The sequence below is a fragment of the Taudactylus pleione genome, unplaced genomic scaffold (genome assembly GCF_031769625.1).
Source record: "Taudactylus pleione unplaced genomic scaffold, aTauple2 ptg001314l, whole genome shotgun sequence".
NCBI classification, from domain to species: Eukaryota; Metazoa; Chordata; class Amphibia; order Anura; family Myobatrachidae; genus Taudactylus; species Taudactylus pleione.
In genome coordinates this window covers 12,600,561-12,668,813 of record NW_028285714.1, presented here as the reverse complement: position 1 = coordinate 12,668,813, position 68,253 = coordinate 12,600,561, and the positions used below count along the sequence as shown (strand labels likewise).

The following is a 68,253-nucleotide window of genomic DNA, read 5'->3' as shown; positions in this document are numbered from 1 at the left end:
CCAGCTCCCGTTAAGCAGCTCCAGCACTCCTCTCTTTCGCTCTTTCAGTGTCACACGTGATGTCATGACGTCACATGCGCCGGACCTGTAACAAAACAAAACAAACAACCTTTAATGGCTGTGGTGCTGGCGGACTTCTAGTAGCTGCACGGTCCGGGGAGGGCTGACACAGCAACCTCTTCCTGATGCTGCTGGGCCAGTGCAGCTACAGTAAAAAAAAATCTTCTCCTAAATGACAGGGGGAGCATGTGCCTGGGTGCCCCCTCCCTGAATCCGCCACTGCACATACATACACACATACATACATAGTATACACAAACATACGTGCATAAACATATATAGTATACACATTATATATACACTGTATATGTGTGTGTGTTGTTCTTTTAAGCTTATTAACTTTTTTGTAATGTCCTTAGTTACCTGTTGCCATGTTCATGGCAGGTTGCTGGAGACATTTGCTGCAAGGAGATAGGAAGCATGCTGCATAATATTCAGCAGCCTCCAGCCAGACTCACACTCACTGTAGTGTCAGAGTGCAGAGAAAAGGAAGCCACTGCAGGAGTCAGGTCTCAGGAGTTCGTGGAGAGAGAGGAAGGGGGGGGCATGTCTAGGAGAGACAAACAGACCTAATTGGTGGCTGGTCCTAGGGGAGGGGCAGCACCTAACACCAGCCAAGGTTCTGCAGTGCAGACTCTCCTGTAAAAAAACAAGTGAGCAGCACGGAATGCCCCACAGGTAATTGAGAGCCCAGTGCAGGGGTGAGGGATCAGTAGCTGGGTAAGTCAATGGCCTGCTATAAAGAAAACCCTCTTGCCAATGACTTGGGCTAGGCCCCGCCCTCTCGCAAAAGAGGGCATGGCTATGAAACACTGGGGCACACCAGGGATATGCCTGAATCCCCGATGCCCCAGTCCAAGCCTGGGTGTATAATTAATCACATAAGTGAATAGATAATAATATAACACTCCTTGGAATTGATCCTATGTCTGTCACAGCCAAAAGATGTAGAACATGGAGTCTAGACCATTAAGACACTGAATAAGCCAGTATGCTGCAACTTTAATAAACTAAAAAGGATACAATCTATAGGTTTTTACTATCAAGTGCATTGAACACTAGACTGCGATTTTTGTAAGGTGTAAGATACATTATATAGGTGAATAGACAAAAATGTATGCAAAAACACATATCTTTTCTAAGAATCAAGCCTCTGACTATCACAGTCTAAAGTTCTAGAACATATGCACTAGTCTACTGAGCCACTAGACCTATTAAAGTTAAATGGGGATTTTGTCATAGTTTTAAAATATTATGCTACAAACTTCAATATACTAAAAAGGAAACAATCTATGGGTTTTCACTATGAAGTGCATTGAACACTAAACTGCTATTATTTAAAGGTGTATGATACATTATATAGGTGAATAGACAAAAAAAACACATATCTTTCCTAAGAGTCAAACTAGTGATTGTCACAGTTTAAAGTTGTAGAACATGTGCAATAGCCTATTGAGCCACTGTAACTACTAAGTTAAATAGGGGGTTTTCTCATAATTTTAAAATATTATGATACAAACTTTAATATACTAAAACGGAATCAATCGATGGGTTTTCACAATCAAGTGCATTAAACATTAGACTTCTACTGCTATATGGTATGTGATTAATCACATAAGTGAATAGACAAAAATAAATTGCTCCTTGGAATTGATCCTCTGACTGTCACATTCAGAGCCGGATTTCCCGCTATCCATCCTTGGTGCTCGCCTAGGGCCCGGCAGGACACAAGGGGCTCGTGAACGGGCCCCTTTGGCTGAAGAAATCCCTTTTCTTCAGGCAGACTTTTGTCCAGAGTTGATGATGTTTGTCCATGCAAGATGATGTTTTGCCTCTGAGTCCCGTTTTTTGGAGGGAAAAATCCGAACTCGGCATGCAAACGCGAACCTATCCAAGCCTGCACATCCCTAAAATATATATATATATATATATATGTATATGTATGTGTATATATGTATATATACAGACGAATGGTGCAGCACTCCATGCGCTTAATAAAATCCATTAAGTGCATGGAGTGCTGCATCATCCGTCTGTATTTGTGAGTCACATATGTGGGCACCCTGCCACTTAGATGTTCATTCAGGAGAGCTGGACCACACGACTATGTATATAAATATATATGTATATATATATATATATATATAACACAGTTACTGCTGGGGCGCTTCAAACAGACTCTAAAAAGATGATAAAGTCTTTATATTCCTTATGTTGTGTAATGCAATCCCTTCAAGACTTAAAGTTTCCAAATCCTTTTCTTTTTGAAGATTAAAATCACTGATATTCGTGCTTATTTTTCAGAACTGGTCAAATAAGTTCATATAATGGAGCTTGTTTAATGTCCTCCTTGAGGTTCTATAAAAGATACCCTCATACCAGAAAACACCCAAAATAGGCCCAAAATAGACTTTTTATTAAAATTCCACAATTTTAGATGGACAGAAGATCTTACGTAAATCAGATATGTCCACATTCACTACATAGATAAAATAGATTCCTCTTCACCTTCCAATGGAGGGAAATACTTTAAGTATAGTGTCCACCTTTCACATAAACCCTACGCATTTCTTCTTTTACCAAGACTTCTTCAGGGGTAGATCTCAGAATAAACTTGCATACATATGGTCTTAGTATGACAGTGTTCTAGGTGATTCTCAGAAACAATATGACCTCACAGCTGATGTATATAATGTGAAATATTGGATCTCATTAATCATCCAAAAGACTATATAAAAAGTCCTTATACCTCTCTGTCCCTCTGCTACAATTTAATTTAATTGAATAATTTAATTATTATTAATTTTGGCCTTTGGTCCTATTTTGGGTGTTTTCTGGTATGAGGGTATCTTTTATAGAACCTCAAGGAGGACGTTAAACAAGCTCCATTATATGAACCCATTTGACCAGTTCTGTAACTGTGTTGTATCTATTTTATAGTAGTCCTACTAACAGAGGACTTACTGAAGGGAGCAGCTGCATTTTGATTAAAGCGCAGGCTAGATTTTTTGAATGTTAATATATATATATATATATATATAATGTATGTATATATATATATATATATAATGTATGTATGTATATATATATATATATATATAAATGTGCATCTATCTCACTGGGAATAATTATATATATATATATATATATATAGGAAATGGACAATTCCCATTGAGATATAAATAGATATTGTATTTGCACTGTTTTCATTTTCCATTTTAATGTTTTGAGGTCCATAATGTTTAAAGCTTTAAAAAGTTGAATATAAGGAGAAAAAACAAAAATATGATGTAAGGGCATGAATCAGGAACTCACATATAGGGCCATATCCAATTAGCCGCCGTAAATTACCGTGGCTAATTAGCTCAGGGCTAACCAATTACCCCCGAAGTCGGCCTGACAATGGCACCTATGTTTTTTTTTTCGGGACCTGATGTGTCCCGAAAAATAATCCATGACTAGTGCAGTTTTTTCATCCAAAAAAGGACGAGAACACATAGGTCCGTGAGGTTATTGCAACTCCTATGTGTTAACGGGCGAACTATGCTATTATTTTGCCCAAAATAATAAGATAGAGAGAAAAAAAAATCAGTGAAAATTCCAGTTTTTTGCCAATCGCGGGGATCAATTGGCGCCCGAACAGTGTTTGGGGCTAATTTGATATGGCCAATAGTGCTACGGATTGTTTGAGGGAGGGGGCCCCAAACTAGTATCTTGCCTAGGGCCCCATGAGGTCTCAATCCGGCTCTGGTCACAGTCCAAAGATAAAAAACATGCGGTCTAGACCATTGAGCCACTGAATGGACTTCAGTTCATATGGAACTTTTTTTTATCCTTTTATACCATTATGCTACAACTTCAATATACTAAAAACAAAACAATCTGTGGCTTTTCACTATAAAGTGCATTGAACACTAGACTGCTATTATTGTAAGGTGTATGATACATTATATAGGTGAAAATACAAATAGTAGATGCAAAACAATAAATCTTTTCTAAGAATCGAACCTGTAAGTGTGAAAATCTAAAGTTTTAGATCCAGTGCACTAGCCTATTGAGCCACCAGATCTATTTAGGATAAAGAAGGATTTTGTCATCGTTTTTAAAATATTATGCTACAAATTTCAATATACTAAAAGTAAACAATCTATGGATATCACTTTCAAGTCCCTTGAACACTAGACTTCTACTGCTATATGATTCATCACATAAGTGAATAGACAAAAATATATAATTCCTTGGAATTGATCCTAAGACTGTCACAGTGTAAAGTTGTATAACATGCGGTCTAGAACATTGAGACACTGATTTGACTTAGGTTCATGTTTAATTTTTTTATAGTTTTAAACCATTATGCTACAACTTCAATATACTAAAAATGAAACAATCTATGGGTTTTCACTATCATGTGCATTGAACACTAGACTGCTATTATTGTAAGGTGTATGATACATTATATAGGTGAATAGACCAAAAGTATCTGCAAAAAATCATATCTTTCCTAAGAATCGAACCTGTGAGAGTCAAAGTCTAAAGTTCTAAAACATGTGCCCTAGCCTATTAAGCCAACAGATCTATTTAGACTAATAAAGGATTTTGTCATAGTTTTAAAATATTATGCTACAAACTTCAATATACTAAAAAGGAAACAATCTGTGGGTTTTCACTATCAAGTCGTTTGAACATTAAACTAGTATTATTGTAAGGTGTATGATACCTTATATAGGTGAACAGACAAAAAAAATCATTTCTAAGAATTGAACTTGTGACTGTCACAGTCTAAAGTTCTAGCACATCTGCACTAGCCTATTGAGCTACTGGAACTGCTTAAGTCAATGATGGATTTTTTCATAGTTTTAAAATATTTTGCTACAAACTTTCACTATCAAGTGCATTGAACACTAGACTTCTACTGCTATATGGTGTATGATTCATCACATAGGTGAAAATACAAAAATACATCACTCCTTGTAATTGATTCTATGACTGTCATAGTCTAAAGATGTAGAACATGCATTCTAGACCATTGAGCCGCTGAATGGACTTAGATTCATGTAGAATTATTTTTTATAGTTTTAAATCATTATGCAACATTTTCAAAATACTAAAACAATCTCTGGGTTTTCACTATCATGTGCATTGAACACTAGACTGATGTTATTTTAAGGTGTATGATACATTATTAAAGGTGAATAGACAAAACGTATATGCAAAAAAAATAAAAATAATAAGAACCAAACCTGTGCGTATCACAGTCTAAATATCTCGACAAGTGCACTAGCCTTTTTAGCCACCGGATCTATTTAGGTTAAAGAAGAATTTTGTCATAGTTTTAAAATATTATTCTACAAACTTCAATATACTAAAAAAGAAATAATCTATAGGTTTTCACTATCAAGTGCATTGAACACTGGACTGCTATTATTTTAAGGTGTATGATACATTATTAAAGGTGAATAGACAAAACGTATATGCAAGAAAACATATCTTTTCTAAGAATCAAACCTGGAATATCACAGTCTAAAGTTCTAGAACATGTACAATAAACTTTTGAGCCACCAGACAATTTCATTTTGATGGTTGATTTTGTCATAGATTTAAAATATTATGCTAAAAAGTTCAATATACTTAAAAGGAAACACTATGGGTTTTCACTATCAAGTCCCTTGAACACAAGACTGCTATTATTGTAAGGTTTATGATACATTATATAGGTTAAAAGACAACAAAACATATATTTTCTGAGAATTGAACTGTAAACTGTCACAGTCTAAAGGTCTATAACATTTGCACTAGCCTATTGAGCCACTGGAACTTCTTATGTTAAAGGAGGAATTTGTAATAGTTTTAAAATATTATGGTACAAACTTCAATATACTAAAAAGAAAACTATCTATTGGGTTTTCACTATCAAGTGCATTGAACACTACAATTTTACTACTATATCACATAAGTGAATAGACAAAAAAAAATCACTCCTTGGATTCATCATCTGACTGTCACGGTCCAAAGATAAAGAACATGCGGTCTAGACCATTGAGCCACTGAATGGACTTAAGTTCATACAGAATTTTTTTTATAGTTTAAAACCATTATGCTACAACTTCAATATACTAAAAATGAAACAATCTATGGGTTTTCACTATCAAGTGCATTGAACACTAGACTGCTATTATTGTAAGGTGTATGATACAATATATAGGTGAATAGACAAAAAGTATATTCAAAAAAACATATCTTTTCTAAGAATCAAACCTCTGACTATCATAGTGTAAAGTTCTAGAACATGTGCACAAGTCTATTGAGTCACTGGATCTAATTAGGTTAAAGAATAATTTTGTCATAGTTTTAAAATATTATGCTAATATCTTCAATATACTAAAAAGGAAAAAATTTATAGGTTTTCACTATCAAGTGCATTGAACACTAGACTGCTATTATTGTAAAGTGTATGATACATTAGATAGGTGAATAGACAAAAAGTATATGCAAAAAAACAAATCTTTTCTAAGAATCGAATCTGTGAGTGTCACAGTCTAAAGTTCTAGAACATGAGCTCTAGCCTGTTTAGCCTACGGATTTATTTAGAATAAAGAAAGGTTTTGTCATAGTTTTAAAATATTATTTTACAAACTTCAATATACTAAAAAGATAACAATCTATGGGTCTTCACTAGCAAGTGAATTGAACACTAGAATTCTACTTCTATATGGTGTATGATTCATCACATAAGTGAATAGACAAAAATATATCACTCCTTATATTTGATCCTATGACTGTCACAGTCTAAGATGTATAACATGTGGTATAATATATTGAGCCACTGAGTAGACTTAAAATTGTCCTAAAATTTTTTTATAGTTTAAACCATTATGCTACATTTTCAATATACTAAAAATGAAACAATCTATGGGTTTTCACTATCAAATAAGGAACCTCCCACCTAGCAGAAGGAACACTAGACTGCTATTATTGTAAGTTGTATGTAACATTATATAGGTGAACAGACAAAAAGTATATACAAAAGCACTTGTCTTTTCTAAGAATCAAACCAGTGAGTGTCACAGGCTAAAGTTCTAGAACATGTACACTAGACTATTGAGCCACCTGACGTACTTAAGCTAAAGGAGGATATTGACAAAGTTTTTAAATATTGTTCTACAAACTTCAATTTACTAAAAAGGAAACAATCTATGGGTTTTCACTATCAAGTCCCTTGAACACTAGACTGCTATCATTGTAAGGAGTGTGATACATTATATAGGTGAACAGACAAAAAACACATCTTTTTTAAAAATCAAACTGGTGACTGTCACATTCTAAAGTTCTAGAACATGTACACTAGCCTATTAAGCCACTGGAACTACTTAGGTTAAAGGAAGATTTTGTCATTGCACACTAGACTGCTATTATTTTAAGGTGTATGATACATTATATAGTTGAATAGACAAAAAAACAAATCTTTCCTAAGAACCAAACCTGTGAGTGTCCCAATCTAAAGCTCTAGAACATGTGCACTAGCCTATTGAACCACTAGATCTATTTCGGTTAAGCAGAAGTTTGTCATAGTTTTAAAATATTATGCTACAAATTTCAATATACTAAAAAGGAAATAATTTATGGGTTTTCACTATCAAATGCATTGAACACTAGACTTCTACTGCTATAGGGTGTATGATTCATTACATATGTGAATAGACAAAAACATATCACTCCTTGTAAATGATCTTATAACTGTCATGGTACAAAGATGTAGAACATGCGGTCTAGAACATTTAACCAATGGTTGTATTTAGGTTCAAATTTAATTTTTTTATCGTTTTACACTATTATGCTATATCTTCAATATACTAAAAATTAAACAATCTATGGGTTTTCACTATCAAGTGCTTTGAATACTAGACTGCTATTATTGTAAGGTGTATGATACATTATATAGGTGAATAGACAAAAAGTATATGCAAAAAAATATATCTTTTCTAAGAATCAAACCTGTGAGAGTCACAGTCTAAAGTTCGAGAACACATGCAAAAGCTTATTGAGCCACCGAACCTGTTTATTTGAAGAAAACAATTTTGTCATACATTTAAAATATTATTCTACAATCTTCAATATACTACAAAGGAAACAATCTGTGGGTTTTCACTATCAAGTCCCTTGAACACTAGCCTGCTATTATTGTAAGGTGTATGACACATTATATAGGTGAAAAGTTAAAAAACATATCTTTTTTAAGAATCAAACTGTTGACTTTCACATTCTAAAGTTCTAGGACATGTGTACTAGACTATTAAGCAACTGGAACTGCTTAGGTCAAAGTAGGATTTTGTCATAGTTTTAAAATATTATGCTTCAAACATTAATATACTAAAAAGAAAAAAATCTATGGGTTTTCACTATCAAGTGTATTGAACACTAGACTTTACTTCTATATGATTAATCACATAACTGAATAGACAAAAATGTATCACTCCTTGGAATTGATCCTATGACTATCAAAGTCTAAAAATATAGAACATGTGGTATAGACCATTGAGCCACTGAATGGACTCAGGCTTTCACTGACTTTTTGTATAGTTTTAAACCATTATCCTGCATTTTCAATATACTAAAAGTTAAACAATATATGGTTTTTCACTGTCAGGTGACTCGAACACTAGACTGCTATTATTGTAAGGTGTATGATACATTATATAGGTGAATAGACAAAAAGTATATGCAAAAAAACATGTATTTTCTAAGAATCGAACCTGTGAGTCTTACAGTCTAAAATTTGAGAACATGTAGACTAGCCTATTGATTCACCAGATCTATTAAGGTTAAACAAGGATTTTGTTATAGTTTTAAAATATTATGTTACAATCTTCAATATACTAAAAAGGAAAAGTTTGTGTTTTCACTATCAAGTGAATTGAACACTAGACTGCTATTATTGCATGGTGGTTGATAAATTAAATAAGTGAATAGACAACAAAAAGTATATGCAAAAAAAACATATCTTTTCTAAGAATCGAACCTGTGAGTGTTACAGTCTAAAATTTAAGAAGATGTAAACTAGCCTATTGAGCCACCAGATCTATCGAGATTAACAAAGGATTTTGTCATAGTTTTAAAATATTATGCTACATACTTCAATAAACTAAAAAGGAAACAATTTATGGGTTTTCACTAGCAAGTGCATTGAACACAAGACTTCTACTGCTATATGGTGTATGATTCATCACATAAGTGAATAGACAAAAACATATCACTCCTTTGACCATTAAACCACTGATTGTACTTAGGTTCAAATTGAATTTTTTTAATAGTTTTAAACTATTATGCTACAACTTCAATATACTAAAACTTAATCAATTTATGGGTTTTCACTATCAAGTGCTTTGAACTCTAGACTGCTATTATTGTAAGGTGTATGTTACATTATATAGGTGAATAGACATAAAGTATATGCAAAAAAACCATATATTTTCTAAGAATCAAACCTGTGAGTGTCACAGTCTAAAGATCTAGAACATGTGCACTAGCCTATTGAGCCTCATGATCGATTTAGAGTGACAGCAATTTTGTCACAGTTTTTAAAAAATATGGTACAAACTTCAATATACTAAAAAGGAAACAATCTATAGGTTTTCACTACCAAGTCCCTTGAACACTATGCTATTATTGCAAGGTGTATGATACATTATATAGGTGAATTGACAAAAAAATCATATCTTTGCTTAGAATTGAACTGGTGATTGTTACAATCTGAAGCTCTAGAACATGTGCACTAGCCTATTGAGCCACTGGAACTGCTTCCGTAAAAGAAAGATTTTTTCATAGTTTTAAAATGTTATGCTACAAACTTCAAAATACTAAAAAGGAAACAATCTATGGGTTTTCACTATCAAGTCCATTGAACATTAGACTTCTACTGATGTATGGTGTATGATTCATCACATAACTAAATAGACAAAAATATATCACTCCTTGGAATTCATCCTATGACTGCCACAGTCTAAAGATGTAGAACATGCGGTCTAGACTATTGAGCCACTGAATGGACTTTGGGTCATCTGGAATTTATTTTATAGTTTTAAACCATTATGCTACATTTCAATATACTAAAAATGAAACAATCTGTGAGTTTTCACTATCAAGTGCATTGAACACTAGACTGTTATTATTGTAAGGTGTACGAAACATTATATAAGTGAATAGACAAAAATAATATGCAAGAAAACATATCTTTTCTAAGAATCAAACCTGTGAGTGTCACAGTCTAAAATTCTTGAACACGTTCACTAGCCTATTGAGCCACCGGATCTAATTAGGTTAAAGTAGAATTTTGTCATAGTTTTAAAATATTATTCTACAAACTTCAATATACTAAAAAGGAAACAATCTATGGGTATTCACTATGAAGTCCCTTGATCACTAGACTGCTATTATTGTAAGGTGTATGATACATTATATAGGTGAACAAACAAAAAACATCATTTCTAAGAATCGCACTGTGACTGTCACATTCTAAAGTTCTAGAACATACTGTATGGACTAGCCTATTGAGCCACCGGACCTATTTGGGTTAACGGGGGATTTTGTCATAGTTTTAAAATATTATGTTACAAACTTCAATACACAAATAATGAATCAAACTATGAGTTTTCACTACCAAGTGCATTGAACACTAGACTGCTATTAATTTAAGGTTTATGATACAATATGTATGTGAATATATAAAAAGTATATGCAAACAAATTTTTTTAAAAAATTGAACCATGTGAGTGTCACCATCTAAAGTTTTATAACATGTGCACTAGCCTATTGAGCCACCAGATCTATTTAGGTTAAATTGAAGTTTGTCATAGATTTAATATATCTCGATGACTATTTTATAAGCTCCTACTATATGCCGCCTCCCCAAATAACCCGGTATTACCAGGGACCAGGAGGCCATCAGTGGCGGAGAGCTGATGCCTGCTGACGTACAGTAATTCTCATTGCTACAGTCTTCTGTAGTTTTTACTATAAATTTCCATTTTGTACAGTATGTAAACTGTGTTAGAATTTTGAACATGGCATGATTTTCATGTGTCGGTACAGTATTTTGGTTAAAATACTGTAGCAGCGCTGGTTCTACAGTGCGATCAGAGGATGCAATGTATGAACCCACGGGAGCATGCTTTGTACCATTTTAGGACCATACATGGTGTGATATACTGTAGCAGTGGAATCATACCAATCCATCAGATTGGCTGCTTTATCGCACTATGTATGGGCCACTTCAGCCTATGTAGGAGGGACAAAAAGGCAACTCCATTTTGGTCTACAGTAGGTTATCAGCACTGTATATTGGTATTTTGATTGTTGGTATTCTGTCCATGTTGGTACGTATCGTGGATGTAATGATAGAGTTAAATACAGGTATTCTTACACTATACAGTAAAGTACATGTGTATGACTTATCTGATCAGCTTCCCACATACAGTAAAGTAACCTCCCACAATTTAATGACTATTATCTACTCCACACCTATAGTAACCCTCTGAGTCTGCCACCCTGATGCTTAATTCAGTGTCATTACCTTTGGTGTAGCAATGATTAGACTGTAACCTATATCATGTATTGTACAGGACTTTTCATGCATTGCCTTTTACTGTACAGTAGCAGTTTTATTGTTTTGTTCATTTATGTAATTTGTTAGGCGCTAGCCAAACCATGTAGCACCATACTGTATAAAGATGAATAATACAGCACAGTACTATAATGTGAATAATGTATTTTTTTTCCAATACAGTCATCCACGGGGGACCCTGAGATGGCCAGGCCCAGGCCCAGGGCCCACCGCCATGCAGGGCCATTACAAGAGATAAAGTAGTGTATTAAAAGTAGTGACTGTCAAGATTGTACAATATACTGTACAGTATTGTAGATTAGTGTTGTAATACTGTACCATTTTTGTTCCCCACAGAGCAACTTCAGCACGTAATAGCCCTCTATAGGGGGATGCAGCATCTCATCGTTGATGAGTATTGTAATTTTCTTTTAAGTTTAATATAATTTTTTGCTATTGTTTTGTTAAAATGTATTTGTTTACAACCTGTTTTGTCTTTTTTTTATGGGATTCAGTTGATACAGTAGATAGACAGCTTTAATACTGTAAGTCACCCATATAGCAGTTTTATTATTTTCACACCACTCTTAAGCTTTAACTAAATAATAATTAAAGACACGACAACTGTGTACACTAGAAAAAGAGGCCACAGCCAAATTTATTAATAACAAATTAGAATTAAGCTTGGTGGTGAGAAAAACAGTACCCCTCAACCCACAACCCATATAAGAGTTTATTTACCAAAAAGAAATGAAACAAGACATCATTTGGGTGACCCAGATTGAGGTGAACAACACAAAACCTCTACTGTATGTCTTTTTGAGATCAAAAGTGAGAAGAACTCCAAATCTTCCCTAGCGGCAGGTGTCATAAGGCCCTGGGTTTCCAAAAGAACAAAGTTGCAAGGAGGTAGAAGAATCAGAAGATTCCTTCAAATGTGATAATGGAGTGCTAGCCAAAATGCTCTTCTCACCTGATCCTAATGTCAAAAGTATCGCCACATTGACTGCACATGTAGAAACCTGTCCCTCGATGCACAGTGTGCCCACTACAGTATGTCTGCAACTATGGATGTGGATGTTGAAGCTGCTGCTACCACATGAACCAAAGGAACCTGAATACTTGAAACATCTGCATTACAAACAGCAACATTAAGTGCAGTAGCAGAAACTGAGGGCTGCAGCAAAACCTATGATTATGGCTTTGCAGATGTCTGCAGTGGCAATGCCTGCCTTAGAACAAGGGGCAATGTAGGGGGAGTAGCCAGTGGAAAGGGGAAGTTGAACCATTAGCTGCAGTTTTGCATGCTGACTATGTACATATTGAACCTGCTGTGCATAAGGCTTAAAGAATATAGGGGCAGTGACATAATGCTGCTAGAATTGTTCTGGGCCATGAGGAAAGAAGGGGTGCAAAACTGCTGATTAATACCCACAAATTGTGGTTGCAATGACCATTAGAGGTCTTGCAGCTTTGACCAGGTGGCAGGGAAGGAGAGCACTGTGGCAGGGACAGGGCATGGCTGGGCAATAGGGTTCAATATGAACAGAGTTGTGTGATAGCAGAATCGTGAGGGGTGGGAAAAATCAATGAAATTAAAGAATGAAAGGAAAAGAGGAAAGTATGAGGTAAATAAGGTACTGTAAGGGCAAGGTAAATAATTAGCTTATAAAAGAAAGTAGGAGAATATATAGGGACACTAAGCGCAGCCACAATACATATGGAGACACAGTGTACTTAACAGTCCGGATCACAAACTGGAAAGAGGAAGTTAAACACCTCCTCCAGCCTTCATATAGTACTGCTAAACCCTGCCTTGATGGAGCAGCTAACAGGCTGGCTAGGCTATCTTGATTGAAAACTACAGACCACCAATTATAACTTACAGTAACACCAAAACAGCTCTAACTAGTATTGTTCCAATAAAAAACAGTGTGCTTATATACTCAAGCTTATACTGTACAAGCATTCAAGTATTTTAATGCACATCACTAATTATATAACATACAGTGCTGTACAAGCTACATAGCAGTTGCTTGACCCTTTCTTTTGATGACAACTGGTAAGACTCTATACAGATGATCAATATAATTGTTACAATGGGTGGTGTCAATACTGTTTTCCCAAACTTTATTGTCCCATCCAAAAGTTCTTGTTTAGTTTTTGGTTTCACATCAGACTTGATGAGCCTCTTCAACTGGGCCAAGACCAATTCAATGGGATTCATATCCGGTGACCTACAGGAAAGTAAAAATAAATAAATAAATAAAATTATTCAGTCATAGAACTTTATAGAAAAAGCATACTAGAATAATTGCTGCATGGTGCATATTTTATTGTACAATAAAGAGTTAATACAGTAGGACAATACTCACTCTGGTGGTGTGTGTTGCCAATTTATACCTCTCTCTTCCATGAATTTCCCTGAGGTGGAGTGTTTTGGATCATTATCCTGGAATAATGAATGTCCTGATGGATAGCATCTTCTCACATATGGCACCATACAGCCATCTACTATTTTTTCTTGGAAGTAGGTGTTATCCATGATGCTTAAAGAGATGATAAATTATTGTCAGAAACAAGCGCACACTGTACTAGACTGTAAATATTTTTAACAAACATTACTATACCTTTAAAACTTAAGATAGGTCCTGCACCATAATGAGATATAGCTCACCATACATGGACCTTTAATGGATGCTTAGGACATGGTTTAATTGAGAGATGTGCATAGTTCCAGAAGGACAGTCTTGAAAACCTCCTGAGAGAAACTGAAGTTTCATCTATGAAAATGACATCATTAAAATTCTCTCCACTCTCTATCCACCATCGTGCTTGTTCAACTCGCTTTTCTTTATTAACATCCCTTATCATGGGATGTATCCTGTGGAATAAAAAAAAACAATTAGTTTACAGTCACGTAAATCAGTGCATTATTAAGGACAGTTTACTGAATAAAATAGTGCACTGTACTGTAGAGTGCATTTGTGGGTTTTTTTACACTATAGTATTTTACTTAGGTTTTAGGGCCAAAAGTCCATCCCAGTTCCTTATGCATTCATTTGATGCTGGAACAGAAGATTTCCAGGTCACATTCTGTTTGTAGAATACTTTTTATTTGTAAAGCTGTACGCTCATCATCCTCACAAGTTAATTGTTGCACAATCTTTTAGATGCTCCTATGGTATAACACATATAGAAATAATTGCACAGTTACAGTCTGTTGAAATTGGAACACAGTACAGTAGCAATCTAGCAACATATAATTTAAAAAAAGGTTGCTATAAAGTACCTACAGTATATGCAAATAGTCCAAAATATGGAACATTCCAAAACACAGATTTGTTTTAGTGTGAATAAGATAGTGACACCTTTTGCTTTCTTATAGTTCAATGTACACTTTCTTTAAATAATGCACAAAATTATTAAAAATAATGTACAAATTTGTCCTGAGGCTGTGTGTATTAGCAATAAATGAAATGTAAATATCCCATTATAGTATGTAAATATTCCAAAATATGGTAAGATCCGATATCCAAAATACTTCTGGTTCCAAGCATTTTGAATATGGGAGACTCAACCTGTACTACAATTATAAAACTGCTATTTGTACTTCTACCTACTCCTCCTAGTACTTATGGCACCCTAATGGTGCTCTGATGGCGTGCTAATGTTTTTTTCCCAAAACTACAGCCCATAGTCCCAAACCCTCTCCCTCGGCTTTCCTGTGTGAAATGTTGCCCAAACAGTATTTGAGTATAGTAGTATGTGGACATATATGTATCGGACACCCTATGTACCTGACCAAGTTACTTATTAGGCCTTGCTGACCACAGTTTCAGTTGCAAGATCAAGTGTGACAACTACCTTTAAAACCATGCCATGAAAGATCACATTAAAGTTTACTTTTGTTTATGTAGGAAACCTATCAAAATTTTTATATCAGTCACACCACTTTTTTCATGTTAAGGAGTCAAATTGTGTAGTTGTGCAGAGTGAAATGCATAATAATATTACAAGCCTCATCACAATGTCCTTGGACTAATTTAATTACACATAAATTATATTGGTGTGATTCTGCGCTCATAAAACAGAGGTCTGCGATAAATGAAACCACCACACATCAATTCATTATTATATTAAAAGATAAGTATAATATTAATCGCAACCAGTTGCTCATAGCATGCCAATAAAAATGATGTCCTCATCTGAGACTTAATACAATAAAAAACACAATATTTCATGCAAAAATGTATCATGCAAAGATACTGTATATCATAGGAGGTGGATTGTATCACTATTAAATCACTTTTGTGACAACTATATATCTCATTGGAAGTTGTATACATTTCTCCAGAGCACTTGTAAATATTATCCCTTTAGTTCATACTTATATCAGTTTTTATATAGATGAGACCAGCATGTGTTTCTTCTTTGCTCTAGGTATGCTATGCAGTGTGGGTTAAAATAAAATGTAATCTGTAACAGTCATCAAGGATATCCCAATATGTGCTACTTGCCAGAAACTGATGTATTGGGTTGTCCAAAATACAGACCTTATCGAGGTCCACTGCAGGAGCTTTGAAAACCTTCCAGCAGACTGGTACAATCTGCGTGTGGCTGCTACTGGCTTTACTTTTCTCTTTTTGGCAGCTGGTTAGCACTTCCTTCTCATGGGTCCTCAATACACAGCTTCCAAGGGAATTTACAGCAGAATAGTCTCTGGTACACAGCTTCCAATAAATTTGCAGCAAAATAGTCTCTAACATGTTTTGCTCCTTTAGATGGGAGCTGTATCAAAGAGTCTAATTTGATTCCAGAACACAAAACATGTTATTTTAAAAAATAAAAATGTGTTTTTATAAAATATGCCATGCACTCACATTACTGAGAAGGTTAGTATGCAATTTAAAACATGGATCTGTAGGGACAAAAGTGCCTAACACAACACAGGCTGAATGACTGAAGTCATGAAGGCCATAACTTTGAAGACAACACATTGCATATTATCATAAGAATATTAACATTTTTAACCAATTTTTGTTATATTAATATATTTTCAAACTTGTCTCTCTTAAAGGGAGGAGCAACACTCTAACGACAGGATGGTTCTTGAAATAAATTATAAAAAATTAGCTATCTTGGGAGAGACCATTTTGAAATCTCCATGTCACTGGACCTATCAGAAAACATTTGCAAAGTTAATTTATTCTTATTCCAAGACTAGGATACCCATCTTCACCCACCAGAATGTCCTCATCCTAACCCAGACAATAGGTAGATGTATGCATTTGGTAGTGCCCTACAATTATTATACAGCAAAGGCCATCTTAACGAACCATAATACAATAAAAATGTCCTTTGTCACATATGGCACTGCCAGCCCCAGCCTACTATCCATCAATTCAGTGAGGTTACAGAGGTCACATGATATAAAGTAAGTATTACAATATGTGAACATGTATCTTAGAGAACACCTTTTTAAACAAATATATTTTTTGGGGTGTAAAACATTTGTCAATCAAAATGGTCCATTTTTAAGCACTAACAAACTGAAGCGTTGTGTTTTGTTAAAATGAAATAAAAATGACATGTTACAGAATACATTTTTTGGCATCAACTTGGGTAAGGCTTGCTAGACGTTTAGCATTACATATACAGTACATCTCCATAGGCTAGATGTTCTTTTAAAACATTTGCAAAAATTATGTTTAGCTTCTTCTATTTATCAAATTATGAGAAAAATATATTTAAAAAAAATATTCTTTCTATTGTGAAATTATGTAATAAAAATGTAATTGTATAGTAAATAAAAATACAATATTACATTCTTAGTTGATGTAGTAGTTATGTATTTTTATAAATATATTTTAACAGGTCATCAATCATTACATATAAAAATGATTGCCAATTTCATACAATAATATCCAACCAAATAATATGGATGTAGTTATGAGACCGGTGGTCACGATGCCAAAGGTCTAAATCCTGATGGGGGAAGCCCGACAAGGGATTTAAGATAGGCACTGAAATACTGATGCCAGAATCCAGATGGACCGCTGCCTGAATGCGGTAAGTCCAAGGTGCCCTTAGCGTTTGCTGTGGGGGGGTGAGGGTTAGGTTTAGGTAGCATAGCGGAGTTAGCATAAGGTTTTGGGGGGAGGTTAGGGTTAGGCACCCCTAGGGGGTAGGGTTAGGGACCACTGGGGTGGAGATAGAGTTAGGCACTAAAGGGGTAAGGGTTAGGTTTAGGCACGAAGGGGGGAGACTTAGGTTTATGCACTAACAGGGAGGGTTAGGTTTAGGGTGCAGGGTGTAGAGGGTTAGGGATAAGCTGCAAGAAGGGAGGGTTAAGGGGAGAAGAGTAAGTATACTTACCCGACCCCTGTCGTGATACCAACCATCAGGATGCCACTGTCGGTATTTTGACAGTAGACATACCTATTCCAAATAAAGTATAGGAAAGGACATATGCCCACTTTAGCCAACCAATCGTAATCTTTGGAATTAGTGACAGGGGCTCTGTACCAGGTTCACATACACTATATGTACTCCCATGCTGTCTTATATGTATAAAATGAAGATAATTGTGCATACTTCCAACTTTCCAATGCATTACCATTACTTGTGCAGTATCTGGGTTTAATACTGTACATATTTTCAGAACTCCCTCCCTTGTGGCACATCAGCTGTTCTCACCTCCTCCTCATCCTTATTCCTTATATCACCAACCAGTTAAATCCATGGCAGCCTGCTTTTTATGCATTGTTGTTAAACCTAGACACAGAGCAATAAGTTGATAAACAAGTAGGACATCAGGAGCCCAAATGCCTGCTCAATTATTGTTCTGGTGATGATATGCGGTATTGTAAGCAAACTTAGGCCCTGATTCAGACCCGCTCACGAGCGCACAGCGATGGTCCCCCATTGCACATGCGCATGCCACAGCAGGCTCCGGCGTGTGCATGCGCGAGATCCGGCCAGCGATGGGCGCTCCATCGCTATGGGTCTCGCACCAAAGAAGGGCAGCCGGCAGGGGGGGTGGCTGGGCAAACGGAGGTATTCCTGCAGGAACGCCTGCCATTTGTGGGCGGCCCTACTGACATCACTCGTGATGTCAGTAGGTGGACTTCCTGCTCTATTAGGGCTGGGGCTTGCGGCCACGAGACCCTACCACAAGAGCGAGCGCTCTCAAAGAGCGTTCAGCTCTGAATCAGGCCCTCAGTCTCTGTATTTAGTTGTGAAACAAAGTCAGGATCCATGGGCGACAAGGATATTCAGTTTCTTCTACAAAATATGAAGAAAACTTCAAAATGATACAAAATTTTTTTGGCAAAATACATATCCAACAGCCACATATCTCCTTACCTCAGATATTTTCTTCAAGAGCACTGATTATCATACCACATAAGCACCATGAGAACTTCCTGAAAATGTGGTAACCACTGGCAGAATTTGAGCACTACATACAGCTTCCATTCCTTTCATGTAAAGTAAATGCTTTCAGTTTATGTTGGTCACAGAAATATCAGGTGTACTACCCTGCCAATGCACTAGCGATATATCGCTCATTGATAGAAAGAGCAATGTATCACCAAGTGTGTACCCAGCATAACACCTGAAATGGTGTAGCTGCATATGAAAGACCACATAAGAAAACATAAAACAATATATTGACAAGGAGGTCTGAATCAGTATCTATGGAAATCAAAAGGTTGAGTTAGGATAACAGCTGACAGGTTGTCAGATACCAATTCTTTATTAAAGCCTATCTGAAGCTTTGGAGAAGTAGAGACAGCAAGAGAGTTTCAGATATGGGGATATTCAGAGTTACAGAGACACAGGAAGAATCCTGAATTCAGACACGGGATGATATAATCAGTTGGGATGCGGACATTGGCAGAAATGAGTGGTTGTGCAGGAGTGTGGAGGGAGATGAGGAAAGAGATGTATGGGAATGAGGATTTGGAGATGTCTTTATATATACCCATTGTTTACCTGTTTTTCCCTCTCCAATTAACTTCAGTAGCACAGAATTCCAGCACGTTACCTCTCCACATGAGATCTGTCTTAGTTCAACACAGTTACCCAAAATTAGTTTGTTGGATTTCTTCAAATTCAAACCATTAATTACTAGTAATTATTTTTCCAGCTTTAATTATTAGCTCCACTTAAAGTGTATTGAACTAGCAGTAATTGGTAAACACTTGGTAATTCAAAAAAAGTCTACAGTATCACACATTTTTATTATGGTACATGAAAGACCTCCCCATTTATTAAGGGCTTAGAAGTGCTAAAAAATGGGTTTCTAAAACCAATTGAATCATGAAAACACAAAGACTAACCAAATCAAAGTCATATATATATATATATATATATATATATATATATATATATATATAGCATCATAATATACTGTATACCCAGACTGGAGAGGGTCTCATTATCTAGTGGTTGAACAGAACATATAGTTTTATTGAGCTTCACTAGTTAAGTTAGAGTCCTGTACCTTTTTTTATTAGATATTTGCTTGGACCTGCATGTTTTTTATTGTTTGTTTTGTCAAAACCACATTCAAGTGTTTTGGCTTTGGATCTAGATTTCTTTAAATTTTATAAAAACTGCTAAAATCATGTAATGTGTACCAGTTTTTGTCCCTACATTATTATTAGCTGCAATAACATGAATTGTCAGTAATTTCCAGTCATTTTAGACCACTTAACAGATCACAATATGTTTTTCAGGTTTAACCCATATTGGTGAAAGACTGCAATGAGGTAACTGGCTAAACTAAAAGGCAGAGCAGTGGCACAAACGCATGGCATTTAAAAAAAGAAGATAGCACATCAAGGAAACTAAGTCACACTGCATTGGCAAATAGGATGGCAGTTTAATATAAATTATATAACACTATAGAATGATTTTAATCAAGAACCTAGTGTAGATCAGAGGCCAGAGGCCAGCACTGGTAAATGTAGGTGGAGCTGTATTTAGTGGAAGCCAGGTGAAGTGTTGATTGATTAGTTTATTAGTGTTATAATTAACTATAAAAATGTAAAAGCACAAAATTAGAAAAGTTACAAAAAAAGCATCCAAAATCCCAATGAGGTTGATTCATTAATTAGATGATTACAGAATATAGCTTCAAATGTAATATAATTTAATAAATGGAACAAATAATTAAAAACAAGAATCCAAATGAGATTTATTGATTAGTTTAAATAATTTAACTATAAAAAAGTAAATTGAAGACATGGAAAATACTACTAAAACAAGCATCCAAAATCCCAATGAGATTGATTCCTCAGAGTAACAGCCTTGTCAAATTCAATAATTAATTATTATATGATTTGATGATACTAGTCTGCATCTGCTGAGAAGCTGTAGGAAACAGGACCTGTATGCATGGATGAGAAGTTGGAACTGGATGGCATTGCAAGATACAAAAGAACATGAATGTCTCAATATAGTACAATAATATACAGTATACTGCCTGTCAAATCTCTTCATGAAAAGTGATGCACAATGGAATTGTTCACCCTTATATTGTTTATTATAAAGGAAATGAATAGTTGAACAAACCAAGCACTTCAGCGACAGGGACTGCCACTTTTGTGGCTAAAGTGATTGGTTTGTTTGGGCACCCACCAAAACAAGCTACCATTGGGCTTAAAGCAGCTATCAGTGTTGTTAATCATGTCTACAGTTGGAAGATGTCATTATCCTCCTCACCATTATCAGTGTTGTTAATATCACACAGTATTAGCTCATCCCCACTGGAATACACCTTTATAGTGTTGTCAGTAGTTTGTTGTAATTGGCTGTAAAATTCTTTGTCATAAAATTTGATGTTCATTTTTTATGAAAATAATTTTTCCACATTTTTAGGTAGTAGCCTCACACACCAATTGCTCACAAGGTTCTCAGCTGTGCTAAACACTCTTTCTGAGTACACACTAGAGGGTGGGGAAGCTTAAGTAAAGCAAAGCTAATTTGTGCAAGGGTCTCAAATTTCCATTTTTTTCCTCCCAGTATTCAAAGGGACTGTGTGATGTGCAAATTTGTAAATTGTCATGCAAATAATCCTTCACCATTCTACTGATTTTTAGTGTTTCAGGTTGAGTCATGGTAAAGATGTCAATAATTTTGGTCAATTCTTTTAAGCCTGACCAGATGCCATAATGTTGTTTCACTCTGGTACACTGAGTTGACTCATCCCCATCACCAGTGGGTAAAAGATCAGTTTTTTTCCTGGCAGCAGCATTTGGGGGAGAAACTGAAGAAGGAGATGTTGTCATGTTATTTGCCACTTAAGCTAACAACTTGCTCACAAGGAGCTCTTTACATCTCTTTAGATTTGAGTCAGCTGGAAAGAAATACATTATGTTGACTTAAACCTAGGATCAAGCAATATTGCCGAAAAGTAGTGACCCATTTGCAATGTTTTGCAAACCCTTTGGTCCTGGTGAAGGGAATAAAGAACTTGTTAAACTTTGTTTAATTTCTTCCTTCAGTTTCTCTAGCTGCTTTTCTATTAGTTTAACTAACTGAATTACCTGACTCAGGCTGGCAGTGTCTTAACTGACTTCATCAGTTACTCTTTCAAATGTTTTCAGAATCTTGCATAAAGAGGAGAGTTTTCTCCACTGTACTAAAGCAAGGTACTTTCCTAGTAAGGTACATTATCTTTCTTATGTCTTGGCTTATAGTGCAGGTTTGGATGGCTTTTTACTGATCCTCCAGTGCTGAAGCATATAAACGGTGGAATTCTACCTGGTTACTACCTGTTGCTTTAGTTGGTGGAATGATACATTTGACTGTTCTTTCAAATGCTGCAATCTTTTACATGCAGTTGATGAATGCTGAAAATGCCCAGAATTTTTGCGGGCCACGGACATCATCTCCTGCATGCACCTGTTATTTAAAAAAAATTCTGAACCACAAAGTTTATTGTGTGTGCAAAACTTGGTACATGTTCAAATTCACCCAGCTGTAATGCTTGTCTAATGTTACTTGGCATTATCGAAAATGACAAACCATAGCAGGGTAAGCCATTTTGCTCTCACATTCCTTAGTTTTTTAACATGTTAACACTGGTATGCCTTTTAGTTAAGTTGGTGATATACTGTATAAAGAAGCCTGCAAATTAAAGAAGCCTGTCCATTAATGAGTTTGCATTTTGTGTCAGGTACTGCTGCTGAAACTGAAGGCAATACACCTACCCAGTGGGTTGTCACATTCATGTAATATTTCATTTGACCAGTACCACTTGTCCACAGATCTATAGTTAAGTGGATAGTGGGTATTATGGCATTTTCTAGGATAAGAATATATTTTTTTTTTAACATCCCGGTACAAGGGAGGAATTGCTGTTCTTGTCAAATATAATTAAGATCGAATATGGTAGCTTGGACAAAGGTCATCAACTGTCTAAAATCAGATGCATTGCTGGTGGAAATTGGCCATGTCGCAGCTGTGTTTGCATTATGCAGCGGGTGTGCATGCTTTGCATATACTCGGTCATGGGTGCGCAAAACTCACTCCATACGTGGCACGATTTGTCACACAAGCACCAAAAATGCAAGTGGACATATCTGTTCATCCTCACATTTGCAGAGGGTGCAGAAATGGTAGAAAGAAATCTTTGTGAGAATTGTTTGGGGGTGCAAATTAAGGGTGGAACAAACTGGAAGGATAACATACTAATGAAAATCTCTGCCTCATTTTCTTGATATCCAACAGTGTGTGTGCTTTTTCAATAATCTGCCCATATTTCCTATGTTTTCCTGTCAACCAAGCATCCTCCTTGTGGGCAAACATATGCAAATTCACTGTGAAATTCACAAGGTATTTCATTTAAATTGCATAGTGTGTAGCACAGATATCGGGTCAGTGATTTTGCAGAAAAATAGTCCCAATTATCAGATTGATCAAAAAATTGCATAGTGGCCCTGATTCTCCAGTGCACATATGTGCACTGCTGACTGTAGATTTATGATGGTCAGTAATCTGCACAAATGCTGGACCCATACTGCATGTGTGCAGTACGGGTCCTGTGTGAATGCATGCAGAGCAGCAGCAGACTGTCAGTGATTGACAGTCTGCTTCCATTTGTGGGCAGGAGGTGGCGAAGATGGACTACATTTTCCGAAAAAGAGGCATGTTACCACCATTGGGGGGAGGGAAGAGGCCAGGATCTCCATCAGCTGACAGAGATTTCCTGGCCTCTTTGTTGGATCACTTAGCTGGCCAATGTTATCTCAGATTATCTATAGCTTCATCCTTGGACAGATACAATTAACAGGTGGGCATATATTTAGGCAGGTCGTAAGGAAGAGTCCTGGAGTACATCCATGGCAGTCATTATTCTTTTAATACTCAGTAGTACAAGTACAGTGACCAGAGTATTACCTCTTAGATCAAGTCTATTTCTCATTATGATCACCTTGTTTATTCCTGTGGAATCTCTTTTATACCTCTGCTAAATCCTTGTAAGAACTGACAGGCCCCCTTTCAGTGGAGGCACCATGATTGGAGTGGGGCTACCTGTGACCAAATAGCTCCACCTTGCCTAAGTACTGTAACTCACCCACTGTGAGGGCTCAAATGAATATACTGAGGGACAAGTTAGAACAATGAAAATAGCTACCCTAGAAGAAAAAGTTGATTAGGTATTTTACATCTGTTTACCCCCAGATATCCTACAAAATTACCCATAAAGTGCTTTTTTGATGGTTGTTTACAAACCTCTCTGGGAACTTCTGGCATGAGTACCAGAGTCTGAACCAGAATTGGATTATATGACATCCACCTGTTGTAGCTTAAGCATCACCCTAACATGATAAAAGCCAACAGCAAATACAGGATATGGCAATATACAAGAACCCATCAATCAGCATTGCTGCAGTACCTCTATTTCACCAGAGGTGCTGCTCTTCTTTGGACTTTGCTGCAGTACCACTGTTGAACCAGAGATGCTTCTCCTTGTGCCTGTGTTAAGTATATTTGCTTTAGCATGTATGACCTGCACCTGTGACTGTATTAAATTAACCTGCTCCACAGTTCTGCCAGTGCCAGATTATCACTTTATCCTAAGTATCAGAATGCTAAATTCTGTTACCTTGATATTCCATTTTATTTGCTCTCTATGACCTTGGTTTTCTTTTCAGACTTCTCCCTACCTTGGTAGCACCAAAACGCCTATATCGGACCCAAGAGACACTGACATTTATAACATATGTATTATAATCAAGATATATTAGAAAAAAACATTAATCATAATAATTATATAAATCTCATGAATACATATAAAACATTCTGCATGCAGAAAAAATAAAATAAAATACACAATACCAGAAAATCACATATCTTAAAAGTCATCATCTGTACCCTCCAGTAATTAGTGGTTACAGATAAAATCATCTTAAACTGTATGATAAAGCCTCTGGAGAAAGTAGCATATACACAAATCTTTGTATCACTGTGTTAAGTTAGAATGTATACACTTGTGGTGATTCTTATGAATATTCTAAATAGGACTCCAATATCTGTCCTGGGACTTTTCTCAAAGTTTATTATTATTATTATTATTTATTTATATGGTGCCACAAGTGTTCCGCAGCGCCTTACAAAGTACATAAACAAATTGTTGACCAGTGACATACAGAACAATATAATACAGGACAAGGACATGGATAATATACATTGCTAAATTAGCAACCATAACACCCAGATAAGCAACAGAGCATAAGCAACCAAGTGTTAAGTGCCCTAGTGGTGAGTAAGAAGTAGATGAAACTAAAGTAGGGAGAAGCACAAGAGGGTAGAGTGCCCTGCTCATAAGAGCTTACATTCTAAAAGGGAGGGGCAGGCAAACAGGTTTGACACAGATGGGGTAGATGGGGAGGAAGCAGCATGTAGCAGCTTGTTAGGATAATAGCTGGGAGACTTTGATGAAGTAAAGGGTCTTGAGAGCCTGTTTGAAGGATTGCAAAGAAGTGGAGAGTCTGATGGGGAGTGTGAGAGAGTTACAAAGGTGGGGAGCAGAGCGGGCAAAATCTTGGAGGTGGGAATGGGAGGAAGTAATCAGATGGCATGAAAGGCAGCATGCATTAGTTGAACAAAGAGAGCAGACAGGAGAGTGAAGGGATATGAGATCAGAGATGTAAATAGGAGAATATTGGGTGAGGGCTTTGTAAGCAAGCATGAGAACCTTAAATTGGGTTCTGAAAGGGAAGGGTAGCCAGTGGAGGGCTTGTAGGAGTGAGGAGGCAGATGTAGAGCATTTGGAAAGGAAGATAAGCTGCACAGCAGCATTAAGGACAGACTGGAGAGGAGAGAGATGGGATTTGGGGAGGCCAGATAGGAGGAGGTTACAGTAGTCCAATCTGGAGATGACCAGTGGGTGTATGAGGGTTTTAGTAGCATCCTGGGTGAGATAGGGTCTGAACATGGAAATATTTTTGAGATGGAAATGACAGGACTGCAAAAGGTTCTGAATATGTGGTTTGAAGGAGAGGGATAAGTACAGGATAACTCCAAGACAGTGCACTTTATGGCTAGATGAGATAGTTATGCCATCAATTGATAAAGAAATAGTGGGAAGTGAGGTTATGTGGAAGGGTAGGAAGACGATCAGCTCTGTCTTAGACATATTAAGTTTAAGAAATCGCTAGGACATCCAGGAAGAGATAGCAGAGAGACAGTTGGAAATACGAGTAAGAAGAAGGTCAAAAGAGCTGATGAGTTCACCTAGAGAGGAAGTATAGAGGGATAATAGGAGAGGTCCAAGAACAGAACCTTGGGCAACACCTACTGTAAAAGGCTGTGGGGGGAAGAGGAGTCATGAGAGGAAACCGAGAAAGATCGGTCAGAGAGGTAGGAGGACAGCCAGGAGAGGGCAGTGCAATATAGACCAAGGGAGTGAAGCATATGCAGCAGGAGAGGGTGGTCCACAGTGTCAAAAGCATCAGAGAGATCAAAGAGAATGAGCAGAGAGTAGTAGCCTTTGGATGGCAGCAAGGAGGTCATTGCTGACTTTCGTGAGGGCAGTGTCAGTGGAGTGGAGAGAGTGGAAGCCAGACTGAACAGGGTCAAGGAGGAAGTGGGAGAAAAGAATAGTGGTAAGGTGGTTGTAGACAATCTGCTCAAGGAGTTTGGAGGCAAAAGGGAGGAGAGAGATGGGTCAGTAGTTAGAGAGAAGGTTAGCATCAAGAGTAGGTTTTTTAAGAATGGAGGAGACAAGGGCATGCTTGAATGCAGAAGGAACAGTGCCTGATGAGAGGGAGAGGTTAATGAGGTGGGCAAGATGGGAGCAGGTAGGAGAGAGGTAGCAGAGGAGGCGGGAGGGGATAGGATCAAGGGGGGAAGTGGAAGGGGGGGAAGAACCGGATGAGGGCCATGACTTCCTCTCCAGATTCAGGGGAGAAGGATGTTAGAGTTTGTAAAGTTGATGGGGAGGGGTGATCTGGGAAAGGAAAGGTGTAGAGCTGGGGGACTGGTTGGATATTATGTCCAGAATGTGGAATCAATTTTAGATGTAAAGTAGGTAGCAAAGTCAAGGGCAGAAAGCAAGGAGGGGAGATGAGGAAGGGTGGGCAAAGGAGAGAGTTGAAAGTGGTGAAGAGATGCTGGGGATTAGAGGACTGAGAGGAGAGGAGGTTCTTGAAATATGACTGTTTAGAGAGGGAAAGAGCAGCACTATAGGATGAGAGCATAAATTTGAAATGGAGAAAATCTGCCTTAGAGCGTGATCTTCTCCACTGTCGTTCGGTGGTTTGAGAACACTTTTGCAGGTATCTGGTGCATTTTGAATGCCAGGGTTGAGGAGTAGATCTGCGAGTGTTAGTAGAGATCACCATAGCAACAGAGTCCAGAGCAAAAGTTAGGGAGGCATTGTATAGGGAAGTGACTTGTTCAGGGCAGGAGAAAGAGAGAATAGGGGAGAGAAGCGAGTCAAGCAGGGAAGAAAAGGAAACTGTGTCGATAGCCTCAATGTTACCCTTCGTGAGTGAAGACCAGATCAAGCAAATGGCCACTCACATGGGAGGGTGAGGAGGTCCATTGGGAGAGGTTAATTGAAGATGTAAGGGTGAGGAGTTTGGAGGCTGAGGATTCTGTGGGGATTTCAATTGGAATATTGAATTCACCTAGGATAATGGATGGAGGGTCTGAGGAGAGAGTGAGGGAGCCATGAAGCAAAGTTTTCAAGGAACTTGTAGGGAGGTCCAGGGGGACGGTAAATGACAGCTACTCAGAGGTGTACTGGGTGGAAGAGGCATATAGCATGCACTTCAAATGTAGAGAATGTATGGGACGGTTCAGAGGGTATGGGTTAGTATGAGTAACCGGGGGGATAGAAGGACCCCAACACCACCACCATGGTGACCCCCAGGTCGGGGGTCACCATGGTAAAAGGTGAGTCCCCAGAGGAGAGAGCTGCAGGGGAAGTGGTGTCAGAGGGGAAAATCCAGGTTTCCGTAATGGCTAGGAGATTCAGGGAGTTGGAAATTAAAAGGTCATGGGTGGGGACCAGTTTATTACAGACTGACCTGGCATTCCAGAGGGCACAAGATAGAGGGACAAAGTTTGTTGGAGAGATTTGAATGAGATTATCAGGGTTGCTGTAGCATGGAGGTGAGATTAATTTGGGGGACCGAGATGAATAGAGTGCAGCGATGGTGCGGTCTCCAGTGCTAGAAGGGGAGCTCGTAGAAGGTGGGCAGGGAGGGAGATTAATGATATGTGGATGGAGGTGGGGTGAAGTGATAGGGAGAGGGAGGATGGGAGGAGGGATTAGCAGTGAGGTAGTAGGACCCTAGTGGATTATGAGAGAATGAAAGTAGAGTAATGGGAGAAGATGGGGAGGAAGGTAAACAGAGGAGAGGAGATAAGGGGAGGAGGAAGTGGAGGAGACTGGGGTAAAGGATAAAGGTGGAAGCAAGGGACAGAACAAAGGATTAGGTAGACACTGAGTGAAGGTGGGAGTTGAAGAAAACATGGTCATGGTAAGGATGAGGTAAATAGGGGAAGAAAAAATTTAAAGTAGGAATGAAGAAGGAATGTAAGAGAGAGTGCAGATTTCCAGAAATGCAAGTAAGAGTACAGTGTGGGAAAAGTATCTCTACAGCAAAAGAATATTATTGAGCAAAATAAAAGTGGAGATTTGGTGGGAGCAGAAATTAAATAATAAAATAGACAGTGGAAGGAGCTAGATGATATAAGACTTTACTATAGAGGTAAACTGACATTAACACAGATAAGTATGCATTAAGATTATATGTGAAGCACAGAGCCTGCACAAATAGTAGTAAGGGAAGTACCAGGTTTATGTAGCCACCAAACAGGGAGTTCAGTAATGAAAGCCCTGGTTATGTAGTCCACAAGGATCTTGTAGTATGGAGAATGTGAACTCATAATTGTTGATCTGACTGTGTCCAATTAATGTTTGGGTTGTTGTTTGATTGTAGATTGGTGGTTTTACTTCTGTTACACTTCTGTTTAACGCTGATATAATGCCAATAATCAATTTAAAATGTAATTGGCACTTTTAAATAGGGCACTTATGAGATAGGGCACACCAGCCAAGACCACCAGCAATATAATGAAACTTACATAGGAGACATGGCATATTTTACCACTGATTGCTAACAACCCCCAAAACACTCCCACTAATATTGCTACTGTAGCAATAAATTACTTTAAACAAACAAATAGCACATACCATTAAACTAACATCTGTGTCTATATATCTATAATCTAACAAAGAAAACAAAACTCAAAAACGAAATTCAAAACTATCAGCTAGAGGTTGTATGCAGTGATAAACTATTTAACATTACCTCTAAGTTAATTGCTGAGAGTTGTAGTAATTTACCTAATACAATTTATGAGGCTGGGACATACAAATAAAATGCAGCAAAAAGATTCTGATAGTTGTAGTCATTTACCTAAGTATGTGTAAAACTGCGACCTCATAACAGTTCCACATATAAACTGCAGTATGCAAAAGTTCCAATGTAGCCCCTATACACCTGAAATCCATGTGAGGGAAACCTGGCCAGTCAGTCACCACTCCGGCCCACAGTAGCTGGCCATAACCTGGGGGCAGCAGCATACAGAACATTAGCTCACCTGGTCAACATGGTGGTTGGTGCAAGCCCAGGTCCCTCTGCTGTGGCCATAGCCCAGAAGCTGCTTCACACACAGCCTGTTGGCTCACCTGGTGCGTGTGGCCAGCAAATTATGTCAGGTTCCGGTAGCAGCTGAGTTCCAGGTTTGGAGCGGTCACCCAAATGGGTAATGTTCAAGGAGCTGGCCATCTACCTTCTGAAGAAATTCTCATAGAGAAAGATATGCGTTAACGGTGTCCCCATAGCAAGAATGCACATATAATTCCTAATTCCTACTATGGACTTACAGGAGACTGTGTGGATCAACCACAGACTCTGATCCTTACCAGCGATACTACCAGTCATTGAGACTGCATACTGCAGCCAGCTCCTTGAACCCTTAAGATATGTGATTTTCTGGTATTGTGTATTTTATTTAAGTTTTTCTGCATGCAGAATATGTTTTATTTGTATTCATGAGATTTATATTATTAATATGATTAATTAATTTTTCTAAAATATCTTGATTATAATAAATATATTATACATTTCAGTGTCTTTTTGGTCTGATATAGGCGTTTTGGCACTACCAATATTTAGTATAATTACCTTTCAGGTTTTGGGTGTTGGTGGACCCCAAGGAGAGCAGCCAGCCATTTTTCAGCAACCATTTGGAGGGTGCTCTTGTATTTCTATACTATTCTCCCCTACCTTATACAAGTGGCTATTTCCAGACTCCTGTGGCATATCCCTGTTTTCTAGTGTACTAGACCCTAGCTTGTCAGACCACTCTGCTCCATTTTCTGGACTTTTTCCTGCAACTGTGATTTTATGCCCTGTATACAGTACGCGTTTCCCTGTATACAGTACCAGTAGTTTCCTGGTACATCGTGGTCAGCTTCCACGTTACTCAAAAATATCTGTAATGTATAAGTGCAGATTGGTGGATTGGGGAATATTTTAATTGGGGAGGGGAAATCACAGAATCTGTGAATTGTTTTTGTGTGATTGCTGATGTATGGGCCCCTTTAGTGAGCTCAATACATTCCCAATTGTGAAATCATAAGTTGCAAATTATAATACAGGTTTCCAATACTGCATTTTTATTACATAATACAGTGTATATCCTCAGTTTAATATATAAAGATGACTGAGAGATAACCAAAGAGTACAGGTACCATTGCACACAAAAACTAAATATTTTATTGTAATTTTTTTGAATATTGTTGACATTATTTGGCAGACTCCATTGTACACCAAAATTGCAATTCAAATTATAAAATTAAACACAATTACTTGAACACATTTAGCAATTTTGTCTTGTTTGTTATTAAATTGAAATACAGATGTGTACACCTAGCTGCAATACGTCATAAGGTGCGAAACACATAGCGTGATTGAGCCACACCAAGGGGGTAGCATTGCTATTTTTTCTTTAAGTTTGCATCTTATTTCCATCACACCACAAGCACAACAAAACACCACTGGATCTATACTAGAGATGCTCGGCTGTGACTTTAATTGCACATGAATTAATTTTACACATGTACAAAGTCATAGATAAAGCACAACATATCTTGGCATGATTAAAAGTTGCAGCAACTGCATCGTAGCACTTTGTATACATATTCAAACTCTTTTGCACACAAATCTACAAATGTAGCACATTAAACTGATCAATAAAATGTAGCAAAGTAGTTTGTCACAATGTTGTTTTATTAGTGTGCACATTAAGTTGCTCTATTAGTGCGAATAAGATGCACATTTTGAGCGAAAAAGGCGCTTGGCACCACAAAGTCGCACAGGACCTGAGGGGCTGTTTGGCATGACTGCAGCTATGGTACTGTATTTGAGGACATCTCTCTATTTACTATAAATGTACACACAATCTTTAGTATATTTTCATTAGATTTAATGGTAGATTTCAGATTTAGAATTTCAACTTGATCAAAACTCACAAATGATAAGATACTTTTCTTTGCAATTTTTAGAATTCCATATTCCCTTGGCATCCATTTCTACGCAATCCTCCTTTTGTATTTTATTGTTGGGTTTCTTGGAACTCCAGTTTGAGTAGCCAATTATTTCACCACTTGGATATCTAAAAGTTCCTTTTGTCTGTATATCATTTATACCCAAAAATGAATTAGCCCGATACTGTAAGCATATGGATAACACAGCTTGGTTTTCCTCGCCATTCCTTGGTGAAGCCAGCTGACCTCCTGCTTTGGCACAAGCTGTCTTTGCATCATTATAATTAGCTTTTTCACCATTTGAAACATAGTACTTTTCACCAGATGTTGCGCCTCCCTTGAAAAAAAAAGAAGCTAAAATTGGAATAATAAAAAAAGAAGTCGTTACTGCAAGATGCTGAATATTTTCTTACCTTAATAAGTCAGAAAATAAATTTATATCATTTGTCACAATAATTATATGTGTTAAAAGATGGGTAATTGAATATTTATTCAAATAATTCAGCAAAAAGTGATTTTTAAAAATTATTATTCAATTATGCATCCCTTGCAACTTGATGGGACCATTAGAGCTTCCCTAAAAGTGGTATATTTTGTCAACAGAACTGCAGTGCAATATTCAGAAATGGGTTGGGTATGAAATCCCGGCTGTCGGGTGGCCGCTGGTCAGAATACCGTCAGCGGCATCCTAACAGCCAGAATCACCACACCCATAGGAACGAACGGTAAGTGTTTTCCTAACCCCTTCCCTAACCTAACCCTCCCACCCTGGCGCCTAACCCTAACCTCCCCCTTAGTGCCTATACCTAACCTCCACCTCCCCGCACCCTAATCATAACACTCCCTCCCTGGTGCCTAATCATAACACTCCCTCTCCAGGTGCCTAATCCTAACCCTCCCCCTAGTGCCTAACACTAACCCGCACCCTAACCCTAACCTCCCCCCAACACCTTGACACTTACCTTCGGGATGCCGACAGTCAAGATACTGGTGCTCAGATCCCGACCTGCTGGGATTTCAGTGCCAGTATTTAGACAGTCGGCATCCCGATCAGCAGGATGCCGACAACATCCCTTTGTAAAAAGATAGGCACCACCATAATGGCACTTGTACATAATCATGGGCCTGATTGAGAGATGGATGGTAATGCAGTGCGTTCGCAGCAGCGTTCTCAATAGCGGTACGGGAATATACAAATGTTAATCTCAGCCTTCTATTTGTTCTCCACTGTGTGATGGATTATACAACTAGTGAAATGGTACTTTAAGACTGCAGTTTCTGTGCATTTGCGATGGAGATTGTAAATACACCAACATTGATGGAACATCAGTCGCACCATTGACATTTGTGGAAGCATAAGGTCTATTCTAACAACTCTCCTCTAATCCAACTAAACATGGCCTCTGAAGCATTGGATTTGCTATTGGGAAGGCAGCAGCGCTCCCAGACATTCCCGTGACACTCCCATGACACGCCCATGAAATTACCCCTTTTTCTGATCACTTTAGGTCACCTCCCAGTCTCTGCTTTAATATGCCCAGGGTTCGCAAACCCCTTCGCAAGTGATAGCGATATATACGCAATTGCGAATTACATCACTCACAATGGTTCATGCGTGCACAGGGAGTGTTCTCTATACTATATACAGAAGCAAAACATCACTTAACTGCATAAATATCATAACTGCGTCCATCCCTGGATCAGGACCCATGTCTTACCTGGCATAGAACAAGTGCATGAAGCCAAATTTTGTTTTTATTTGTAAATGTTAGTACAGTGTTTGTAAATGTGGGGTATCGCAGTACAACATATATAGTAAATACAGTATTTGTATGTATGCTTATCTCCATTAAGTGATAGCAATACTCTATTGCACTACAAACTGTTTGGTTGTCAGATGTTGATTGCCAAATGCATAGAATTCTAGTAAGCAAAAGTTTACTGTGATGAAATGAAGACAGTAATTTCTGATATATGAAAATCATACAATATTACTGGGGTATACATACCTGCCTTCTGCTTTATCATCTTTGATTGTAATGCACCTATTTGTTCAGTCAACACCAACATTTGCTTTCTAAAAGCTTCGAGTACTGAGAAAAGAGTTCATGTTAATAGCTGTATGTCCAATAATCAAAACACTAATTAAAGTTTGTATGTCTTTCAGATTATAACTAACAATTTATATACTTATTGTCTTAAGCTTAGAGATATCAGAGATGCTTTGAAGTTAAACACATATGCTAGTTGTACTTTTCAATGACAATGGTCTAGTAAGAGGGGTGACAGTAGTCATTTCCATACCTTGTTCCATTCACCTGTAGGATTTCAAAACCCTATTTACTGTAGGCTCAGCGCTCCTTAGCTCTATTATCCACTTTGCAACTGTATAATTGCACAGCTCTCCCATGAGAATCAGAAACAGAACGTCTCCAATCTAATAAGCTGGTGCTTCTGTCTGTCCAGGGGCCACGGCTTAGATTTAGCACCAGGAGCTTTTAGCAACAATACAGTGAAAAACCAAACTATTTATACAGTATTTATTGTATTATAATTAGGGATGAGCAGTTCAGATTTCTGAAATACAAACCCCCCCGAGCCCCCCCGATCCGAGTCGGGAACTGAGTCCGGCTCGGGTTTTCCCACCTGACTCTGAACTGAAATCGAGGCAAAATGTCATCATCCCGCCTTCCGGATCTCGCGGGTTTTGGATCCCATAAAAGGTCCCCGCGTCGGCGCCATTTCTCACTCCGGCTGTGGACAGTGAAGAGGAAGGGTGGGAGCTAGGGCTGGCTGGGCTGTGTTGTGCTGCTGTTGTCCATAGGTGCTGTGTCCACTCAGTACATAGGGGCTGACTGGGCTGTGTTGTGCTGCTGTCGTCCATAGGGGCTGGCTGGGCTGTGTTGTGCTGCTGTCATAGGGGCTGGCTGGACTGTGTTGTGCAGTGTCCCATAAAGGCTGTAGTCCTAAAGGGGTGCTGTAGTGTTGTCCAGGGGGTGATCTGTGCATCAGGGGTGCTCCCCCAAAGTGCACTCCCCAAAAAATATTTTTTTTGTCTGTGTTTGTGAATTGTGTGTGCAGTAGCCGCACATGCATCAACAAAGTAGCGCCAAGCGTGCACCTGTGTCATAAATCAAGGGCCGGCTGGCTTGTCTGTTAAAGGGTGCTGTAACCCCCAAAGTGCACTCCAAAAAAATTTAAAAAAAGTTTCTGTGTTTGTGAATTGTGTGCGCAGTAGCCGCACGAGCATCAACAAAGTAGTGCCAAGCGTGCGCCTGTGTCACAAGTAAAAGGCCAGCTGGCTCATCTGTTAAAGGGTGGTGTAACCCCCAAAGTGCACTCCAAACAAATAAAAAAAAATTTTTCTGTGTTTGTGAATTGTGTGGGCTTTAGCCGCACGTGCATCAACAAAGTAGCGCCAAGAGTGCATCTGTGTCATAAATCAAGGGCCGGCTGCCTTGTCCATTAAAGAGTGCTGTAATCCCCAAAGTGCACTCCAAACAAAATAAAAAATTATTTTCTGTGTTTGTGAATTGTGTGCACTGTGGTTGTACGTGCATCAACAAAGGAGCAGTGCCAAGCGTGCACCTGTGTCCCATAAGTAAATGGCCGGCTGGCTCATCTCTTAAAGGGTGGTGTAACCCGCAAAGTGTGCTCCACAAAAATAAACAATTCTTTTTTTTCTGTGTTTGTGTACGAAATGTATGCGCAGTAGCCGCACGTGCATCAACAAAGGAGCAGCACCAAACATGCACCTGTATCCCATAAGTCTGTTAAAGGGTGATGTAACCCCCAAAGTGCGATCCACAAAAAATAAACAAATCTTTTTTTTCTGTGTTTGTGTGCGAAATGTATGAGCTGTAGCCGCACATGCATCAACACAGTAGCAGCGCCAAGCGTGCGCCTGTGTCATAAGTCAAGGGCCGGTTTGGACATCTGGTCCGGACTGAAGGATGTGCCAATAATTTCTGACATGTCTTCTGTCACTGCATATGATACTGTCACCTCTGACAGAATGGTTAAGGATTACATTGGTGACAGCATCCAAGTAGGGATGTCAGACAGTCCATACCTGTACTGGCAGGAAAAAGAGGCAATTTGGAGGCCCCTGTACAAACTGGCTTTATTTTACCTGAGTTGCCTACCCTCCAGTGTGTACTCCGAAAGATTGTTTAGTGCAGCCGGGAACCTTGTCAGCGAAAGGCGTAGGCGGTTGCTTCCACAAAATGTGGAGAAGATGATGTTCATAAAAATCAATTATCAACTCTTCCAGGGAGACCAGCCTCCAGAATGTACAGAGGGACCTGTGGTGGTGGAATCCAGCGGGGACGAATTAATGCTCTGTGAGGAGGAGGATGTACACTGAAGAGGGTGAAGAATCGGTGGATGAGGAGGATGAGGATGACATGTGCAGGGACAGATTTATTGCCAGCTTGTTTTGTGGGGGCCCAAACGAACCAATCAAATGAAATGGTTGGTTTGTTAAAGTGTGCATGTCCTGTTTATACAACATAAGGGTGGGTGGGAGGGCCCAAGGACAATTCCATCTTGCACCACTTTTTCTTCTTTGCATTATGTACTGTTTGGGGTCTAGTTTTTCAAACTGCCATCCTGTCTGCCACTGCAGTGTCACTCCTAGATGGGCCACGTGTTTGTGCCGCCCACTCGTGTCGCTTAGCATAGTCATCCAGCTACCTCGGTGCAACCTTTTGGAGTAAAAACAATATTGTGAGGTGTGAGGTGTTCAGAATAGACTGGAAATGAGTGGAAATTAAGGTTATTGAGGTTAATAATAGCATAGGAGCAGAAAAACCCACAAATTCTGTGATTTTAGCTGTTTTTATGCTTTTTTTCAAAAAAATACAGATTCAAAACACAAACCCCAGAACCCAAAACACAGAAGGGTGGTTTTGGCAAAACCAATCCAGATCCAAAACACGAACAAAGATCAAGATCCAAAACCAAAACACAAAAAGTGGCCGGTGCACACCCCTAATTATAATATATGTGCAGCAACCAGCAATGTGATACTATTATAAACTATTGCTTATGACAATGAACAAATCTACTCTTTCAGCTTCTTTTGCTACAATAAACATTTAAAACAGAGGGGAGACTTATAAAATCTGGAGATAAATACATTGGAGAAGTTGCTCATAGAAACCAATCAGCTTCTAAAGAGAGATGAGCGGTTCGGTTTTGCTGAAAAACTAAACACACCCGAATTTTGGGGTTGTGGGTCAAATCAAGTACTGGTTTGGATCATTTTTGGGGTTCTGAGCAGTACCGAGTCCCGGCTCGGGTCTGTTGTAGGTCGGGAACCTGGATTTAAAAACGAATCTCTGGTTCTGAATTGCATGTAAACAGGTCCAATTTATAAGATTTTAGCTGTTTTTATCAATTTAAAAAAAAACCAAAACCAAAAATATAAAATAACCAAAACACTTGAGGGTTGTTTTGCCAAAATCCAAACCATAACTTTTGAGGATAATTTTGACAAAACTTAAACAAGTGCACATTTCTACTGTATTACTGTCATTTTTCTAGCACCACCTGTAAAATGACAAATGGAAGCTTATTGGTTGGTATGGGCAACTTTTCCTCTTTATCTCTCATCAAGGTGATTCATCTCTCCTTAAGGCCATTACAATTAGGCCAGATATAGATTTGCATGCTTTGCTGCTATTCACACAAATGACCATTGTTTTTTCTTCTGCCCGTCAACCACACATACATCCCAATTCAGTCTCTGAATGATGCGGGTGGGCATTTCAGTCCTTACACATTCTGTTGCATGGATATACACCAGTAAATGGTATCAGCATTAGTATAAAGACATAGCTGTGGCTGCATCTGTGCCCGAATCTGGATCAGGCCAATTACCCGCTAATTATGCTGTTTATTTGTTATTTATAGACCTACGTGATTGACAGTCATGGATCATTTTCCCAAAATGTCATTTTCTCATGGAGTAATAACATTCTTTGATTTACTGAAATACAATAATTACATGGATTCCAATACTTTCTTAAAATTTAGAACTATACAGAAGCATTCATTAATGATATAATTATCTAATAATCTATTGCATAAATATCTGGAATTCCAAATTCAAACAATAATAATGTATTAAAGTAACTGAAGTAGCTGTGCATCATCCAATCAATGCAGAATACAATATAGATTTTTACCTGGTGCTCCACTGTCACCCCGTTCTCCTTTCTGGCCTGAGGAACCCTGCTTTCCTTCCTGTCCAGGAGGCCCAGTAACTCCTGGTAGTCCCACTTGCCCTGGCACTCCTAGGAAAAAGGGAAGGAATATGTATATACAGTATATATATATATATATATATATATATATATATGTGTGTAACAAATAAAATTAGATACTGTATTTGTAAGAGGATTTTTACCTTGTTCTCCCTTTTCTCCATTAAGCCCATTTTTACCATCCATGCCTGGTAGACCATCCTTTCCTGGAGCACCACACGTAATGATGGAATAGGCATTGTGGTCTGGGTCTTTACATATCTGAGTCCCAGATAACACCAATGAAACGCTGATCAGGGCAGAGAAAACCTGAAGAGCTTGCATATTCCAAATATTGGAGGTCTATAAAGGAAGAAAGAGGTGATGGAAAAGTTTATCATTACTAGTACAAATATAAAAATGTTTCCATTTTTTCATGACAGTTTTTGGTGTATAAAATGATACATATTTAATTGCTAAAACTGAAAAAAAAATAACTAGACCTTTTAACTTTATGTTCATAGTGCAACTGTCATTGCTGATGTGTTTTATAAAATTTGCTGTGGAAAAATACTAAACTATTATTTTGCCCAGAGAGATTAAGAGATAAAATAATTAATTACAATAATGTTTGAGAAAATCTATTTTGCTTTGCACTTTTGTTAAACAACTCTAAATTAGCAGTAAGGCAGGGGCGTATCTATAATGGGTGCAGGGCACATGGGCCCCTGGGACCAGGGGGTCCCTGCACTGCACACCCTGCAGCCATAGTATTACTTACCTCTCCGGAGTCCCACGTCGGTGCAGGAGTCCTGCGATGTAAAAACGTCTGGAAAATGGCCGCCATGGCCATTTTCCCGTCATTTGCGCATGCACAGTACAGGGAAAATGGCCGCCGTGGCCATTTTCCTGGTGACCTGCGCTTACTCTATAGACTGTGGGTGCACTCTAGTGCCCAGAGTCTATAACTCCGGCACAGGCTGAGCACAGCTCAGTGTGCTGCCGGCAGCCAGACAGAGAGGAGAGGGCCTGTGTCGGAAACTGCACATGGGCCCCCCTCCTCTCTAGAATCGCCCCTGCAGTAAGGCAACTATGTCCAATATTTACTGAATTGTTTCACTTCTCTCTAGTACTAACTAAGCAGTTCCACACGCGTTATTATATATACGTTATTAGAAATATTAATGAAATGTAAATCAAATAGCATGATGATTCTTACCTTTTCAGATGCTGTATGAGGAGTTTGAGAGTACTGTACCTTCAAAGTCAACTGCAGTAGACTTCATTAAGTGCTTGAAAAACATACTTATATATACTATTACATTCTTATTTGCATAATTTGTATGGCTGGAACTTGATATTTCTAGTTGTGAGTATGTTACAATGACCTGAAAGTGATAGGAAGATATGGTTAGTTGAACATGAAAATCCAGTTAAACCAGTCATTAATCAGCAAAGCATCCCCACAAAGTTTCAAATGTATTTTATGACTCCACTATTAAGTTATGTGTCACAGTCACAGATTGTGTTATACATTCCTAAATGGAGCAGAAAAGACCCAAATATATGTTGGATTAAATTAAAAAGAAATAAGTGAATAAACTGTTTTTCAATTATATTTTTGTTTTACATAAATTGGGTTCTATGTACATGCATGCAAATGTTGATATAAATTACAAATATACTTCATGCTCCTATCTGGAATTATAACTGCCTCTTAGCTATTAGATCAAAACAACACGTATATACTATTTAAATCCATTGATCCTTCACACAATTTCCACAACATTATAAATCATTAAACCATACAGCTCTACCAACTTTACTCAACTCCTAACACTCTCTCTCATCTTTAACCTTATAATAACAGGTAAGGGTGGTTCAATAAGTAGGGTATCAAGATCTCTCACGTGTATAATCTTCTCTATTTCATTCTAATTTCCCTTCAGGCCAGAGCAAGCAGACCACTACTTCCCCTAATGGCCATTAGACTGCGCCTCATAACAGTCATACTGCCCCTACACCAGTTGTAAGATGGCGGGGCTGGCAAAAACATGATCAAATATTGTGGTGCATAGTGGGAGCAGACATCAGCAGCTGAAATTTATCACCAACTTGTCAAGGTGTATGGTGATAATGTCACATCACGGAAATAGGTTTGAGTTTGGAGCACTGCCTTTGATAACGGCAGGACAGAAGTTCAAAATGAGCAGCGATCTGGCTAGCCAATCACATCCAACACAGATGACAATTTGTGCTGCATTGAAGGTCAACCCTAACCTCGCACAGCAGGATTCCATCTCTTTGGACCATTGAAGAAGCACCTGAGTGGACAACGTTTCAAAATCGACGGTGAAGTTCATCAAGCAATCATGTCCTTTCTTCAGATGCTTGACACTGATTTATTCTATGCCAGGATAGATGCCTTGGTGTACCATTGTAACAAATACTTAGACAAGTATGGGGACTACAGTATGTAGAAAAATAATTTGTACCAAGGCCATACTAGTGATTGTACGTATATGTGCGAATTGAATAAATATATGCAATAAGAGGTCTTGTTACCTTATTTATTGAACTACCCTCATACTTTAAAACATGTTGTCCATACCTATGGAATTGTAACCTTTAACCAAAATACTTATCTGGATCAAAGCATCTCCTATTGCATCAGACATTGCAATTAATTCAGATATATGAGAAACTACACCATATAAAGACTTAGACTCACAATAATATCTGATTTATTTTATATGCTGTAAATCAGTGTATTTTATAATGAGCAGATGAATTTAGAAATCTTTAAATAAATAAAATATTTTATATGACAATCTTTGTATAGAACTGTTTCATTCTCTAGTTTCTAAGGGTAGAAAACAATATTGAGATAATTGTTATTTTTCTTATAAGCTGTGCTATCCATCTGTACCACTCACCTTCAAGAATGCAGAGAAAAAATACAAATACTTGAACTACATAGAGCCGGTGTAGAAAAATACTACCACTACTACTACTACTATTACTACTACTACTACTACTACTAATAATAATAATAATAATAATAATAATAATCATAGTGATATGATGGAAGATATTAGAGATGTGTGCGAACCCCAGTGTTTTGGTTTTGCCAAAACCACCCCAACTGTCTTGGTTCGTATTCATTTTTGGTGTTGGATCTTTAAAAAATTATAAACCCATCTGGAATCTAATGACTTAGACCTGCTTTTGTTATGTTATACTATTATTAACATCAATAACATTAATTTTCAAAATGATTCTGAATTGGGCTACAGTTAAAATCTGAACCCTGAGTTCGAGTGTGTTCGGTTTTCTTAAAAACAAATCGCTCATCTCTAGTACAGTAGATATTAGATGCTGTCCCTGTATAGAGTTCACCAAGGTTATTTCCAAGGGAATCAGAACTAACTACTGAAAATATAATCTGATAGCAGCTCTAAAGGAGATTTTAATGCTTCTAAATGATTTTCTAAAAATAATGGATCTGTCAAAATAGGTTAGTATATGAGTATATAAAAAAGATCTGTTTCTGAATAAATATCACTTATTGTGAGGATGTGTTGATGAAACAGTGATTTATGCAGAGTTGGATATAAGCGTAAATACAGGGTGGTCCATAAGTGTAAACACCCTTATAAAAAGGAAATGAGTAAGAAAATATAAAACTATTGTCTACACATATAATATATAGGAGTGGGGGAAAACCTTTTAGGGTATGTCACCAGTATGGTGGCCATCTTGAAATTTGCCATCTTGGATGCAACTCTATTATTTTAATTGGAAGGTAGTTATGTGACATATTAAACAGATGCAGAATTTTATAACTATATAAAATATAAAAATTGTTTTAACTTGTCTTTATTATTCAGTTTTAATTGAGTTTTCTTTTGCAGGTAGTGACATTAATGACAATATCATTAACACAATCAGAATGTGTTGAGATTGTCTTGATATCTGGAGAATGAAGCACACGTGCTATTGCAAATTCTTTCAACCAGCATCACGAAATAGGCCATCCATTACTCACCAAATAGTAAAACCAAAATAATGTATTAAGCTGTAAGAGAGGCAGGGCTGGATTAAGGTCTGTGGAGGCCCCTCGGCAACAAACTTGTGGGGGTCCCAATATATATATATTAGGGGTGTGCATCGGCCACTTTTCGTGTTTTGTGTTTTGGTTTTGGATCTGGATCTTTCTTCCTGTTTTGGATCTGGATTGGTTTTGCCAAAACCACCCTTCTGTGTTTTGGGTTCTGGGTTTTGAGTTTTGGATCTGTATTTTTTTGAAAAAAAGCATAACAACAACTAAAATCACAGAATGTGTTGGTGTTTCTGCCCCTATGCTATTATTAGCCTCAATAACCTTAATTTCCACTCATTTCCAGTCTATTCTGAACACCTCACACCTCACAATAGTGTTTTTATGTCCAAAAGGTTGCACCGAGGTAGCTGGATGACTATGCTAAGCGACACGAGTGGGCGGCACAAATTCGTGGCCCATCTAGGAGTGACACTGCAGTGGCAGTGAAAACCAGACTCCAAACAGTACATAATGCAAAGAAAAAAAAGAGGTGCAAGATGGAATTGTCCTTGGGCCCTCCCACCCACCCTTATGTTGTATAAACAGGACATGCACACTTTAACAAACCAATCATTTCAGTGCCAGGGTCTGCCACACGACAGACCCTGATTGGTTCGTTTGGGCCCCCACAAAGCATGCTGGCAATTAATCTGTCCCTGCACAAACTGTCTCTACGGAGGCAAGATGTCATCCTCATCCTCCTCATTCACAGATTCCTCACCCTCTTCAGTGTTGTGTAAATCCTCATCCTCACAGAGTATTAATTCATCCCCGTTGGAATCCACCACCACAGGTCCCTCTGTACGTTCTGGAGGCTGGTCTCCCTGGAAGAGTTGATAATTAATTTTTATGAACATCATCTTCTCCACTTTTTGTGGAAGCAACCTCCTACGCCTTCGCTGACAAGGTTCCCGGCTGCACTAAACACTCTTTCGGAGTACACACTGGAGGGGGGGGGCAACTCAGGTAAAATAGAGCCAGTTTGTACAGGGGCCTCCAAATTGCCTCTTTTTCCTGCCAGTACAGGTACGGACTGTCTGACATGCCTACTTGGATGCTGTTACCGATGTAATCCTTTAACAGACAGACACACGCTTGTCACTGCTGCTTTGAGGATGCAGGTGCGGCTATTGCCCACACAATTTACAAAGACAGAAAAAAAAAGAAGAATTTTTTATTTTTTGTGGAGCGCACTTTGAGGGCTACACCACCCTTTAACAGACAGATGCACGCTTGTTGCTGTTGCTTTGAGGATGCAGGTGCGCCTACTGTGCATACATTTCACACACAAACACAGAAAAAAAGAAGATTATTTTATTTTGGTTGGAGCGCACTTTGGGGGTTACACCACCCTTTAACAGACAGACGCACACTTGTCGCTGCTGCTTTGAGGATGCAGGTGCGGCTATAGCCCACACATTTCACAAAGACAGAAAAAAAGAAAATAATTTTTTATTTTTTGGGGAGTGCACTTTGGGGGTTACACCACGCTTTAACACACAGATGCACACTTGCCTTTAACGGACAAGCCAGCCAGCCCTTTACTTATGACAAAGGTGCATGCTTGGCGCTGCTCCTTTGTTGCTGCATGTGCAGCCACAGTGCACACAATTCACAAACACAGAAAATAATTCCTCCACCATTCTGTCAGTGGTGACAGTATCATATACAGTGACAGTAGACATGTCAGAAATTGTTGGCACGTCCTTCAGTCCGGACCAGATGTCCAAACCGGCCCTTGACTTATGACACAGGTGCATGCTTGGCACTGCTGCTGTGTTGATGCACGTGAGGCTACTGCGCATACATTTCACACACAAACACAGAAAAAAAGAAGATTATTTTATATTGGTTGGAGCGCACTTTGAGGGTTACACCACCCTTTAACAGACAGACGCACGCTTGTTGCTGCTGCTTTGAGGATGCAGGTGCGGCTACTGCGCATACTTTTCACACACAAACACAGAAAAAAAGAAGATTATTTCATTTTGGTTGGAGCGCACTTTGGGGGTTACACCACCCTTTAACAGACAGACGCACACTTGTCGCTGCTGCTTTGAGGATGCAGGTGCGGCTATAGCCCACACATTTCACAAAGACAGAAAAAAAGAGAAGAATTTTTTATTTTTTGGGGAGTGCACTTTGGGGGTTACACCACCCTTTAACAGACAGATGTACACTTGCCTTTAACGGACAAGCCAGCTGGCCCTTTACTTATGACAAAGGTGCCTCAGTGCACACAATTCACAAACACAAAAAATATTTTTTATTTTTGTTTGGAGTGCACTTTGGTGGTTACAGAACCCTTTAACGGTCAAGCCAGCCGGCCCTTAACTTATGACACAGGTGCACGTTTGGCGCTACTTTGTTGATGCACATGTGGCTACTGCGCACACAATTCACAAACACAGAAAAAAATATATATTATTTGGAGTGCACTTTGGGGGTTACAGCACCCTTTAACGGACGAGCCAGCCGGCCCTTTACTTATGACACAGGTGCACGCTTGGCGCTACTTTGTTGATGCACGTGCGGCTACTGCGCACACAATTCACAAACAGAAAAAATATTTTTTTTTTGCACTTGGGGGTTACAGAACCCCTGATGGACAACACTACAGCACCCCTTTAGGACTGGTACACTGCACAGGACTTTGGAGTGGACACAGACCCTATGGAGAACAGCAGTACAGCACAACACAGCCAGCCCCTATGGACTTTGGAGGAGTGGACACAGCCCCTACAGCAAAACAGCACAGCACAGCACAACACTACACTGCACTACACTACACTACACTACACAGCCCAGCCAGCCCTAACTCCTACCCTCCCTCTTCACTGTCCAAAGCCGAGTGAAAAAATGGCGCCGACGCGGGTACCTTATATAGAATCCAAAACCAGCGAGACCCGGAAGGCGGGATGGTGACGTTTTGCCTCGATTTCAGATCCAAGTCAGGCGGGAAAAGTCAAGCCTGACTCGGATCGGCCTCGGATTGGGGGGGCTCGGGGGGGTTCGGATTTCAGAAATCCGAACCCGCTCACCCCTAATATATATATATATATATATATATATATAAAAGTTCATAGTTTGGCACTCATATGAGTAATAACACATCAGTGTGGCTGCCTTCCTCCATTGAATATATGCAGGGTATCTCCTTAGGAGCTGTGCAAGCCCCAAAGAAAAGGAATATGCGGGCTTGCACAGCTCCTAAGGAGTTACCCTGCATAGATATATATATATATATATATATATATAGAAGCATGAAGGTGCAGCACTCCCCTCTCAATAAATCAAGCAGAGACCAAAGGATCAATAGAACGTTTCAGTACTTTTAGTACTATCTTCAACCACACCAAAGCTGTCACCTGTTATTAAGTATCTGCACGTCAAGCAATTGAGGCATTTGAAACAACCTTTCTGTTGCCCCAAAAACAAATCCTCTTGCTTATTCTCAATCCTACTAATATCCGTGTTGACAATCCAGTCCCGGATATTTTTACCCCTAGAGTTCCAATGTCGTTTGGAAATTGAATTAATAGTAGTACTGTGTGTTAAAATGGTTTGTCCAAGGTATGCACTTTCTCTGGGATTTTTTATTATTAGACATCAATAATTGCTCCCGTGGGATTTTAAACACTGTATCCTTTGCTTTTATTAGTAACTCTTCATCATAACCTCTCCTTAAAAAATCATTAATCATAATATTAATCTTCTGTTCCGCAACCTCATTATTGCTACAAATCCGTCTTGCTCTCAAAAACTGTGAGTACGGTAGACTGTATTTTGAGTGTTTAGGATGAAAACTGTTTGCTTGAAGAAGAGTATTCCTATCAGTAAGCTTACGAAATAGTGATGTATTTAATTTGCCATCTTGATGTAATCTCTCAACATCAAGGAATGTTACTCTTTTCGAATCAATACATGTACTTAATTTAATAGGACTAGATGTAGCATTATGTTCCCTAATCACCTCTTCTAGATGTTCTCTAGTGCCTGTCCATATCAAAAAAATATCATCGATGTATCGAGTGTAGAAATGAATCCACCTCGATACATCGTATGATGAAAAAAATATAATCTTTTCTGCCAGAAACATAAACGCATTGGCGTACCTATGGGGCCACATTCGACCCCATCGCACAGCCACTGCACTGTAAATATATTTTTCCATCAAAATAAAAATAATTATGGGTGAGAATCATCCTCAGTAGTTCCAGGACTAATTTAATATCAGGTCCCTTATACAGAGGGTTATCATTAATCAGCTGGAACACTGGATCAATTCCATCCTCATTCGGTATGACAGTATAGAGGCTAGAGACATCAGCACTGCACAGTAAACTGTGCAGTGGGATGTCCCCCAGGTACATTAGTTTTTTCAAAAAGGATGTAGTGTCCAATAAGTACTCAGGATGTCCAACAACACAGGGCTGCAAGAAGAAATCGAGGTACATAGAGGTCGGCTGAAACAATGACCCCCGTGCCGATATAATTGGTCATCCGGGGGGGTTGTCTAAACCTTTATGCACCTTCGGCAAGGTATATAATAAAGGTGTAACTGGAAATGTAGGTAATAATACCTCACACAAATCTTCAGAGCTAATACCCTCAGATACAGCCCCCTCAAGACAATATTGCATATATATACATGAATCTATATATAAATGAAATAATTTGACTTGGTGTGCTTGTTTACTGAGTGGGAGACATGATTACTACCTGCCTCTCTGGCTCTTTCTCACAGGGCAGGCAGCCAGGGAACAAACACAGTGAGATGATCTCACTGAGTGTCACACTCACTTGTGACATGCAGCAGGCTAGCAGCGGCTGACTAGAGAGCCTTCGAAGACCGACAATGAGTGAAAGGGCGCCTCACTCACATCGCAGTGCGGCAGCAGCATCACCACAGTCACTCTCAGTCATTGTCTCCCGAGACCCCGACTGTGGAGAAGTTCCTCGGCGGACGCTGTAAGAAACAGCTGAGCTGCCCACCTGCCTGCATGCCTAAGTAGCCGCTTTAGCCGCCGCCCACCTAAGAAGCCGCTGTCCACGGGATCACCAGCGATTTAATTGTAAACATAGTGGGGGAAGTTTGCCAATGTGTGGGGGCCCTCTTTGTGTGGGGGCCCCAGGACGACCACCCCTTTCGAACCGCCTATAATCCAGCCCTGAAGTGAGGGCAGATACAATAAAGTCCAGCCTGGTAAGTCTAATATAGGACAGGGCAGGGGTAATATGTCTTACTTCCCTCTCTAGATCAGGCCACTCCTAAATGTATAGTCACATTTTAATGAAATGACATACAAACTCACAATGACAATTGTTGACACAAAGAATGACATTAATGACAGATATACGCAGACAGCACTTTGGAAAAACTCCCTAACATCTCCTAATCTTTGTGGGACTGTTGCATCAATATAAAGTGTTCATCCATGTGTATTTTAAAAATATTGAACACTAGAGGGAAAATGATAGATGTATTAAATCTAAAGACCCATGCAATAATACATAAATAAAGTAATACAACTTAGAATCATACCACTGAAGCATGGATCATTATTGCTAGGGAAATATCCACAACTGGATACATAGGGCCTTATCCAAAGTTATTTGATATACCAATGTCAGAGCTATACTGATGTATAACAAAAAGGGATGGCCACCCTTACTCTACCTACACTGGGGGACAATTCCAAGCACTGAAAACCAATAAGGAGATGTGCTATATAAGAACTGGTTCCTGTGTATTGCTGGTGCGCAGAGGTATGTGAGTATGGGTGAAATAGGTTTCACCACACTCAATAGCACCAAATTGCTATTGAAACACTTGTGCTTCTACACTGAATATTACAGATGACTGCCTGTTTCCATTCCATATAAACACTAAGATTGGGACAATCTTTGTTAACTTATTAGAACAAATAGTCTTCTAAGGACTTGTTTATCTGGTCTTATTTACATACATGAGTTACATCTCTTGGTAATATCTATCTATTTCAAAAATACTGATTGCTAGTGACCTTGAAAAGGTCACACCATTGTTATTCTTTCCGTTGAAGTGTGCATATAAGTCCAGTGATTTCTGATAATTACAGTATTCTGTTTTATTAGTTTAATGTTTAATTTGTATTTAATAGCTTTACTGTTTTGCAGTTTTTAATAAAAGAACAAGTATGTATTACTCATTCTACTAATACTGGTCTCCTGTGTGTCTTTCATGGTTCTTCCTTTTTAATTTAATGCAGTATATAATTTTGTATAAGCAGCACTCTTCAAACAAGTTTTATGTTTATGAGAACATTAGACCTGTCTTACATCTGCACTTAAAACATTAACTAACCAAAAGGTAGAAGTTGTAAAATAATGACCTTACACTTGCAAAAAAAAAAAAAAACATCTCTCATTTGGGAATTGCCAAACCATGATTAAGAAAAGACATTTTCAATAATTTTACAACCTAACTATGCCCTGATCTTAACAATTACCACAACCCAAAGGTGTATAGGGTAGTAAAGGAAGATAGTCTACTTTAAAGGAAAGGGAGCATACAGTAGAGAGAGGATTCTTGAGGTTGAAACTGGAAGGGCCCACAGGGGGAAAGAAGGACCCCCATGCTACTACCTTGCTAGTCCTCAGGTTTATTGCTGTGGTTGAATAATATCCATTTTCCACCAAAACCCCGGTTCCAACCTGGATTTTCAGGCATGGTTCCAATCCAGGTCTGACCCCATTTACACTGCATCTACGATCTGTGTTATTCCTAGGTCAGCCCTGTTCACACTGAACCCGGGTCTGCCCTGTTAAACTTGTGAGGAAATAAAAAGTGGGAGGTGACTGCTCCACAACCACCAATCAGCTCATTTTAGGCATGACCGAGATCGTATAACCCGGGTCACACCGTTTACACTGCACCATTACCCGGATCCATCCTGGGTCCGACCCTGGTAGCCACATGAGTTGGATTCCCGAGTCACTCGACCCGGGTTATTTTTCAGGGACTCTCTTCCACTGAACTGCGACCTGGGTAGACCCGGCAATAACCCGTGTTATTGCAGCAGTGGAAAAGGGGTATGAGAGACCTCACAAATACAGGGAAGTTGAAGAAGTTTTATTGCATGGGGAGAACAAGGATTCATTGAAAACAAGGCGGTGGAGGGAGCTGGAAATAAAGCGGTCATGGAAGGTGGCCAGTTTATTATTTACAGATCTGGTAACTGAAAAGGCACAGGAATTAAAGGATAGACTGAAGTGGGGGAATGTGGTTGTGGTTTTTGAGGTCACTTGTGCATGGGATGCAAAGCCTGCACATGCAAGCACAAGAATAATTTTAAACTTTCAGGCAGTCATAAAAAAATCAATCCCTGGAACCTTGGATTGGAAGCTCACAATCCATGGAAATCTAAAATGAACTACTGTAAAATAAATTAATGTTACCTTACCTTATTCTTTCTTACCCTTATTTCCAGTTTCCTTGTATAGGTATATGCTGTATGATCTGTACACAGAATATGGCTTTGTTTATTATGTATTGCAATTGAAAAAAAAAACAATAATATATATATATTTTAAATATAATGTCGAAGCTGGATAATTGGCTGAGACAAGTTCAGCTTAAAATTAGATCGTAAAGACGCCATCTTGCGACTGGCCGCAAGACGCCATTTTAGAAAAATAGATCGCAATACGCCATTTTGCGAATGGCCGCCCAAGCGCCATTTTAGGTAAACTCACACTTAAGTACATATGGCGATATTACTATTAGCATCATGCGATTGCATCTTTCACCATCTCTCATACACACATTAATACGCACAATTGCGCTGTTAACTCTTCAACAGCATTTTGATATTGTCAGTGTGAAGATCGCAACATGCATTCTCAACTTATGGACCGCAGAGACTTAAAGCACCGAAAAGTACATTATATGACCAACTGTTAGGATGTGCATGAACAGGAAACCAGAGACAACCAGTTGTTAGAGGCTGGACTGTGTCTATTTGAATCAACTTGTTAAATGCTCTGCAACAGATGCATCCTCCTGGGAACCAATGGCATCAGCGACAAGCCTCTCTATTGCGTTGTCTGTTTCTGTGAGAGTATAAACGTGTGTGTTGTGACCCCAGTCTGAGTCTTCTTGCTGAATGCTGATAGATGGGGGTTTCTTGCTGAAGCCTACATCTGGCCCAGAGCGCTGTGTATGTATAACTGTACATAGGTCTGTATAATTCTTTGCGCTAAATTGTACTTAGATCATAGCGTGTAACTGACTGTACTTTTACTTGAAATATTACTTTGTGCTTTGGAACCACAGGTAAAAGGTCTGGAGTCTTTATTTACTATATGACTGCATACACAAAATAGCGTATTCCTTAGAGGTTTATAGGCAGGATATTAGAAGGTATAGGCAGGATATTAGAAGGTATAGGCAGGAGTGTATATAGGTTCTAATTCAATATCCTTAATAATGATTTAGTTTATTACTCTTCTACCTCTCTAACTACCTCTCTGCTATTGTTCTAGTACAGTGATTCCCAACCTCGGTCCTCAAGGCACACTAACAGTCCTGGTTTTGGTGATATCCATGCTAACGCACAGATGGTTTAATCAAAATAACTGAGGTACTAATTAAGTTGCCTGTGCTCAAGTATGGCTGACCATAAAACCTGGACTGTTATGCTGCCCATCCACTAGCAGACCATAGAAACGACAGCACAATTACGACATTGTAAACATGCAGTTGTTTCTATGTCTGTGATAAGTCTACACTGAACGAGCAGTCGTTCAGTGCAGGCTCATCAATCATTTGGCAACATGCTGAACCTTACGTTATCGTCAGGTTGACCAGCATGCTTGCATGATGATAGATGTCTAAACGACCAGCGGGCACACGCATCGCTGGTCCTTTTAGACATTTTTGCAAATGATTTGCAAACAATTTGCAAACGATTTGCAAATGATTGAACGATCGTTGTCGTTCAATCGCTCAACTTAATCGTCTAGTGGATGGGCAGCATTAGAGTGCCTTGAGGATCGTGGTTGGGAACCCCTGCTCTAGTACATTAGTTCCCAAACCCGGTCCTCAAGGCACCCTTGCAGTCCAGGTTTTAAGGATATCCATGGTTGCACACAAATGGTTTAATCAAGATAAATGAGGTACTAATTAAGTCACTTATGAAGAAGCATGGATATCTTTAAAACCTGGACTGTTAGGGTGCCTTAACTACCGGGTAAACAACTGCTTTAGTATGTTCCTAAACACATCTTTAGCAACCCTTTTCTTTTTTGTAGAATCACCTTATTGCAAAATCACTTTTCTGTCAGATTAATATTTTATTATCGACAAAGATTTTTATTTTATTAAGATACTATCTTGCATTGTAAGTTCTTAAAACAATAATAAATGTACAACTCCCAAATTTGAACAAGTCGCATGGCATTCTGGTATATAAATACATCTCATTGATAGCAGTTTTTCACTACACAAGCTAGTAATTAAACCTAGAGTAAATCAGATATTATGATTTTATAACTCAATTAAGGATGAAGCTTAGCAAATATCTGTAATGATAACTATGAGCAAGTATTTATTGTTGGGAGGTTGAATATAAAGCAAATGATTTACAGATATACAGGAATGGATAAGGAATGTTCAATGTAATTTGAACTCATTTGGGATACTAAAAGCTCTGTAGTACTGGTAGCATTCCTAGTACTATGGGTCATGTGACAACTACCAAATTACTTATGTACAGTAGTTGTAATTGATTTTCATTCTGTATGCAAATGCTGAAATTAGAGATTTGCGAGATTCATATCTGGGAAACTGAATGCCCCCAAATTTACGAGATCCAAATAAATTTGAGTGCTGTCTCGGGTCTTCCCAGCAAGCTTGGTTCTTAAAACGAGGCAAAACGTCATCTTCCCTGCATTGGATCTCGCATGTTTTGGCTTACATATAAAGTCCCTCCCTCGTGATTGGGTTCCATTTTAAACTAGAAACAGGAGGGAGAGGGTGAGGGAACTGAGGGCCTGATTCAGAGCCGGACGCTCTGAACGAGCGCCCGCTCTGAATCAGGGCTTTTTTTTTTTATTTGGTGCATCCTCCTGGACGCTCGCATAGCTGTGGGTTACCACCCACAGCTTATGCGAGCGTCCAAGATGATGGTCGCGATGGTGAAGACCATCGCGACCATCGGACTTGCAACAAGACCCTGTGGTAGGGTCTCACTGCCGCAAGCCCTGGAGAGATTTTGGCTCTATCAGAGCCAAAATCACTCCCACTGACATCACTCCCATGGGAATGCCTCCATCTGGGCAGCCACGCCCCAGCACCTCCACCAAAGGGGGCGTGCTGTCACTCACCATCGACAGCACGCCCCCTTTGGTGTGAGACCCCGAGCGACGGCTTCCCCATCGCTCGCCGGGTCTCATGCATGCGTACGACAGAGCAGCCTCCATAGTGCGCATGTGCATTTGGGTACCATCGACCCGCTTGCGAGTGTCCTGCGCTCGCGAGCGGGTCTGAATGAGACCCTGAGTTGCAGGCAGTAAGGACCAGGGGCACTTAAAAAAATAAAAATGAAATCTGATCTTTTAGCCATTTATGACATTTGCACTGACTTATGTGTGTATGCGGGCTGGCTTAAACAGGAGAGGGTGAAGGGACTGTGCTGCAGTACTCATTATAGGGGCATTTTAAATAATTTTTGTTTTTTACTAGGAACACTGTGTTAAATGGGCACTGTGAGGCACAGATTGAATAAAAAGACTGCGGCACAATCAAACAAAAATGTTTTTAGGAGCACTGTGTTAACAATTAAGGGGCATGGTGGCACTGCGTGCTGAGGTGCTGCAGCACTGTGAGGCACAAAAAATTGTAAAAAGTAAAAATTGCCATAGCAGTTGTCTGCAGCACATTGATGAACAAAAAACATGTTTGTGTCAAAAAATATAATGTCATTGTTAGGGTGGCACAAGGCTTATACTAGGGGGGCTCTCTTACAGTGCCGTAACTTCAAGTTATGATGCCCTGTGCTGGCCACACTCCCTCAGCACATAACATCATGATATCATTCCACAGGGGATGAAGCCACAAGTGATCCAAAAAAACAGTGTTACCCAGAACATCCTCAGGATGTTCCAGGGGACTGTTATGGCTGCATTCTGTTGTTCAGGGCATCTGCAGGATGCTCCAGACAACGCTGCTACTGCGAATCTGGGTGCATGGTGCCATTCCAGACACCCTGCTAACCAGATACAGGGACCGTGAATGGTCAGCGGTGCCGCCACAAAGGGCTGCACTCTGGGCAGTGGCACAAGTCGCCCATAGCTAGTTTTGGCCCTGCAGTATAATGCAGTCTGTTTTGTGTTCAGTCACTGTAAAGGTGGGTATCCACTACTAGATATACAAACAAGAGCATGATTACATCATTGCAATCGTGCTCTCGTTTGTATATCTAGTGATGTGCCTAGACTGAACGTTCACTCATTCAGTCCAAGCACATCCATCATCCCGCACATGCTGAACCTGTCGGGATTGTCAGGTTGACCAGCATGTACGGGTGATGATAGATGTCAGAAGTGACCAGCGGGCACGCGCATCGCTGGTTGCTTCCGACCAAAACATGCATGATGCATGCGCGGTTTGCAAGCGATTGCACGATAACGACGTCGTTACTGTGCAATCACTTGCTAAAATCACCTAGTGGATACCCCCCTTAAAACATTAAATAAAAAACATGTTTGTGAAAAAAATATAACGTAATCGTTATGGTTCCACCCAGCTTATACTAGGGGGGCTCTCAGAGGCAGTTTGTTTTGTGTTCAGTCACTATGAAAATTAAAAAAAAAAACCTTTTGTGACAAAAAATATTATAACATCATTGTTACATTAGGGTGCCACCCTTATACTAGGAGCACTGTGAATCAATATTGATCAAATGATAGAAGAGCAGTACCCAGTACTAGTGTTGCGGCTGCAGCATGCAGTCTTGATAGTAGTAGACATACTTCAACATCTACTAAATGTGGTCCAGGAAAGAGAAAATTTAAGAAAGGGCACCTGAAATATAAACAATATTTCACTATGTTAAAGAAAAAAAAACATCACTTGTAACAATAAAGGGAGAATTTGCTGCCAAAAAAACATCAAATTGGCAACATTCCATACACCACATGCAGTGGCAAGGAAAGGCTCAGGCCATGTCCTTACTTTGCAAGTGGTGGTCCTACTACTGATGTTTCATGCACTAGAATACCTACTGCAGAAGCTGGGACAAAACATAGTCAGGCTTCTTTTGAAACCATACACGCAACATCATCTCACTCAAAGTCTACATGTGTCACCTTTAAAACAGGCCAATCACTTCACCAAACCAAAATTAAGGCTGAAACAAAACTGTGTTCACAAACTTCACATATCCCTGAGAGTCTAAGGTCCCAATTAATTAAGGATGGCTATTGCTAAAGCCTACACAGATGGGCGATTGTTGACTACTGCGCATTCATCGCAAAACTATTACACAGTAATTTAATCGCAAACCAAAGATTACATGACTGTGACAGCTCACTGGATGGGTATATTGCAATGAAACTCTCTGTATCACCAGCTTTACTAAGAGGCATACTGGTATTAACCTGTTAAAAAAAACTCAAGGATGTCATAGTGAGATAGCTTACTCCGCTAATACTCTCCTCGGGATTTGCCATTTCTGATAATGCATGTAACATTGTGAGAGCATTAAAACTGGATGAATTTGAACATGTCCCATATTTTGCCCACATAATAAAATTGGTGTTTCAGAATTTATTTTCAAAATTACAGGTGCATGCAGGAGATGCTGTCTGTGGAAAGAAACAATTCTGGACATTTTTGGCATTCAGCAACTGCATGTACAAGTTTTCAGCAGCTGCAAAAAACAGTTCCATTTGGCATGCCACCAACTGAAGCAAGAGGTGGTGACCAGGTTAAATTCCACCCTTTATATCCTTCAGCAAATGGAGGAATAGCAACAAGCCATAAAAACCATCACAAGAAGCTATAACATACAGAGTCAAGGGGAATGTACCTTACTCCAGAACACCCTCTTTTATGCAAGCTACTGAAACCATTTGAAGTAATGACTAATGAAGTTCAGACACTGCCAACTTGAGTCAGGTGATTCCTTTAATAAAACTACTTGAAAAGTAGCCAGAGAAACTGAAGGAGGAGATGAAGCAAAGTGATTCCGCTAAGTATGTTGGACTAATAGAGCAACTTCATTGTTCACTTCACCAGGACCCAATGATTGTCAAGATATTGCAATTGGATAACTACATTTTGGCAACCATGCTTGATCCTAGGTTTAAGTCTTACATAATATCTTTATTTACAACTAACACAATTCATCAGAGATGTAAAGAGCACCTTGCCAGCAGATTGACAGCTCACATGGCATATGATGACATGACAATGTCTCCTGCTTCAGTTTCTCCTGCAGATGCAAATCTGACCTTTCCCAAGGGGTAGTGGATGAAGTGCCAACTCAATCATGATTTTGATATCTGGTCAGGCTTACAAGAAATTCCCACAATTATTGACACCTGTTTCATGATTCAATATGATACACTGAAGCCTCAATAGAATGGTCCCAGTAACCAAGGACTTCAGCCCCAAAAGTGGAAGTCCCTGTCGCTGAAGAGGTCCTTGTCGCTGAAGTGCTTGGTTTGTTAAACTTTTCATGACCTTATTAAAATACAATGTAATCCAAGTACTATTCCATCTTGCACCAATTTTCTTTTCAATATGAGTTGTATTTTAGGGGGCATATTTGATGGTCTTGTGTCTCACGCAAGTCAATCCTTTACCAGTTCATGATTCAATTTTATCATGCTATCTTGCTTGTGCTTGACTGGCGCAGCCTAATAAATTAATTAGAAGGAATATTAATTGTATAATACATTTTTTTTTGGGACGCATTGTCGATGGTCTTTTTTGCAAAGACAAATATTTTCATTGGTTATTGCTCTAATAGATTACTAATTTGCATCACATTTTTAACCAGAAATAATGTGGTGTCTCACACAGAAAAACTTAACAGAATTATGGAGCATATTTAGGATTATTCAGTAACATGAACTAGAGAAATTATTCACAACTGTCAACAGAAATGCTTGCAAGCTTGTACCTCATGTAGAAGCACAAAATCTCTCTGCTTGTGGACTAGATTTAGGAAAAAAACATATTATCCCTCATACTTAGAATCTCTGGTATACCTTATGAATGCACTACAAGGTTATGTTACTCAAATAGGAAAGTGGGGGGGAACAGGGCCAGATTAAGGTTTGTGGGGGCCCCTGGGCAACAAACTTGTCAGGCCCCTGTCAATGTAAATGTAGTCCACCTCTTGCACTACTGGAAATGACCTGGAACCCAGGGGGGAAGGGGTGCGGGTTGAATGTCTGCTGCAGGGAAGCTGCATTGGCAGACAAAATAGGAAGTGTAAACAGCCGGGAAGGAGAGCAGTATACTCACTGGATATTGGTGGGAGTGCCGAATGGGATCTACATCTGGTCTGTCCAGCGGATCCGCTTCCTCCACTGGGGCTGAGACCAGACCATCAAAGAATAGCGGCAGCAATGGGGGAAGCAGGGGATTGGCCTCCGGAGCCTAGGACAGCATTGTGGCACATGGCCCAACAGCCTGGGAAGAATGTGTCCTATGGCCGCAGCTGCTGTTGAGGAGGGGGGGGGGACGGTGCGGAGGTGAACTGATGTGCAGGCAGCGAAATGCTGTTCTGACCTCTATTAATGTGCATACTGATTGTGGTGACCGTGTGGGGTGCCCCGGGACGGCCGCCTCTGTCACCACCGCTATAATCTGGCCCTTGGGGGGATGGCGGGTATTATGGCCAGCATGTCAGCCTTACAATATTTATTAGTGTAGGATAGTCTAATTTAGAGTTTGCAACTTTGTAGTGCTGCTTGTGTTTTAACAGTTTGCTCCACATCTCAAATTTAATTTTCTTAATCAATCTCTCTTTCACTACATACTCCACCTCCTTTTCCCTGTACTGCCCTCAGGCCTTTGATCATTCTGATTAATAGAAAGTATTTTTTCTATGGGGTCGTACAGTTTATTAAACTGCCATCCTGCCTGCCACTGCAGTGCCATTCTTTTCCCTAATGTGCCATGTTTGAAGTTGAACAGCAACATGTTTTTTCTGCCCACTGCTGTCACTTAACTTAGTCATCCAGCTTCTATAGCTCACTGTAACCTTTGGCCAATATTGGTGACAACAATATTATTAGCTGTGAAGTGATAATAATTGACTGGAAATTAATATTATTGAGGTTAATAATACTGTATCAATTTAAAAAACACAGATCCAAAACCAAAACACTTGACAGTGATTTTACAAAACCCTAACCAAAACCAAAACATGAAGATAAACCCAGATCGATAGCTAAAGCCAAAACAGTAGGTTCCATGCATATTTCTAGTTGAACTTAATTAATGCATTTATCACCTTAGTTACTTGTGTTGATTGATACTGTAAATCTGGCCTGGCTGACTTGTGGCTCTCCAGCTGTTATGAAGCTACAAGTCCCAGCATACAGTACTTTACCATCTGATCGGTGGGAGGGTATGCTGGGACTTGCAGTTTCACAACAGCTGGAGAGCCACAGGTTGGTCAGGCCTGCTGTAGGTGTAACGGGGTTTCTGCTACAATAAAAAATCTGGTGTGCAGCATATATTTAAATTAATTAAGACGATTAAATTATTTTTTTCAGTGTGCATGTTTTTCATGCAAACCCTCCAAATCTCTACCACTGACAGTTACCCTTTACTATTTTCTTAACACTATCTCATTAGATTACTACAGACTATTCTCTAAACTATCATTTGATATCAGACTTAAGGGGGGCATCCACTACACAATTTTAGCAGGCGATTGAACGATAAAGACGTCGTTATCATTCAATTGTTTAGAAAACGTTTATAAATCATGCAGTATTTGGTCGTTAACGATCAACGATGCATGCTCCCGCTGGTCGTTTGATCGTCTCGTCAGTCGACTGAACATGCAGGTCAATTTCACCTGATCTATTAAAGATAGTTTGCAAATCGTTCAGACTGAAAGATAAAATTTCAAGGGAAAAAATCAAGGGATTATCATTTAGAGATTAGACAGGGAGTAGATCGTCTAGTGGATGTGCCCCTTTAGGGGTCTATTTACTAAGTAGTGTTAGGAGACAGAGTGAAAACTGATAAGTCGGTGATAAGGTGCCAGCCAATCAGCTCCCAACTGCCATGTCACAGGCTGTGTTTGAAAAATGACAGTTGGGAGCTTATGGCCGGCACCTTATCACTTTTCACTCTGTCTCTTAACACTGCTTAGTAAATAGACCCCTTAAGCTGGGTACACACTGTACAATTATTTCTTTAGAATGACAATCTGTCAATTTGTCCTTGTGAGAAATTACTCCAATATTCATGCATACAGACTATATCATTGTTTCTTCCGATTCCCAGATTTATCTCTGCTATAAGTCTGAAGGAAATATCATGCCCCTGTACACAGGGCCTGATTCAGCAAGGATCGCAATTCCTGAGCTACACGCAGGCAGCTTTACAACTGTGATCCTTGCAGATATGGTAATGCACAGGAGGCATCAAATGTCCTGCTGCATTACTTATCCAAGCTGCATTGTCCAACGCAGCATTGTATACTCTGTGGGAACATCGGCTGGCTAACTGACCTATGGGGTCATGCAAGCTGGCTGCTGCAGATGAGAGGAATGGGCCAGGAAATCTCTGTCAGCCGTCGGAGATCCTGGTCTCTTCCCTCCCCCCCCAATGGTGGCAACACACCTCTATTTCGGGAGGCCATCTCCGCCCACTCCCTGCCCAAAAACGGCAGCAGGCTGTCAATTAAAGACAGTCTGCTGCAACTCTGCGTGCAGGATCGCAGACCCATTGTACACATGCGCAGAACTGCACTACACTGCTGAATAAGGCCCACACTACACAGATTCTTAGTAAAGTAGCAGCCTAAACAAAATAACATCTGTTGGCAGATTGGTCATTAGCACAGACACGCTACAAAATGCTTCTGATACAATGACCAGATATATCACATCTTATGGAATTTCCAGAAGATGCTATCATTCTATGAGATTGATTTATCGGAGGTAAAAAGAGATTGTGCATGCATACATATCAGCAGTGGCTCCTGCCCTTTTACCTGATGCCAGGACCCACTGCTGCTGGCTTGGGTCCTGGCATCTCTTCAATTAATCTGGCAGGTGTCGGGAATGACGCATGCGCATGAGCCGCGGTGGTGCCGTGCATGGGCATACTTAACACCAGCTTCTTGGGGCTGCATTGTTTGCAGCCCCGAGAAGCCCTGTAGGGCTGCTCAAAAGGCAGAGCAGTGGCTTCCACTGGAAGCCGCTCTCTGCTTATCGCAGCCCGGACTGGCAGTCCCAGGGGGAGGAGACACCTCCCACTGGCTGCCTGTCTTCGGCCTGACTGGCAGGTGGATCTACCAAAAGGAAGCCACCTCCAGTCACGGTGAAGCCAGTGCAGTCACAGACTACTCTGGCTCACTGAAGTGACAGATTTTACTAGGGGGGCTGCAGCCTCGCAGCCCCTAGGTAAGATCCCCACCACTGATACACATTATACAATCATCTATCATGTCCTCAATTACTGCAATGGTCTGATAGATACAGTAATTGTACAGTGTGTTCTTAGCTTTAGCCTGAATTATTTCTGACAATAGAAGTGTTAACTGCTCTATACTTAAGCTTGATACACACTGATATATATATAGATATATTGCCCATTCAAACTAATAAAAAATTAAGAACCTGATTCAGACCTGATTGCTAGGATGTGTTTGCTCGTAGCTGGATGATTGTCACTTTCTGCAAATTTGTACGCATCGCAGTGAGCGTACATGAACAAGTGCAAAAGATCGGGACGCGTTCGCTTATTGCGCATAGACTACCCACCAGAGTGAGTGATAGGAGAAGCCATTTGTGGGTGGTGACAGGGGCAGGCCATTACAAATGGGGGAGTGGAGGTGCGAAATGCAGGCGTGCCTGAGCATCTTGACGCCATTTCAGAGGTGTGCATAATTAAGAGGCAGCGTCATTGTACACATCATCTGGATGTATTTCACACTGAAGTGATCGAACTGCTTGCGGCAGGGTATAGTCAACCTCAAGCACTGCATTTGCTTCCAATGGTACCTAATGTACCGATGCTGGCATACACTTCCTGGAGATGATGTGCGCTGGGGGCATCTTAAGACAGGCTGGTGGGCATCTACATACACAAAGTGATCTTTGATAGCTATTTCCATGTAATAATTCTGAGCAATGGAGTAGGGACTTGCAGTAAAGTGGGGTCCCTTGACAGGGGCTGCAAGCTTAAATGCATTGATCAATTCATGAACCAAAACCCCACTGCTTATTATTATTGTTAGTTATTATGATAAGTGCAGAGCCCCTGTGATTTATTTTTAAACAATGTGGTCACATTACATGTTGCACCACAAATCTAGGAATGGTGAGTGCCATGGATTAGTGCTATTTGTTTATTTGATTAATTTTTTTAATCATCTTGTGATCAAATGTTTTCATGCACCTCTTTTAACCTGTTTTATCTAGCTTGTGTCAGATGTTTTCCTAGGTGCTTTACAACAGGTGTGCTTGGTAACTGTCTCACCTTTAAAAGCAAAGTTGCTGTGAGCTTTAGAACTGATAGCATACCTTTAGTTTATATGTGATAGTTATTCCCATGTTGTAATTCTGAGATATAGAGTAGGGACATGCAGTAAAGTTATTATGATGAGTGCAGATGCCCTGTGAAAAAGTATTTAACATATGAAGAAAGGGTGGTGCAAGAAGACATGGAAAGCCAAGACACCAGCTGAAATCTATCAGTAATTAGGAAGCAATCTTGCCCCTTGTCAGTGCAAATTAATATAAGCTGGTTCAATCCCAATTGATGGGCTATACAAAAGTGTCTATATTTATAGAACCAATGCATTCTCATAGATTTATCATCCGTGGGGTGCTTTTCAATCGATGTACCAAATCCTAGTACAACTTAGAAATCTTCCAAAACAATGAAGGCTCTGCTCCATCAATTTAGCTTTTCAATGCAATGTAATTTTAATCTTCACCATCCAGTATAGAAACACCAATACTGTATACCACATCCAGCAATCACAAACAAGTGAAATTTTCAATGAGTTCACAACTGTGTTCGGTGGACTTTGGTCCATCTCAGGGCCATTCCAAACACACAATAGTTTATCACCACATTTGAAGCATGGTTCACAGGTATGGTTCACTTCCCTCCCACAGGATATGACTCTTAAAGCTTACCTTAGATCAATTATCTCATCACCTGTGCACTGGATCCAGCGTGCGTTCCACTTGACAGTACATATAAAAACTATCACGCGAGCACTCCCTATTAGTGCTACCCAGCATCACTCCCTGGAATGCTGACTTCATGGCCAGTATCGCTAGATCACTGTGATCTCATACTATTCTCACAATGTGTATCATAGTATATCTGCATCTGCTTCCGGGACTCTGTGGGTCAATCTGCATTCAATCTGGTTGTATAAATGTGCACATGTTTCCTGTCAATTGCTACTCCACAATTTGGGAAATTCCATCTACACTCGAATTCTTCAGCCACAGTTTTCCATTCTTCTATGGAAGACGGAAACTAAAAAAAAGGGGAAATTAAGTAAATACACAAATAAGGCATTTATATTATATATTATATAACACATCACCATAAAAAAATTTATTCTATTAATGACCATATCTAGGACACTTTAGCATACCAAAATGATTAGACGTAGGGGTGGGGGGACTACTATACCCGATTTAATGAACTGCAAAGAAAAAACACTTTTAAAGTGATTACAATCATGCACGTATGTTTAAAACATAGGGACATTTGTATCTTAATAGACTGCAGGGCCATGGGTGTATTGGGTATTGCAATATCTCTCATTCTCTCATAGGGACAGTAAACAACAGGGCGCGACTGCCTATTGGAAATCACAATGAAGGGGGGGAGGAATGGCTATTGCGGCAAATATAGGGACAACTACAAAAAGGCACTTAAAGGGCCTACAGTGGGACACGGTTGGGTATAAACATTAAAGTGTCAGTAAAAATTTGAATTACCTTAAAATACAGCAGCTTCAGTATGGAAAATATGGCTTGGCACGTCTCTGGAATAATGCGGCCCAAAGATTTCATGGAAATGAGGCTGCCAAACTGTAGATCCACCAGGGATCATCCTGTTTCAAAGTACCTCAATGTAGCAATGAGCCTCTCCTCTGCTGGTATGGCTCTCTGCAACTTTGTATCCTGCCTATGGATGAGAGGCGTCACCAGCATGTGCGAGAGGGAATCCCTCTGGAGCAGCCACTCCTTCATCCAGCACGAATGTACTCTTCTTCTCCTCTTTGCGGACCTCTCCTGAACAGACAACAGCACAGCTCCCGCATATGCTGTCATGACACGATGACGGTAGGGATCCATGATGAGCAGCGAGGGTAAATGCAGTTTGTTTAATGGCACGCCAAAAAACAAACCAAAAGCTATTTATCTTGGCAATGACGCTCAGCTAGGTATAAACCACACTGAACTAGCCCCAAAGAATAAATCCTGGGTTTTAAATTGGTCAGCAGCAATTTATTGTCCTCATGAGAGCACCACCCATCTCTTTAAAAAAAGAACATCAAGGATACACCTTCTTTAGTAAATATTCACTCCATTCATTAAAAATTTCCACTCCCTTGTCTCTTCACAGACAATCCTTGGTTGTTTGTCTAAAAGAATAGTCTTTCATGTTTGTTTGTTTTTTGGCATAAAAGACTTTTTGGTTGGCAGGAAAAGTCTTTGGTCTTTCACAAAAAATGTATTTTAATGGATATGCCCCTTAAGAGACATGTGTCTAAAGAGGACCTGAAGGGAAGCATTGTGGTTATGGTGCCAGTTTTACTTGCTGAAGGATAGTTAGAGCACCTTATATTAAATGAGTGATAGATGTGATGGACAGCTGTCTGCAATGAGCCTAGAACTGCCAATATGTTGCTTCACTTATAGCAGCTCCCTTTTCCGTAGAACACAACATATAATGACTGGTACTTAATTGCCCCCAGGGTTTCACATATGATGGTACAGGCTCTAAGTAACTGTCATTGATGCAAAATATATATTGGTGACTAAGAAAATTGAGGCACTATCACAAAAACAAATAAATAGAACAGGTCTCACCCACATACTCAGAAAAGTAAGAGAAGCAACCAGTTCCTCCAGGGTAGATAAAAACCAGTTGGCAGATTCATCAAACCAAGTATGATACCAAGCCAATGTCAGGAGAGGTGATGTGAACAAGCTCAGAATCTGGCCAGAAAACAATATACAGACTTGATTAAAGTCCAGGCAAAAAATACAATACATTACAATAAATCACTAAATAAGTTATTCTATGTATGGCATAACAAATTTAAATGATCAAATTTTAATTCGCAAAGTTGCAGAAATACCATTTCTTTAGTTGTGATAATGGCTAGGAGTTTCTACAGTACTTTGAGAGTGGTTGGATTCCAGTATTTTGATAGTATGGGTCTAAGTAAATGTCAAAGAATTATGAATATCCTTATAAATCTTCTTAGAACTTGTTGAGTTGAGCATGTTATTATATAACCAGTCTGCACTTTTAGCCTTTAACTAAAATTATTGTTAGCATAAAAGAATTTATTACATCAGACCTACAAATGCATTTTAGAGATAGGAGTTACTGCACAATATAAAAGGTTGTGCAAAATAATAGTATCATATTGCATTTTATAGTCTGCAAAACATTGTATTTTGTGCACTTTAACCTTTGCCCAAATATTTTCTGTATTATAAGTTCAGATAAGACCAGACATGCCAATTAATTCTAGAGCACATTTTTTGACAGCACGTTTGTGGTAAATTATATATATATATATATATATATATATATATATATATATATATACTGTATGCTAGCTGAAGTACCTGACTTGCCCAGGATTAAATCTTCAAGTTATTAAGTTTTATGTGATGTCATCCAAATCCATCCAGTGGAAGGCCCAGAACGGGCTCCCTGGGAAAAAGTTCTGTCTGGCGCATTCCGCTGTAAGGACTCACAGACCATTTGCAACCCCTCTGTGAAGTTTTCATCCAAATACATCCAGTGGAAGGCCCAGAACAGACTCCCCAGGTCAAAGTTCTACCCATTGTACACCAACGGTAGGTCTGACCAGGACCTCAACCCCCTAGTATGTATTCTATTAACCAATGTTACCACTATGTGAAGTTTTCATTCAAATCCTTTTAGTAGAAGGCTCAGAACAAGCTCCCCAGCATCAATTGTGTCAGATTATTGACAGCAACCAAGTACACTGAATTGAGATTAGTAACTATAGCTGCTCTTTCAGAAATACAAATAAAATAAATCAAGTTAGTTGCATTATTTTATCACAGCAAATTTTTTAAAGTGGTAGTCATTTGTGAAAAAATGGTAACACATGTTACCTTAATTAAAACTACCATTACTGATATGAGAGCACAAGATGGAAAGCAATTAAATTTCTGTAATACATATCCACACACATAATAAAGAGAAAATACAAGATGATTTTCTCTGACCATTGTGCAGGACCTTAGCTAGGGTAGTGCAACTAGTGTCATGGCATAGGGCACTGCAGGGCAGGGGACGCTGTATGGGCCTGTCAATTTTCCTGATTATCATCATACTCACTTGTAGCTTCCTCTTCATTTATCCCCAGTATCTCCTGGCCTCCCCTATCTCTTCCTTGGTCCTTCCCCATGAGGCCATGGCCCTTTTTCAGATGCACTATCTTATGTCCCTATTTAAAAAATGGGGAGGGTGGGGGGCGCCAATGCGCTCTCTGGCACAGGGCACCAATATGTCAAGTTATGGCTTTGCCATTGTGTAAGTTAATTTATTTAAAAACAATGGTACTAAGTAACTCACGGGACACATTTTAGGTAACTTTAAACAAATATGTTCGCTCTTAACACAAAATTTACTTGAAAAACAATATTTAAAAGAAGAATTCATGCCCTTTAATTGCATTATAAGGCATTTATAAATATCAATATTAATGTTAACTTTTCTTACAATGAAGTTGTCAAAATTTCGACCTTTAACAAATTTAGCACGTGCTCTGTCGACAAGCACTCAGCAGAAGTAAACAACTGGTTTTGGAGGGAAAAATGATTGCTGCCAACATGACTCAGTGCATGCTCTAGGGAAATATGCAGAGACAAAACTATTAAAGAAAATGTATTTTTTTAACAACCAGTTTCCTATTTACCTGTGTGTGTGTATATATTAGAGAACAGAGTATAAGGGTAGTTATGGGTAACAGAGAGGGGAGAGAAGGATATATCTGAAATGGTGATTACAACATGAATGTACAGTATGACATTAATTCTTCCAAGAAATGTAACACTGTTAACACATATTTTAATGCAAATCATATTAGAGAGCTTTGGGGGTTACTTTGTGGTTCTAATTCTTAATATGACATTGGTTCTTCTAAGTGGGCTATACTTTTTTAGGTACATGGACAAGAAATGAGAATAACACAATAGACAACTGTCAACTGAGTGCTGGTTATGTGGCCGATCAATTATACTATATGGAGAGGTCGTATTCTAGAATGATCAACACCTAGAATATTTGCATCTTACCTTCTAGAATGTTCCAATAGATTCCCATATGCATGCGTTAAGTTCCCAATTACTTGAGGGAATCCATTATATCAAGAACTAGGGGTAAATTTACTAAGATTTGTGTTGATCCGAGAGTGCTATCTTGGGTGAAAATATAACTTTTTTGCAAAGCGGGAATTTACTATCATTAAAGTTGGATGATTTGTTAATCTTTTGGGGTTGAAATCGGGTGAGTTAATGCCACAAATTTGGCCATTTTTTTTCAATAGAAATGAATACACCATCGGCTCAAATTGGTTATACTTTTCATTAATTTCTGCCTAAATCAGGAATTTACCATTATTCGTTTTGCTATATTTGGCCGTTTTAAAGCCAAATCGGGGGGGCAATAGAATTTCAAATGCACCACCTCCTGATCTTCGAGTTGCCATCAAACATAAACAAATCAGTGTGATTTGTGTATGTTTACTAATGATTTGTGTGTTTTTAGGTTTAATTTTTAGGAAAAAAATTATGTGGGGACCCCCAGAATTGGCTAGCCAGTCCTGGTTCCTAAAATTATGGGGAACAATACATGTAGGGTTTCATCATAATTTAAGAAACAGCACTAGGCTGCAGGGCCAGTGCTGGTTTTAAATATAGGGGGGAAAAGTGCATAGGGGTCCCCGTATATTTAAAACCAGTACCGGATCCAAACCAATCGGGGTGTAATGCCACAGCCAGGAGACCCTATTACCAGGTCTCCATGGCCAAATTGATCTAATTCCAAACCGGTCAGGCCAAGCTGGGGATCTGAGGGGAGATAGGGTCCCCCCTCTCCCTAAACCCCAGGCTTGGTCTGAAGCCCAGGGCTTATCCCCATACCCCTGGAGTGGTGGTACTGGGGTAATAAAGTGTTAAATAGTATTAAACTATTGTATTTTAAAGTGGAACTGCAGGTGCCGCAATGTCTGCCCTTTGGCACTTGTGGAACTACAAGTGCCAGCAGGTGGCCAGCAACCATACCCCCACTGTAAAAAAATTGTTAAAAAAAGACACAACACACACACCGTAGATAGTATACATTTATTACACATATACCTCAATCACACATTCTTACCTGCTGCCAGATGTTTCTGTCCCCTTGTCCCGGTAGAATCCAATGGGATTACCTGCAACAAAGATCCTCTACTCACCTCCATCCTTGTGCTGGTCTCCTTAGCATCCAGGGGGGTCTTTGCAAAACGATAACATGTATACCCAAACCCAAATGGACAAGTATCGGTATGTGTGTTTTCACTCATACAGATGTGCCCAGCTAGTTTGTTGCACCATACACCATGTAGTGCACCATGCATCTCGCGAAACACACTACACAATGAGTTGCGCCACACAGAAAGGATCATAACATAGTGTAGTGTAGCACTGTAAAAAGTAATAACATGTAATACAACTTTTGGGCCACCAGGTGTCACTTTTCCTAAACTACACAGAGCATGCATCTAATTTCCAATGCATTTTCTATATCACTGCCCGATGATAGGCTGATAGAAGCAGTGATTCTGTATAATATACTGTAGTACAGCATTTTCCTCATGAAATCAGGGCTGTAGAAGAATGTCTAATAAAGTTTTAAATCATTAAGTGTGTGAGTCCTGTACTTTTATATAAAAATGTTTTACAGGCACACACAGCACTGACTGTGTGTCTAAAGCTGCACATTTGCGTCAATGTCGGTGCTGTCCCAGACTAGTGATTTAATTACTTTCATAATGGGCTCTGTTTAAAAGAGTGGGCTTTGCTTTACTAACTGAGTGTGTGTTTTAAGGTCCACACTTGCGGCAAAATCAGTGCTGTCGGCGCTTTGGTGGCTGTCAGCACTGAGGGGTTACAATGGGATCTCTAGTGCATGCCCAGTGGAGGGGTTGCACCACTGGCACATGCCCAGTGGAGCCACTCCGTAGCCATGTAGCGCCCTGGTAGACACGCAATGCTGTGGTGTAAGGAGGATCATAGTACTGCACATGCCCAGTGTGTCGGGAGTCACACACAGTGCACCCCAGACTTACAGTAAACACTATAATGATTTCATGACTTTAGGAACTACTGAAGTAGTGGGCTGTTTGAAAGAGGGATCTTTGTATTACATACTGACTGTGCGGTTGAAGTTGCACACTTGTGGCACTGTCGGCGCTGTCCCACACTTAGACACTTTAGTGATTTCATGACTTCAGAAACTGGTAGTGGGCTCTGTTTGAAAGAGGAATCTCTGTATTACAAACTGATTTTGCATTTTAAAGCGCAAACTTGTGGCACTGTCGGCACGTCGGCGCTGTGGTGGTTGTCAGATCTGGGGGATGCAATGGGATCTCTGGCGCATGCCAAGTGGAGCCACTTCATGCCCAGTGGTGCTATGCCATGG

General features: G+C 39.3%; 1 protein-coding gene and 1 pseudogene across 2 annotated transcripts; both read right to left on the bottom strand.

Moving 5' to 3' along the window:
- Positions 1-14,027: 14,027 nt before the first annotated feature.
- LOC148443267 (uncharacterized) lies at positions 14,028-16,425 on the bottom strand (annotated as a pseudogene).
- Positions 16,426-31,713: 15,288 nt separating this feature from the next.
- On the bottom strand, positions 31,714-38,332 carry LOC148443266 (pulmonary surfactant-associated protein D-like). Of its 2 annotated transcripts, none has more exons than XM_088463069.1 (4): positions 38,146-38,332; positions 37,931-38,014; positions 33,749-33,832; positions 31,714-32,093 (listed from the first exon to the last, which is right to left on the bottom strand). In XM_088463069.1, exons 1-4 carry the CDS (start codon positions 38,330-38,332, stop codon positions 31,714-31,716), a joined length of 735 nt encoding a protein of 244 aa, XP_088319195.1. The 2 variants fall into 2 exon arrangements, with proteins under 2 accessions (XP_088319195.1, XP_088319194.1); XM_088463068.1 differs by having other exon boundaries at positions 37,931-38,038; positions 38,152-38,332.
- Between the last annotated feature and the right edge of the window lie 29,921 nt (positions 38,333-68,253).

Bases quoted from the DNA above. Each gene is read 5' to 3' on its own strand.
- LOC148443266 (XM_088463068.1), bottom strand. From the start codon at position 38,332: ATGCAAGCTCTTCAGGTTTTCTCTGCCCTGATCAGCGTTTCATTGGTG. The intron at 33,833-37,930 runs GTAAAAATCTAT...CTCTTTTCTCAG, and splicing joins GGGTGACAGTGGAGCACCAG to TACTCGAAGCTTTTAGAAAG. The intron at 32,094-33,748 runs GTATGTATACCC...TTCCAATTTTAG, and splicing joins GATGATAAAGCAGAAGGCAG to CTTCTTTTTTTTTCAAGGGA.